The sequence below is a fragment of the Pseudophryne corroboree genome, unplaced genomic scaffold (assembly GCF_028390025.1).
Source record: "Pseudophryne corroboree isolate aPseCor3 unplaced genomic scaffold, aPseCor3.hap2 scaffold_832, whole genome shotgun sequence".
In the NCBI taxonomy this organism is placed as follows: domain Eukaryota; kingdom Metazoa; phylum Chordata; class Amphibia; order Anura; family Myobatrachidae; genus Pseudophryne; species Pseudophryne corroboree.
In genome coordinates, this window is record NW_026970411.1 from 32,474 (window position 1) to 104,562 (window position 72,089).

General features: G+C 48.3%; 1 protein-coding gene across 3 annotated transcripts; it reads left to right on the forward strand.

Annotated features, from left to right (window-relative positions):
• The first annotated feature begins 23,116 nt into the window (after positions 1-23,116).
• On the forward strand, positions 23,117-57,903 carry LOC135042659 (oocyte zinc finger protein XlCOF7.1-like). Of its 3 annotated transcripts, none has more exons than XM_063955037.1 (7): positions 23,117-23,288; positions 24,893-25,040; positions 25,811-26,002; positions 27,307-27,385; positions 27,505-27,602; positions 27,763-29,026; positions 56,507-57,903. In XM_063955037.1, exons 2-7 carry the CDS (start codon positions 24,963-24,965, stop codon positions 57,736-57,738), a joined length of 2,943 nt encoding a protein of 980 aa, XP_063811107.1. In that variant the 5' UTR covers positions 23,117-23,288; positions 24,893-24,962; the 3' UTR covers positions 57,739-57,903. The 3 variants fall into 3 exon arrangements, with proteins under 3 accessions (XP_063811107.1, XP_063811108.1, XP_063811109.1); XM_063955038.1 differs by having other exon boundaries at positions 56,510-57,903; XM_063955039.1 differs by lacking the exon at positions 25,811-26,002.
• Positions 57,904-72,089: the final 14,186 nt, after the last annotated feature.

Here is a 72,089-nt window from a genome sequence, read left to right on the forward strand (position 1 = left end):
GTCCCATTCCCAGCAGTCACCTCTCCAGTCATCACACAGACACATCCCCTGGTGTTACTGTATAATGTTCCATTCCCAGCAGTAACCTCTCCAGTCATCACCCAGACACATACCCCAGTGTCACTGTATAATGCCCCATTCCCAGCAGTCACCTCTCCAGTTATTACCCGGACACGTCCCATGGTGTTACTGTATAATGTCCCATTGCCGGCAGTCACCTCACCAGTCATCACCCAGACACGTCCCCTGGTGTTACTGTATAATGTCCCATTCCCAGCAGTCACCTCTCCAGTCATCACCCAGACATCCCCTGGTGTTACTGTGTAATGTCCCATTCCCGGCAGTCAACTGTCCAGTCATCACCCAGACACATCCCCTGGTGTTACTGTATAATGTTCCATTCACAGCAGTCACCTCTCCAGTCATCACCCAGACACATCCCCTGGTGTTACTGTATAATGAACCATTCCCAGCAGTCACCTCTCCAGTCATCACCCAGACACATACCCCAGTGTCCCTGTATAATGCCCCATTCCCAGCAGACACCTCTCCAGTCATTACCCGGACACGTCCCCTGGTGTTAATGTATAATGTCCCATTGCCGGCAGTCACCTCTCCAGACATCACCCAGACACGTCCCCTAGTGTTACTGTATAATGTCCCATTCCCAGCAGTCACCTCTCCAGTCATCACCCAGACACATCCCCTGGTGTTACTGTGTAATGTCCCATTCCCGGCAGTCAACTCTCCAGTCATCACCCAGACACGTCCCCTGGTGGTACTGTATAATGTCTCATTCCCAGCAGTCACCTCTCCAGTCATCACACAGACACATCCCCTGGTGTTACTGTATAATGCCCTATTCCTAGCAGTGACCTCTTCAATCATCACCCAGACACATACCCCAGTGTCACTGTATAATGTCCCATTCCCAGCAGTCACCTCTCCAGTTATTACCCGGACACGTCCCCTGGTGTTACTGTATAATGTCCCATTGCCGGCAGTCACCTCACCAGTCATCACCCAGACACGTCCCCTGGTGTTACTGTATAATGTCCCATTCCCAGCAGTTACCTTTAAAGCCATCACCCAGACACATCCGCTGGTGTTACTGTATTAATGCCCCATTCCAAGCAGCCACCTCTCCAGTCATCACCCAGACACATCCCCTGGTGTTACTGTATAATGTTCCATTCACAGCAGTCACCTCTCCAGTCCTCACCCAGACACATCCCCTGGTGTTACTGTATAATATCCCATTCCCTGCAGTCATCACCCAGACATGACCCCTGGTGTTACTGTATAATGTTCCATTCCCGGCAGTCAACTCTCCAGTCATCACCCAGACACGTCCCCTGGTGTTACTGTGTAATGTCTCATTCCCAGCAGTCACCTCTCCAGTCATCACCCAGACACGTCCCCTGGTGTTACTGTATAATGTCTCATTCCCAGCAGTCACCTCTCCAGTCATCACCCAGACACGTCCCCTGGTGTTACTGTATAATGTCTCATTCCCAGCAGTCACCTCTCCAGTCATCACACAGACACATCCCCTGGTGTTACTGTATAATGTCCCATTCCCAGCAATCACCTCTCCAGTCATCACCCAGACACGTCCCCTGGTGTTACTGTGTAATGTCCCATTCCCGGCAGTCAACTCTCCAGTCATCACCCAGACACATCCCCTGGTGTTACTGTATAATGTCTCATTCCCAGCAATCACCTCTCCAGTCATCACCCAGACACGTCCCCTGGTGTTACTGTATAATTTTACATTCCCAGCAGTCACCTCTCCAGTCATCACCCAGACATCCCCTGGTGTTACTGTGTAATGTCCCATTCCCGGCAGTCAACTCTCCAGTCATCACCCAGGCACGTCCACTGGTGTTACTGTATAATGTCTCATTACCAGCAGTCACCTCTTCAGTCATCACACAGATACATTCCCTGGTGTTACTGTATAATGCCCCATTCCCAGCAGTCACCTCCCCAGTCATCACCCAGACACATCCCCTGGTGTTACTGTATAATGTCCCATTCCCAGCAATCAACTCTCCAGTCATCGCCCAGACACATCCCCTGGTGTTACCGTATAATGTCCCATTCCCAGCAGTCACCTCTCCAGTCAGCAGATGAATAATCTTGTTGGTGAGTTCCTAGAACTTCTGGTCACTGTGTCTCTCATGTATCAGTGAGTGAGGTGGAGGCACCGTGATGGGGCTCTGAGACCTGCTCAGTCCTCCTGACACACGAGGATGGCTGCTGGGTGTCTCATGCTCACCAGATGTCTTCTTCACAACTCTGTGAAATGGGGAGACAGCAATATAACTGTAAATACGCCCAGATCCCCTCACCTCCACAGTCATGTACTTACCAGATAAATCCTTTTCTTTGAATCCACAGGGGGCACTTGAGTACTCTTGGGATATGGACGGTGCGATAGCAGGGATAGGCACATTTAAAAATTTGAATGTGTAACATTCCTTCCCCTTCCATACTCCCAAGATGCCTTAGTGTTTTTTTGCTGATCCAAATAGGAGTGAAAGAGAGGATGAACAATGGAGAATTACATATAACATAACGGACAACTAGAAAGTGGACACATAACATAACAGACAACTAGAAAGTTGACACGACAATAGATAACAATCACCTTAGCATTTGATCAAGTCGGTGAAAATGTGTTACCATAAGAACTATTGAACTTACCACCAGCCAGGAGAAACTGCTCTGGGTGGGTGTCCAGTGCCCCCTGTGGATGTAAAGAAAAGGATTTATCTGTTAAGTACCAAAATCTTATTTTTTTCATCCATTAGGGGTCACTGGAGTACTCTTGGGACGTACCAAAGTTTCCCCCTTGGGCGGGAGAGCTGTCTTTCACCTGTAACACTAGATGGTCAAAGCTAGAAGCTGATGCCGCAGAATTATCAAACTTGTAAAAGCGCACAAACGTCTGCACTGATGGCCATGTAACTGCACGGCAAGGTTGCGTCATAGAAGCTCCACAACCTGCTGCCCACGACGTTCCCACAGAACGCATGGAATGTGCTGAAACAGATGCAGTCGGTGTTAGACTAGCATGAAAGTACACCGGACGAATGGTCAGGTTAATCTATCTGGCCAAGGTCTGTTTGGAAGCTGGCCAACCTATCTTGACTGCATAATAGAGAACAAAAGTATCCGTTATACGTACTGTTGATGTTCGGGCTACATAAACGCGGAGTGTGCGTACCACGTCCAAAGTAGCCGGAGTACCTGAATCTTCTGAAAAACAGGAACTGTGATTGGTTGACTGATGTGAGAGAAGATACTACCTGTGGTAGAAAAGTGGGATTTGTCCAAAGTTCCGCTCTGTCAGTATGAAATACCAGATACGGTGGCTTGCATGACAAGGCACCTAATTGTGCAACATGCCTTGCCGAAGCTAAGGTTAGGAGAAACACATTTTTCCTAGTTATAAACTTAACATCCACGTGTTGCAAGGGTTCAAAACTTGACTGCAAAAACATGCAAAACTAGATTCAAGTCCCATGGAGCTGTAGGTGGAATGAATGGAGGTTGAACACCTTGCAGGAAATTATGAACTATTGGCAAAAGAGCCAAACTCCTTTGAAAGAAAACTGACAAGACAGAGACCTGCACCGTTAGTGTCGCTAAACGTAGTCCTCCATCTAACCCCGTCTGTAAAAAGAGCAAAAGACGGGATAACTTGAAAGAAGATGTCGGAAACATCCTAGCTTCACACCAACCTATATAAGCTTGCCAAATCCTGTGATAATGAGCTGCTGAAACTGGCTTCCTAGCACGTAACATGGTTGGTATAACCAACTGTGGAATGCCCTCTCATCTTGAAAGTAGTCTCAACAGCCACCCTGTAAAACGCAGCCACGCTAAATCGGAGTAAAGGAACGACCCCTGCTGTAGTAGGTCTGGACGTAGCGGAATCAGCCAGGGATCATCTGCAAGTAGACCATGGAGATCCGAGAACCACACTCTCCGTGGCCAATGAAATGCCACTAGTATGACGGTCGTGGACTCTCGTTTGATCCGCTTTAGCAACCGAGGAAGAAGCGGAAAATAAGATTTTACTTACCGGTAAATCTATTTCTCGTAGTCCGTAGTGGATACTGGGGACTCCGTAAGGACCATGGGGAATAGACGGGCTCTGCAGGAGACAGGGCACTTTAAGAAAGAATTAGGATACTGGTGTGCACTGGCTCCTCTCTCTATGTCCCTCCTCCAGACCTCAGTTAAGGAAACTGTGCCAGGAAGAGCTGACAGTACAAGGAAAGGATTTTGGAATCCAGGGTAAGACTCATACCAGCCACACCAATCACACCGTATAACTCGTGATAAACATACCCAGTTAACAGCATGAACAACAACAGAGCATCAGATAACCCTCATGCAACCATAACAAAACCCTTATTGAAGCAATAACTATATACAAGTATTGCATAAGAAGTTCGCACTTGGGACGGGCGCCCAGCATCCACTACAGACTACGAGAAATAGATTTACAGGTAAGTAAAATCTTATTTTCTCTAACGTTCTAGTGGATGCTGGGGACTCCGTAAGGACCATGGGGATTATACCAAAGCTCCCAAACGGACGGGAGAGTGCAGATGACTCTGCAGCACCGACTGAGCAAACACAAGGTCCTCCTCAGCCAGGGTATCAAACTTGTAGAACTTTGCAAAAGTGTTTGAACCCGACCAAGTAGCTGCTCGGCAAAGCTGTAATGCCGAGACCCCTCGGGCAGCCGCCCAAGAAGAGCCCACCTTCATTGTGGAATGGGCTTTCACTGATTTTGGTAGCGGCAATTCCGCCGCAGAATCGTGTTACAGATCCAGCGAGCAATAGTTTGCTTTGAAGCAGGAGCACCCAGCTTGTTGGATACATACAGGATAAACAGCGACTCAGTTTTCCTGACTCTAGCCGTTCTGGCTACATAAACCTTCAAAGCCCTGACTACATCCAGTAACTCGGAATCCTCCAAGTCACGAGTAGCCACCGGCACCACAATAGGTTGGTTCATATGGAAAGATGACACCACTTTTGGCAGAAATTGCGGACGAGTCCGCAATTCTGCCCTGTCCATATGGAAAACCAATTCTGACACACGCCTAGCTGACACACGCCTAGCTGAAGCCAAGGCTAACAGCATGACCACCTTCCACGTGAGATATTTTAACTCCACGGTTTTAAGTGGCTCAAACCAGTGTGATTTCAGGAAACTCAACACCACGTTGAGATCCCAAGGTGCCACTGGAGGCAGAAACGGGGGCTGAATATGCAGCACTCCCTTTACAAAAGTCTGAACTTCAGGAGAAGAATCCAGTTCTTTTTGAAATAAAATGGATAGGGCCGAAATCTGGACCTTAATGGACCCAAATTTTAGGCCCAAGGTCACTTCTGCCTGTAGGAAGTGAAGGAAACGGCCCAGTTGGAATTCCTCTGTAGGAGCATTCCTGGCCTCACACCAAGCAACATATTTCCGCCATATACGGTGTTAATGTTTAGCCGTCACGTCCTTCCTAGCTTTTATCAACATAGGGATAACCTTATCCGGGATCCCTTTTTCTGCTAGGATCCGGCGTTCAACCGCCATGCCGTCAAACGCAGCTGCGGTAAGTCTTGGAACAGACAGGGCCCCTGCTGCAACAGATCCTGCCCTAGAGGCAGAGGCCATGGGTCCTCTGTGAGCATTTCTTGCAGCTCTGGATACCAAGACCTTCTTGGCCAATCCGGAACGAGTATTGTTCTCACTCCTCTTTTTCTTATGATCCTCAGCACCTTGGGTATGAGAGGAAGAGGAGAAAACACATAACTGACTGGAACACCCACGGTGTCACCAGTGCGTCTACAGCTATCGCCTGAGGGTCTCTTGACCTGGCGCAATACCTCTGTAGCTTTTTGTTGAGGCGGGATGCCATCATGTCCACCTGTGGCAGTTCCCACCGACCTGCAATCTGCGCGAAGACTTCTTGATGAAGTCCCCAATCTCCCGGGTGGAGGTCGTGCCTGCTGAGGAAGTCTGCTTCCCAGTTGTCCACTCCCGGAATGAACACTGCTGACAGTGCTCGTACGTGATTCTCCGCCCATCGAAGAATTCTGGTGGCTTCCGCCATCGCCACCCTGCTCCTTGTGCCGCCTTGGCGGTTTACATGAGCCACTGCGGTGATGTTGTCTGATTGAATCAGCACCGACTTGTTGCAAAGCAGGACCTCTGCTTGTCTTAGGGCGTTGTATATGGCCCTTAGCTCCAGGATATTGATGTGAAGGCAAGTCTCCTGACTTGACCACAGCCCTTGGAAATTTCTTCCCTGAGTGACTGCCCCCCACCCTCGGAGGCTTGCATTCGTGGTCACCAGGACCCAGTCCTGAATGCCGAACCTGCGGCGCTCGAGAAGGTGAGCACTCTGCAGCCACCATAGAAGAGACACCCTGGCCCTGGGGAATAGGGTGCTCAGCCGATGCATCTGTAGATGCGATCCGGACCACTTGTCCAACAGATCCCATTGAAAGGTCCTCGCATGGAACCTGCCGAAGGGAATGGCCTCGTATGACGCCACCATCTTTCCCAGGACTCGAGTGCAGTGATGCACCGACACCTGTTTTGGCTTTAAGAGGTCTCTGACCAGTGTCATGAGTTCCTGAGCCTTCTCCGTCGGGAGAAAAACCTTCTTCTGGTCTGTGTCCAGAATCATGCCCAGGAAGGGCAGACGCATCGTAGGAATCAGCTGCGACTTTGGAATATTCAGAATCCAGCCGTGCTGTTGTAACACTTCCCGAGAGCGTGCCACACTGATCAGAAACTGCTCTCTGGACCTCGCCTTTATGAGGAGATCGTCCAAGTATGGGATAATTGTGACTCCCTGCTTTCGCAGGAGCACCGTCATCTCTGCCATCACCTTGGTAAATACTCTCGGTGCCGTGGACAGACCAAACGGCAACGTCTGGAATTGGTAATGACAATCCTGTACCACAAATCTGAGGTACTCCTGATGAGGTGGATACATGGGGACATGAAGGTAAGCATCCTTTATGTCCAGAGACACCATAAAACCCCCCTCCTCCAGGCTTGCGATGACCGCTGTGAGCGATTCCATCTTGAACTTGAACCTTTTCAGGTATATGTTCAGGGATTTTAAATTCAATATGGGTCTGACCGAACCGCCCGGTTTCGGTACCACAAACAATGTCGAATAGCAACCCTTTCCCTGTTGAAGGAGGGGAACCTTCACCACCACCTGCTGGAGATATAATTTGTGAATTGCTGCTAGCACTATTTCCCTCTCTATGGGGGAAGCCGGCAGGGACGATTTTAGGTAACGGTGAGGGGGCATCACTTCGAATTCCAGCTTGTATCCCTGAGACACAATCTCTATAGCCCAGGGATCCACCTGTGAGTGAACCCACTTGTGGCTGAAATTTCGAAGACGCCACCCCCCCCCCCCCTGGCATGGCCTGTGGAGCCCAGCATCATGCGGTGGATTTAGTGGAAGCCGGGGAGGACTTCTGTTCCTGGGAACTAGCTGTGTTGTGCAGCTTCTTTCCTCTACCCCTTCCTCTGGCAAGAAAGGACGCACCTCGGACTTTCTTGCCTCTTTGTGATCGAAAGGACTGCATTTGGTAATACGGTGCTGTCTTAGGTTGTGAGGGAATATATGGTAAAAAATTCGACTTTCCAGCCGTAGCTGTGGAGACCAGGTCTGAGAGACCGTCCCCAAACAATTCCTTACCCTTGTAAGGTAAAACCTCCATGTGCCTTTTTGAGTCGGTATCGCCTGTCCATTGCCGAGTCCACAGGACCCTTCTGGCAGAAATCGACATAGCATTTATTCTAGAGCCCAGAAGGCTAATGTCTCTTTGGGCATCTCTCATATATAGGACAGCGTCTTTTATATGCCCCAGGGTCATTAATATAGTATCCTTATCCAAGGTATCAAGTTCCTCAGATAAGGTATCCGTCCATGCTGCTACAGCACTACACACACAGGCCGACGCAATTGCCGGCCTTAGTAAGGTACCTGAATGTGTATAAATGGACTTCAGGGTACCCTCTTGTTTTCTATCTGCAGCATCTTTTAGGGTGGCCGTATCCTGTGACGGCAGGGCTACCCACTTGGATAAGCGTGTTAGAGCTTTGTCCACCCTAGGGGAGGATTCCCAGCGTAACCTGTCCGTTGGCGGGAAAGGATACGCCATAAGCATCCGTCTGGAAATCTGCAGTTTCCTATCTGGAGATTCCCAAGCCTTTTCACATAACTCATTTAGCTCATGTGAAGGGGGAAAGGTCACCACCTGCCTTTTTTCCCCATACATATGAACCCTCTTGTCAGGGACTGGGTTTTCCTCTGATATGTGCAATACATCCTTCATTGCTATAATCATATAACGGATGGCTTTAGCCATTTTAGGCTGCAACTTTGCATCATCGCCATCGACACTGGAGTCAGAATCCGTGTCGATATCTGTGTCAACAATTTGGGATAGCGGGCGCTTCTGAGACCCTGACGGCCTCTGCGACATAGGATCAGGCATGGGTTGAGACCCTGACTGTCCCAAGGCTTCAGCTTTATCCAACCTTTTATGCAAAGAATTAACATTATCATTTAAAACCTTCCACATATCCATCCAATCGGGTGTCGGCACCGTCGGCTGCGACCCCACATTCATTTGTACCCGCTCTGTTTCCACATTGCCTTCCTCATCAAACATACCGACACAAACGTACCGACACACCACACACACAGGGGATGCTCTTTTTGAAGACAGTTTCCCCATAAGGCCCTTTGGAGAGACAGAGAGAGAGTATGCCAGCTCACACCCCAGCGCTAAAATACCCAGGAGTCACACAGTAAATTGGTGTTAACCCAGTAGCTGCTGTATAATTGTTTTTGCGCCAAATTTATGTGCCCCCCCCCTCTCTTTTTACCCTCTTTCTACCGTGATTCTGCAGGGGAGAGCCTGGGGAGCGTCCTCTCAGCGGAGTTGTGGAGAGAAAATGGCGCTGATGAGTGCTGAGGAAGAAGCCCCGCCCCCCTCAGCGGCGGGATTCTGTCCCGCGTTCTGTGTAAAAATAATGGCGGGGGCTCATGCATATATACAGCAGTGATCGCGCTGAGACCAAAAAAAAGTGGGTCCCAGGGACCCCTCACTTTTAAAAATTGGGGTCCTACCTGTCCTTTTCTGGGTCCCATCGGAATGAAGGTTTTAATTAGTCTTATTAATGATTCAAATCTAAAAACACAAACTTGATTTGGATACTATAAAAGGGGTCCAAGGGGGAGGATGGGGTGACTATGCTGCTGGGCTGTGTAGCATACAGGACACCCCGCACTTTAGATGTAATTAGACATTTTGGTGACCTTGTGGCAGAAAGAGAATCGGTTCTCCTGCACCAATACTGAAAACTGCGGCAGTGCGCGGCGAAGGCGCGCTGGAATTTTTTAGGGGCGTAGCTTCGTGGGGAAGGGGCGTGGTCACATAATAGTACCAATTCACATTATTCCACACAGTATACACGTTATACACATTGCAGCAGGTAGAGCACGTTATACACATTGCAGCAGGTAGAGCACGTTATACACACTGCAGCAGGTAGAGCATGTTATACACATTGCACCAGGTAGAGCACGTTATACACATTGCAGCAGGTAGAGCACGTTATACACATTGCAGCAGGTAGAGCACGTTATACACATTGCAGCAGGTAGAGCACGTTATACACATTGCAGCAGGTAGAGCACGTTATACACATTGCAGCAGGTAGAGCACGTTACACACTTTGCTCCAGGTAGAGCACGTTATACACATTGCACCAGGTACAGCACGTTATACACATTGCAGCAGGTAGAGCACGTTATACACATTGCAGCAGGTAGAGCAGGTTATACACATTGCAGCAGGTAGAGCACGTTACACACATTGCACCAGGTAGAGCGCGTAATACACATTGCAGCAGGTAGAGCACGTTATACACATTGCACCAGGTAGAGCACGTTATACATATTGCAGCAGGCAGAGCGTGTTATACACATTGCAGCAGGTAGAGCACGTTACACACATTGCAGCAGGTAGAGCACGTTATACACATTGCAGCAGGTGGAGCACGTTATACACATTGCAGCAGGTAGAGCACGTTATACACATTGCAGCAGGTAGAGCGCGTTATACACATTGCAGCAGGTAGAGCACGTTATACACATTGCACCAGGTAGAGCACGTTATACATATTGCAGCAGGCAGAGCGTGTTATACACATTGCAGCAGGTAGAGCACGTTATACACATTGCAGCAGGTAGAGCACGTTATACACATTGCGCCAGGTAGAGCACGTTATACACATTGCAGCAGGTAGAGCACGTTCTACACATTGCAGCAGGTAGAACACGTTATACACATTGCAGCAGGTAGAGCGCGTTATACACATTGCAGCAGGTAGAGAACGTTATACACATTGCAGCAGGTAGAGCACGTTATACACATTCCAGCAGGTAGAGCACGTTATACACATTGCAGCAGGTAGAGCACGTTATACACATTGCAGCAGGTAGAGCACGTTATACACATTGCAGCAGGTAGAGCACGTTATACACATTGCAGCAGGTAGAGCACGTTATACACATTGCAGCAGGTAGAGCACGTTATACACATTGCAGCAGGTAGAGCACGTTATACACATTGCGCCAGGTAGAGCACGTTATACACATTGCGCCAGGTAGAGCACGTTATACACATTGCGCCAGGTAGAGCAGGTTATACACATTGCAGCAGGTAGTGCACGTTATACACATTGCAGCAGGTAGAGCACGTTATACACATTGCAGCAGGTAGAGCACGTTATACACATTGCAGCAGGTAGAGCACCTTATACACATTGCAGCAGGTAGAGCACGTTATACACATTGCAGCAGGTAGAGCACGTTATACACATTGCAGCAGGTAGAGCACGTTATACACATTGCAGCAGGTAGAGCACGTTATACACATTGCAGCAGGTAGAGCACGTTATACACATTGCAGCAGGTAGAGCACGTTATACACATTGCAGCAGGTAGAGCACGTTATACACATTGCAGCAGGTAGAGCACGTTATACACATTGCAGCAGGTAGAGCACGTTATACACATTGCACCAGGTACAGCACGTTACACACATTGCAGCAGGTAGAGCACGTTCTACACATTGCACCAGGTAGAGCACGTTATACACATTGCAGCAGGTAGAACAGGTTATACACATTGCAGCAGGTAGAGCACGTTATACACATTGCAGCAGGTAGAACACGTTATACACATTGCAGCAGGTAGAGCACGTTATACACATTGCAGCAGGTAGAGCACGTTATACACATTGCAGCAGGTAGAGCACGTTATACACATTGCAGCAGGTAGAGCACGTTATACACATTGCAGCAGGTAGAGCACGTTATACACATTGCAGCAGGTAGAGCACGTTACACACATTGCAGCAGGTAGAGCACATTATACACATTGCAGCAGGTAGAGCACGTTATACACATTGCAGCAGGTAGAGCACGTTATACACATTGCAGCAGGTAGAGCACGTTATACACATTGCACCAGGTAGAGCACGTTATACACATTGCAGCAGGTAGAGCACGTTATACACATTGCAGCAGGTAGAGCACGTTATACACATTGCAGCAGGCAGAGCACGTTATACACATTGCACCAGGTAGAGCACGTTATTCACATTGCGCCAGGCAGAGCACGTTATACACATTGCAGCAGGTAGAGCACGTTATACATATTGCGCCAGGCAGAGCACGTTATTCACATTGCGCCAGGCAGAGCACGTTATTCACATTGCAGAAGGCAGAGCACGTTATTCACATTGCGCCAGGCAGAGCACGTTATTCACATTGCGCCAGGCAGAGCACTTTATACACATTGCGCCAGGCAGAGCACGTTATTCACATTGCGCCAGGCAGAGCACGTTATTCACATTGCGCCAGGCAGAGCACTTTATACACATTGCGCCAGGCAGAGCACGTTATTCACATTGCGCCAGGCAGAGCACTTAATTATATGATTAAAAAACAGGACAACATTATTAAATAATACATTTTCTGTATGTAATGGCTTTATGGTGAATGGCTTTATGGTGCCGCTATAATAGGAGCCCCAGACTGGATTTAGACACTACAAAAGTGTTGTGGGGGAGGGAGGGTGGCAATGCTGCTGGGCTGTTATCATATCAAAAGTATGCATTCAGGATCCTGGCTGTTGGGATCCCAGCAGCCGGAATTCCGATGCCGGAATCCTGACAGCCACCACAATACCAACGCTGGCATCCCGAGGAGATCAGCATCCCGGCAACGATATCCTGACAGTCAGGATCCTGAAGGGAAGTATGCACTGCAGCCACTGGTTTAGCTTGCGGGTGGGGGGTTAGGATATGGTGTTGGTGAGGTTAGGGTTAGGCTGCAGAGAGGGGGTATAAGTGTTAGGCACTAAAGGTGGGTACACACTATTAGATATATCTGCAGATCAATTGATCTGCAGATATATCTATGTACGGATCGGGCAGTGTGCTGTGCATACACACTGCCCGATCCGTCGGGGGACTGACGTCATGAATTGGGCAGGCGGGCGCTTGCGCCCGCCCAGTTCACCTGTCAATCACCGCCGGCCGCCGCAGCATGTGTATGGGCGGTCGGACGACCGCCCCGTACACACACAGCGACGCGCCAATATATCGTTAGATATATTGGCTGTCGGCTGTGCTGCGGGGCCGATGCGATACGTCTGTGAGCGACGGAGTTCACAGACGTTTCGCCCGTACACACTGGCCGACGGTCCCGCGATGTTTCGGCCGTTCATGAGAACGGCCGATACATCGACCAGTGTGTACGGGCCTTAAGGGGGTGGGTTAGGTTTAGGCTGCGGGAAATGGAGGGTTAGGGGTGGGAGGTTAGGGTACCCTCTGCACTCGTCACTCTTGTCAGCTTTGCTGCGATCGGGATGCTGGTGTCGATATACTAAATGCCAACATCCTGACCTGATGACTTTGGACACTTGGTACAACCAATGGATTTGAGTCATGCTACCTGTAATTTATGTGCTGACTGATCAACTTCAGTGACACTAACTGTGCTGGCTGCCTGTACAGTAACCAGCGGCAACCAGCAGTAACCAACAGCAACCAACAAAGGCAGCAAAAACAGTGAGTGTCACTGAAGTTGATCAGTCAGCACATAAATTACAGGCAGCATGACTCAAATCCATTGGTTGTATCAAGGGTCCTGTATGCTGCAGAGACCAGCAGCACTGTCACCCTCTCGCCTCACCCCCACTCCATACCACAAAAATGTTGCGTTTAATACATGTTTGCCGGCGCCATGCAGCCCCCATCTCCGCCATCCCACCGATATGAGCAGCCCCCCAGCCGCCACCGTAAGTCCAGCTCACCCTTCCGCGGTCTCCGGCGTTCAATTTCCCCGCAGCACAGTGTGTAGCGCCGCAGAGCCGTCCTTGCTCTCTGTCCGGCTCCCGTGAAGCTGCAGCGGGTGATCGGCGGGGGGGCGCGTCCTCACTCTGTCCGGCTCCCGTGAAGCTGCACTGGGTGATCGGCAGGGGGGGGGGGGGGGCGCGGGCGCATCCTCACTCTGTTCGGCTCCCGTGAAACTGCACTGGGTGATCGGCGGTGGGGGGGGGGGGGGGGCGTCCTCACTGTCTGTCCGGCCCCCTTCAAGCTGCTGCAGCAGGTGATCGGGGGGAGTGTGGGAAGCCGTCCTCACACTCTGTCAGGGGGGAAGGGGGGGGGGCCGCGCTGCGCTGCCACAAGAGAACTTAAACAAGATGACCAGCTTCAGCGGAGCGCGTCCCAGGGGACTCACACAGTTTAGAAAAGTGAGTCCCCGGAGCACAGATCAGGGTAAAATACGCGCTATAGTGCGTATTTGCGAACACTGTACAGTGCCCAGTTGTATATATGCTGCTTTTGCCAAGAGGTACCTAATTGCTGCCCAGGTCCCTCCCCCCCCCCCCCTCCCCTGCGCCCTACAGTGACCGGAGTGTGTGGGTTTAGTATGGGAGCAATGGCGCTCATATGAAGACTGGAGTCTTCTGACGCCGATTTCAAAGTCTTCTTGCTTCTCACGCTGGCTTCTAGCTCTGCGAGGGGGATGGCGGCGCGGCTCCGGGATCGGACGACCAGGGGTGCGTTCCTGTGTATGATCTCTCTGGAGCTAATGGTGTCCAGTAGCCTAAGAAGCGCAACCTAGCCGCAGTTAGTAGGTTTGCTTCTCTCCCCCTCAGTCCCACGTAGCAGAGAGTCTGTTGCCAGCAGATCTCTCTGAAAATAAAAAATCCTAACAAAATACTTTCTTATTAGCAAGCTCAGGAGAGCTCACTAAGGTGCACCCAGCTCGTCCGGGCACAAATTCAAACTGAGATCTGGAGGAGGGACATAGAGGGAGGAGCCAGAGCACACCAGTATCCTAATTCTTTCTTAGAGTGGCTTGTCTCCTGCGGAGCCCGTCTATTCCCCATGGTCCTTACGGAGTCCCCAGCATCCACTAGGACGTTAGAGAAAAGGTGGAAATAGATACACGAGGCTGTACGGCCACGCTATGGTGAGAGCATCCACTGCCGCTGTCTTTGGATCTCTTGTTCTGGACACATAACTGTCTGATGATTATGGCGAGAAGCCATTAGATCCACCTTTGGGTAACTCTACCGCTGGACTAACATCTGGTACACTTCTGGATGTAAGGCCCATTCACACTTGATTTTTATTTTTAAGTTGACAATCCAAACGTACTGAACTGGTACACTGTACAATAGTAAGGCATGTTTAAGAAGTATTTGTTGAGACGAAGCCTTGATGAGAAGGTCATCTAAGTACGGAACGATTATCACTCCCAGGGATCTGAGATGAACTATCATCACAGACATCACCTTTGTGAATAACCGAGGCGCTTGTTGTGCTGCAAACTTAAGTACGCCTGATGCGGTGGCCAAATTGGAAAGCAAAATCATGAATTGCTGTGGTTCTAATCCTGCAATCACTGACCGTAGGGATTCCATCTTGAATGTGTAGTAAGTGATGTACTGATTGAACCCTTTTAGGTTCCATATCTGTGTGACCGAGACATCCGCTTTTGGTACTACAAAAAGATTGGAATAAAACCCTTGACCTAGTTGGTGTACTGGAACCAGAACCAAAACTCTGTACGAGAGACTGAATAGTGGTCTGCAGACCTGCTCACTTGTCTGCTGACACAGGCAGACGTCTTGAAAACCGCAGCGGTGGTAGACAATCAAACTCAATTTTGAAACCTTTGAAAACAAAATTGCGGATCCACCTGTCTGTGATATCTGAAGCTATGCAAAGTGAAACTTCTGAAGGCGTGCTCCCACAACTGAAGAGCCAAGATGGGCTGGAAGCCCGTCATGCCACTGGCTTGTCAGCGCCCTTTGTGTCCTGACGACGGTTAGTGGTTTGTTGAAAACCACGTCCCTCTGCATGGTTGCTCCTCTAGCCCAGCCTCGAAATGACCGAGGTCTAAAAGATTTGTACGCTGGTCCATCGTATTTCCTTTTAGGAACCGGTGCAGGCAATGGCAGGAAAACAGATCCCCCCCATCCCCCATTGACTGAGACTCTATTTGTTCAAATCAGGACCAAATGACATCAGTAGAAGGCAACGCCTCTATTCCTCGTTTTGACTCTGCCTCGGCCTGTCAAGAATGCAACCACAGCGGCTGTTGGGCCGCAAACCAAGAACAAACTTGTCCAACATCCAACGAGGCCATACCTAAATACTCAACCAATTCACAAATGGGATCGGTAAGAAATATAAGCTGGTCTGAGGGAAAACCCTGTTGTAGGCCTAACCTGAGTGCACCGCACTGTGTTATAGAGGAAATCTATGATGGTCACTGTGCCACCTACTAAACACCCCTGCCCCCTCCAGTGGCCGTGTGTTGTAGGACTGACATATTGCTGTAAGAGGAAGCAGGTGTGTAACCTTTGTGTGAAAATGGCGTCCCAGCATGTGCATGGCTATAACCTATGTACCCCCAAAAGCACTAATAACCTAGGCTTAATAGCCTGTTATGTCCCTTATAGCCCTGGCCACCATCCCTTATATTTAGTGGAACCGCTGAACTAGGGACTGCCATGACCTCCCCCAATGCTTAAAGCAGTGAGCCGCACCTAGCTTCTTCCACCCCCCCCCCCCCCGCATTGTATACCAAGCGCCGGCTCTGAGTGACGGTGCCCTGCAGCAGCAGCACATACCCACCGTGGTCTGTGCGCTTGTGGAAGCTGGAGAGCGGGTAGATGTGTGATGTGATGGGCGCCCAGCAACGGCAGTGTGATCTGTCCACTGCTGGGAGCCGCGAGGTGTAGCCTGACAGGTGCCCAGCGGCAGAATTATTTGACCTCTGCTGGAAGCCGCTTCCCAGTTGTCTAGAGGGGCAGATTATAGAGGTCAGTGGCAGTGCTGTTTGGAGCTGCGCTGCCAGGTGTTGGGGAGTGGGGAGGTGTGGAGCGACACAGAAGCCCAGTGGCAGTATGTGTCTGACCGCTGGTGGGAGCCGGGAAGAGGGGGAGTTTGATCCAGTAAAGCTATACCTTAGTAAGCAGCTCGTGCAAATCACGTTTCCCGCACATGGAGGGGCGGCAGCAGGAGCTAACTGCCCCACAATCACAGCGACAAACAGGTCCAACGGAGCGGCATAAGCTGACCGCCCGCTCCTTACCTCAGTGTAATGTGGAGGTTCTGACGGGGCTTCTCTCTAAGCTCCGTCCAGCTTTTGCAGCCATGGCTGAATCAGCTAATGCTGATGAAGGTCTATGGGGGGCTTCTCTGTCTAAGCACCAACAAGCCTTCGCTGCACAACAGCAGCACACACTCCCGAACCCACGCTTGTTAATAAGCTGGGAAGGGAGTGTGATTGACACAAGAAAAATTATTTAGAAACATTTAAAGTAAACCCTGGAATGACTCCAGGATGCGACCTTCACTGGTGAAGGCACAAAGAACACTGAGGCATCTTGGGAGTATGGAGGGGGAAGAGGGTTACACATTTAAATATTTAAATGTGCCTATACCTGCTATCGCACCGTTCATATCCCAAGAGTACTACAGTGCCCCCTTGAGGACAAAAAATAAATAAGTGATGTCACCGTGACACTCCCAGATCCCCTAACCTCCCCAGTCATGTCCCTGTATTATTACTATAGATATAAGTGATGTCACTGTGACGCTCCCAGATCCTCTCACCTCCCACTCACGCCCCTGTATTACTACTATAGATATAAGTGATGTTACTGTGATTCTCCCAGATCCCTCTCACCTCCCCAGTCATGTCCCTGTATTATTACTACAAATATAAGTGACATCACTGTGACACCCCCAGATCCCCCTCACCTCCCCATTCATGTTCCTGTATTATTACTATAGATATAAGTGATGTCACTGTGACGCTCCCAGATCATCTCACCGCCCACTCATGTCCCTGTATTATTACTATAGATATAAGTAATGTCCCTGTGACACCTCCAGATCCCCCTCACCTCCCCAGTCATGTCCCTGTATTATTACTACAGATATAAGTGATGTCACTGTGACACCTCCAGATCCCCCTCACCTCCCCAGTCATGTCCCTGTATTATTACTATAGATATAAGTGATGTCACTGTGACACTCCCAGATCACCTCACCTCCCCAGTCATGTCCCTGTATTATTACTATAGATATAAGTGATGTCACTGTGACACCCCCAGATCCCCCTCACCTCCCCAGTCATGTCCCTGTATTATTACTATAGATAATAAGAATTTACTTACCGATAATTCTATTTCTTGTAGTCCATAGTGGATGCTGGGACTCCGTCAGGACTATGGGGGATAGCGGCTCCGCAGGAGACTGGGCACAAAAGTTAAAGCTTTAGGACTACCCGGTGTGCACTGGCTCCTCCCCCTATGACCCTCCTCCAAGCCTCAGTTAAGATACTGTGCCCGGACGAGCGTACACAATAAGGAAGGATTTTTGAATCCCGGGTAAGACTCATACCAGCCACACCAATCACACTGAAAAACTTGTGATCAAAACCCAGTTAACAGTATGATAACATGAGGAGCCTCCAGAACAGATGGCTCACTACAACAAAACCCGAATTTTTGACAACAATAACTATGTACAAGTATTGCAGACAATTCGCACTTGGGATGGGCGCCCAGCATCCATTACGGACTACGAGAAATAGAATTATCGGTAAGTAAATTCTTATTTTCTCTGACGTCCTTGTGGATTCTGGGACTCCGTCAGGACCATGGGGATTATACCAAAGCTCCCAAACGGGCGGGAGAGTGCGGATGACTCTGCAGCACCGAATGAGAGAACTCCAGGTCCTCCTTAGCCAGGGTATCAAATTTGTAGAATTTTACAAACGTGTTCTCCCCTGACCAAGTAGCTGCTCGGCAAAGTTGTAAAGCCGAGACCCCTCGGGCAGCCGCCCAAGATGAGCCCACCTTCCTTGTGGAATGGGCATTGACAGATTTTGGCTGTGGCAGGCCTGCCACAGAATGTGCAAGCTGAATTGTACTACAAATCCAACGAGCAATAGTCTGCTTAGAAGCAGGAGCACCCAGCTTGTTGGGTGCATACAAGACAAACAGTGAGTCAGATTTCCTGACTCCAGCCGTCCTGGAAACATATATTTTCAGGGCCCTGACTACATCCAGCAACTTGGAGTCCTCCAAGTCCCTAGTAGCCGCAGGCACTACAATAGGTTGGTTTAGGTGAAACGCTGAAACCACCTTAGGAAGAAATTGAGGACGAGTCCTCAATTCCGCCCTATCCGAATGAAATATCAGGTAAGGGCTTTTATATGATAAAGCCGCCAACTCTGATACGCGCCTGGCTGAAGCCAGGGCCAACAACATTACCACTTTCCATGTTAGATATTTTAAATCCACTGTGGCCAGTGGTTCAAACCAATGTGATTTTAGGAATCCCAAAACCACATTGAGATCCCAGGGTGCCACTGGGGGCACAAAGAGAGGCTGTATATGCAGTACCCCCTTGACAAAAGTCTGGACTTCAGGAACTGAAGCCAATTCTTTCTGGAAGAAAATCGACAATGCCGAAATTTGCACCTTAATGGACCCTAATTTTAGTCCCATGGACAGTCCTGTTTGCAGGAAATGCAGGAAACAACCCAGTTGAAATTCCTCTGTCGGGGCCTTCCTGGCCTCGCACCACGCAACATATTTCCTCCAAATACGGTGATAATGTTGCACGGTTACATCCTTCCTGGCTTTGATCAGGGTAGGGATGACTTCATCAGGAATGCCTTTTTCCTTCCGGCAGAAATGGACAGCGCACTTACTCTTGATGCCAGAGTGCAAATATCCCTCTGTGCATCTCGCATATATAGAAATGCATCCTTTAAATGCTCTATAGTCAATAAAATACTGTCCCTGTCCAGGGTATCAATATTTTCAGTCAGGGAATCCGACCAAGCCACCCCAGCACTGCACATCCAGGCTGAGGCGATTGCTGGTCGCAGTATAACACCAGTATGTGTGTATATACTTTTTAGGATATTTTCCAGCTTCCTATCAGCTGGTTCCTTTAGGGCGGCCGTATCAGGAGACGGTAACGCCACCTGATTTGATAGGCGTGTGAGCGCTTTATCTACCCTAGGGGGTGTTTCCCAGCGCGCCCTAACCTCTGGCGGGAAAGGGTATAATGCCAATAATTTTTTAGAAATTATCAGTTTTTTATCGGGGGAAACCCACGCTTCATCACACACCTCATTTAATTCATCTGATTCAGGAAAAACTACGGGTAGTTTTTTCACACCCCACATAATACCCTTTTTGTGGTACTTGTAGTATCAGAAATGTTCAAAACCTCCTTCATTGCCGTGATCATGTAACGTGTGGCCCTACTGGAAATCACGTTTGTTTCCTCACCGTCGACACTGGAGTCAGTGTCCGTGTCGACTGACTGAGGTAATGGGCGCTTTAGAGCCCCTGACGGTGTTTGAGACGCCTGGACAGGCACTAATTGATTTGCCGGCTGTCTCATGTCGTCAACAGTCTTTTGCAAAGTGCTGACGCTATCACGTAATTCCTTAAATAAGACCATCCACTCAGGTGTCGACTCCCTAGGGGGTGACATCACTAATACAGGCAATTGCTCCGCCTCCACACCATTTTCCTCCTCATACATGTCGACACAAACGTACCGACACACAGCACACACACAGGGAATGCTCTGATAGAGGACAGGACCCCACGAGCCCTTTGGAGAGACAGAGGGAGAGTTTGCCAGCACACACCAGGGCGCTATATATATGTAGAGGGACAACCTTATATAAGTGTTTCTCCCTATATAGCTGCTTGTATAATTATTTTTGCCAAATGAGTGCCCCCCCTCTCTTTTTTACCCTGTTTCTGTAGTGCAGGACTGCAGGGGAGAGTCAGGGAGACGTCCTTCCAGCGGAGCTGTGAGGGAAAATGGCGCTTGTGTGCTGGGGAGATAGGCTCCGCCCCCTTCTCGGCGGCCTTTTCTCCCGCTTTTTTAAGGAAAACTGGCAGGGGTTAAATACATCCATATAGCCCAGGAGCTATATGTGATGTATTTTTTGCCATAAAAGGTGTTTATATTGCGTCTCAGGGCGCCCCCTCCCAGCGCCCTGCACCCTCAGTGACCGGAGTGTGAAGTGTGCTGAGAGCAATGGCGCACAGCTGCGGTGCTGTGCGCTACCTTTATTGAAGACAGGACTTCTTCTGCTGCCGATTTCTGGACCTCTTCTGTCTTCTGGCTCTGTAAGGGGGCCGGCGGCGCGGCTCCGGGACCCATCCATGGCTGGGCCTGTGATCGATCCCTCTGGAGCTAATGTCCAGTAGCCTAAGAAGCCCAATCCACTCTGCACGCAGGTGAGTTCGCTTCTTCTCCCCTTAGTCCCACGATGCAGTGAGCCTGTTGCCAGCAGGACTCATTGAAAATAATAAAACCTAACTTTAACTTATTTTCTAAGCAGCTCAGGAGAGCCACCTAGATTGCACCCTTCTTGTTCGGGCACAAAAATCTAACTGAGGCTTGGAGGAGGGTCATAGGGGGAGGAGCCAGTGCACACCGGGTAGTCCTAAAGCTTTAACTTTTGTGCCCAGTCTCCTGCGGAGCCGCTATCCCCCATGGTCCTGACGGAGTCCCAGCATCCACAAGGACGTCAGAGAAATAAGTGATGTCACTGTGACACCCCCAGATCCCCCTCACCTCCCCAGTCATGTCCCTGTATTATTAGTATAGATATAAGTGATGTCACTGTGACATCACCACCACTCCCAATGTATAATAATAATAAAAAATAATACCAGGACACCACAAGCTGCTCCCCCGTTATAATAATAACCATACATAAAAACCTGCTCCCCCTGTATTATACTAACAACAGGACACCATATTCTGCTCTCCCTGTATACTAATAATAAAATGACACCATAGGCTGCTCCCTCTGCAAAAAAATAATAATAATAATAGGACACAACAGGCTGTTCCCAATCTATAATAATAATAACAACAACAACAACAACAACAACAACAAGACACCACAGGCCGCTCCCTTTTGTATAATAATAATAATAACAACAACAACAGGACATCACAGGCTGCTCCCCCTGTATACTAACAATAACAGGACACCACAGCCTGCTTCCCCTGTATAATAATAATGACAGGACATTATTATTATTATTCTAATTATAATAATAAGTGGATACCACAGGCTTCTCCTCCTGTATAATAATAATAATAATAATAATAATAATAATGCTTCCCCTGTATAATAATAACAGGATACCACAGGCTGTTCCTACTGTACAATAATAATAACAGGACACCACAGGCTGCTCCCCCTGTATAATAATAATATTAATAATAATAATAATAATAACTGTACACCACAGGCTGCTCCTCCTGTATAATAATAATAATAACAAGACGCCACAGGCTGATCCTTCTGTATTATAATAATAATAATAATTACAACAACAACAGGACACCACAGGCTGCTCCCCCTGTAGAGTAGGATGCCACAGGCTGCTCCTCCTGTCTATTATGACAACACATGATGCTACCCCTGTATATTATTGCAACACAGACTGCTCTTCCTGTATACTATGACAACACAGGTTGCTCCTCCTGTATATTATGACAACACAGGCCACTCCCCCTGTATACTATTGACAGCACAGGATGGTACCCCTGTATATTATGACAACACAGGCTGCTCCTCCTGTATACTTTGACAACACAGGCCGCTCACCCTGTATACTTTGACAACACAGACCGCTCCTCGTGTACAGCACAATGCCACAGGACACAACACCTGCAATGTCCCGTGTATAAAATTACGGTAACGGCGGGGTCTGCGCCACATGTATTACGGTAATGGCGGCGTCTCCTCCACCAGTATTACGGTAACAGTGTGGTCTTGTGCCACATGTATTAAGGTAACGGCGGGGTCTGCGTCACTTGTATTACGGTAACGGTGGGGTCTGCGCCACCTGTGTTACGGTAACGGCGGGGTCTGCGCCACCTGTATTACGGTAACGGTGGGGTCTGCGCCACCTGTATTACGGTAACGGCGGGGTCTGCGTCACTTGTATTACGGTAACGGTGGGGTCTGCGCCACCTGTGTTACGGTAACGGCGGGGTCTGCGCCACCTGTATTACGGTAACGGTGGGGTCTGCGCCACCTGTATTACGGTAACGGCAGGATCTGCGCCACCTGTATTACGGTAACGGCGGGGTCTGCGCCACCTGCATTACAGTAATAGGACACTAGAGTGTCAGCCACCTGTACAGGGATAATGCAGCACCAGAGGCTGCTCCAGCTGCACTATAACAAGGCACCAGAGGTTGCTCCCCCTGTAGTACAGAACCTGACACCAGAGCTGCTCAGCCTATAGAATAATAATAATAATATCATTACCTGCTGCCAGACACAGCAATGGCTGCTCTCTGCTCCTGCTGCCTTGTGGGAATGATAGAAGGAAGGCGGAGCTCAGACCAGGGGAAAATGGCCGCCGCTCCTGACGTCACTACACGGCCAGGGAACCTATTGCTGCTGCAGCTGATGCCGGACTGGTCTACAAGAAAATGGCCGCCGGACTCCGGCACTGAGGACATATGTGGTAATATTCATATTATAGCTTTACAGAGGACGGGGCTGTGGCCTGTGACAATACTTCCGAACTTAGCGTTCCACATACAGTGTCCGTGGAGATCAGGTAATGGCGTCTTACTATACAGGAGGAGCAGCCTGTGGTGTCCTGATATTATTATTATTATTCAGGGGGAGCAGCCTGTGGTGTCCTGTTATTATTATTATACAGGAGGAGCAGCATGTGGTGTCCTGTTATTATTATAATACAGGAGGAGCAGCCTGTGGTGTGTTGTTATTATACAGGGGGAGCGGACTGTGGTGTCCTGTTATTATTATTGAGAGGGAGCAGCCTGTGTTGTTGTTGTTGTTATTATTATACAGGGGGAGCAGCCTTTGGTGTCCTGTTATTATTATAAAGGGGGAGTAGCCTGTGGTGTCCTGTTAATAAAGACATGTTATTATTTTTATACAGGGGTGCAGCCTTTCGTGTCTTTGTTATTATTATTATTATTTTTATTATATGTAATTGTGGGGATTGAAACTATTGCTCAAATTCTAGGCTATATTAAAGCAGAGACCATAATATCCCTGGCATGTGAAACAGATGATAATTGGAGCAGTATGAAGCAAATGTATATCACACACTTGGGTGCGTCACTGTGATGTCACTTATATCTATAGTAATACAGGGACATGACTGGGGAGGTGGGGGGACCTGGGAGTGTCACAGTGACAAGAGAAAGAACGTAGACTTCTTTGTGGGCGCACTCTTGTGAAGAAATAATGAGATATTCTCAAAGAATAAAACATAACTTTTATTACAAATTATTAACAATTTATTCAATCTCCTGAGAACAAATAATGTCTCTTGCCGCCTTTCCCCTGCCTGTCTCCTGCCACCTTTCCACTGCCTGTCTCCGTCCGCCTTTCCCCTGCCTGTCTCCTGCCACCTTTCCCCTGGCTGTCTCCTGCCGCCTTTCCCCTGCCTGTTTCCTGTCACCTTTCCCCTGCCTGTCTCCTACCACCCCCACCCTGCTGCCCACCTGCCTGTCTCCTGCCGCCTTTCCCCTGCCTGTCTCCTGCCACCTTTCCCCTGCCTGTCTTCTGCCACCTTTCCCTGCCTGTCTCCTGCCGCCTTTCCCCTGCCTGTCTCCTGCAACCTTTCCACTGCTTGTTTCCTGCCACCTTTCCCCTGCCTGTCTCCTGCCTATCTCCTGCCGCCTTTCCACTGCCTGTCTCCTGCTGCCTTTCCCTGCCTGTCTCCTGCCACCTTTCCCTTGCCTGACTCCTGCCGCCTTTGCTACACCATCGGCTGGATGTGTGAAACCTGAGGTCACGGAGACTGTACGCCGCAGCTCCATGAATAAGGCCATGAAATTTCCCTCAGGAGACCCTGTCCCTTCACAACCAATTCTCACCCTTACACCACTCAATGGCTGCAGCCATACTCGTCTGACAACTCAGGACACATAGAGCATATGCTCCGTACGGGTCCTGCACATGAGCGGTATACCGAACATCAGTTCATTGTGACTCCACCCACAATAGCGCTACAATCTAGATCAGGCCCACTATGCAGTACAGCCTTATGGGGCTGGGTCACAGGAACCTCGGAGACACTGACCAGGACTCTATGGCTGTGGGGAAATAGGAGACTTAATGGCCACTCTATTCCACATTTACTATGTTACATGTGCAATATGTTTTATGTATTATATTTATTCTAAGGAACTCCAGCTGTCGGGAACGGAGTTTTTACTACACATCACACGTTCTGTATTCTCTCTGATTCACAAGGATGGACAAGGACAGGAGTCACAGGACTGAGAGTATAATAAATATCACCCTGGAGATCATCTACCTGCTGACTGGGGAGGTGAGTGGATCTGGGAGCGTCACAGTGACCTTATATCTATAATAATACAGGGACATGACTGGGGAGGTGAGAGGATCTGAGAGCATCACTGTGACCTTATATCTATAGTAATAATACAGGGACATGACAGGGGAGGTGAGTGGTTCTGGGAGTGTCACAGTGACCTCACTAATATCTATAGTAATAATACAGGGACATGACTGGGGAGGTGAGTGAATCTGGGAGTGTCACAGTGACATCACTTATATCTATAGTAATAATACAGGGACATGACTGGGGAGGTGAGGAGATCTGGGAGCGTCACTGTGATGTCACTTATATCTATAGTAATAATACATGGACATGACTGGGGAGTTTGGGGGATCTGGGAGCATCACAGTAAAATCACTTATATCTATAGTAATAATACAGGGACATGACTGAGGAGGTAAGGGGATCTGGGAGTGACACAGTGATGTCACATATCTATATTAATAATACAGGGACCTGACTGGGGAGGTGAGAGGATCTGGGAATGTCACAGTGACATCACTTACATCTATAGTAATACTATAGGGACATGACTGGTGAGGTGAGGGGACCTGGGAGTGTCACAGTGACATCACATATCTATAGTAATAATAAAGGGACATAATTGTGGAGGTGAAGGAATCTGGGAGTGTCACAGTGACTTCACTTATTTCTATAGTAATAATACAGGGACATGACTGGGGAGGTGAGGGGATCTGGGAGTGTATATATCGATATTTGATGTCTCCACCATTACACAGGATTACACAATAGTGAAGAAGACATCCAATGAGTATGAGACACCCAGCAGCCATCTCCGTGTATCAGGAAGACTGAGTAGAACCCAGAGCCCCATCACGGTGCCTCCACCTCACTCACTGACACATGAGAGACACAATGATCAGAAGATCCTGGAACTCACCAACAAGATCATTCAGTTGCTGACTGGAGAGGTGACTGCTGGGAATGGGGCATTATACAGTAACCCCGGGGGACGTGTCTGGGTGATGACTGGAGAGGTGACTGCCGGGAATGGAGCATTATACAGTAACACCAGGGGACGTGACTGGGTGATGACTAGAGAGGTTACTGTCGGGAATGGTAGATTATACAGTAACACCATGGAATGTGTCTGGGTGATAACTGGAGAGGTGACTGCTGGGAATGGGACATAATACAGTTACAGCGGGGGACGTGTCTGGCTGAAGACTGGAGAGGTGACTGCTGGGAATGGTACATTATACAGTAATACCGAGGGACGTGTCTGCATGATAACTGGAGAGGTGACTGCTGGGAATGGGGCATTATACAGTAACACCAGGGGATGTGTCTGGGTGATGACTGGAGAGGTGACTGCTGGGAATGGGACATTATACAGTAACACCAGGGGATGTGTCTGGGTGATGACTGGAGAGGTGAGTACTGGGAATAGGACATTATACAGTAACACCGGGGAACTCGTCTGGGTGAAGACTGGAGAGGTGACTGCTGGGAATGGGATATTATACAGTAACACCAGTGGATGTGTCTGGGTGATCACTGGAGAGCTGACTGCTGGGAATGGGACATTATATAGTAACACCAGGGGATGTGTCTGGGTGATGACTGGAGACGTGACTGCTGGGAATGTGACATTATATATATAGTAACACCAGGGGACGTGTCTGGGTGGTGACTGCTGGGAATGGGACATTATACAGTAACACCAGGGGTTGTGTCTGGGTGATGACTGGAGAGGAGACTGCTGGGAATGGGGCATTATACAGTTACACCAGGGGATGTGTCTGGGTGATGACTGGAGAGGAGACTGCTGGGAATGGGGCATTATACAGTAACACCAGGGGACGTGTCTGGGTGATGACTGGAGAGGTGACTGCTGGGAATGGGACATTATACAGTAACACCAGGGGATGTGTCTGGGTGATGACTGGAGAGGAGACTGCTGGGAATGGGGCATTATACAGTAACACCAGGGGACGTGTCTGGGTGATGACTGGAGAGGTGACTGCTGGGAATGGGACATTATACAGTAACACCAGGGGATGTGTCTGGGTGATGACTGGAGAGGTGACTGCTGGGAATGGGACATTATACAGTAACACCAGGGGATGTGTCTGGGTGATGACTGGAGAGGAGACTGCTGGGAATGGGGCATTATACAGTAACACCAGGGGATGTGTCTGGGTGATGACTGTATCACTGTGTGTGTCATGTTCCTATAAGGTGTCAGGATGTCACTGTCTATGTCTCCATGCAGGAGGGGGAGTATATAGAGGAACACGGGGGTCTGTACGAGGACGTGATGATGGATAATCACCGGCCCCTCACATCACTTGGTAAGAGGAGACTGTCATGTATTGTACAGGGGAGAGCAGGTATGGGGGCCCCCTATATACACACATCACCTGATAATCACATATATACACTGTACTCAGTCACTGTGTGTCTCCTACAGATGGACCCAGTAACAGAGATACCCCAGAGAGATGTCCCCGTCCTCTGTATTCCCAGGACTGTACAGAGGAGAATCACAGGATCCCACAGGAGGATCAGGTAGGTGGGATTTTGGGTCTTACCAATATACCAAAGTGACTGTCACTATATGATCTGTAGAGAAGCTGTGTGTCTTATACACTGATATTATACTGTTTCACCTCAGTTTAATTAGACTGTATGCAAATGTCATTATAGTGTTTGTTTTTTTTCTTTTTAGGTAGAACGTCTGTCTAATACTAAAATACCAGATATAGAGGGAGAAGAAGAGACGTATGTGACTGATATAAAGGCAGAAGATATAGAGGGAGAAGAAGAGACGTATGTGACTGATATAAAGGCAGAAGATATAGAGGGAGAAGAAGAGACGTATGTGACTGATATAGAGGCAGAAGATATAGAGGGAGAAGAAGAGACGTATGTGACTGATATGAAGGCAGAAGATATAGAGGGAGAAGAAGAGACGTATGTGACTGATATAAAGGCAGAAGATATAGAGGGAGAAGAAGAGACGTATGTGACTGATATGAAGGCAGAAGATATACAGGGAGAAGAAGAGACGTATGTGACTGATATAAAGGCAGAGGATATAGAGGTAGAAGAAGAAAAGTATGTGACTGATATAAAGGTAGAAGATATAGAGGGAGAAGAAGAGACATATGTGACTGATATAAAGGCAGAAGATACAAAGGGAGAAGAAGAGACGTATGTGACTAATATAAAGGCAGAAGATATAGAGGGAGAAGAAGAGACGGATGTGAGAGATATGAAGGCAGAAGATATAGAGGGAGAAGAAGAGACGTATGTGACTGATATAAAGGCAGAAGATACAAAGGGAGAAGAAGAGACGTATGTGACTGATATAAAGGCAGAAGATATAGAGGGAGAAGAAGAGACGGATGTGAGAGATATGAAGGCAGAAGATATAGAGGGAGAAGAAGAGACGTATATGACTGATATAAAGGCAGAAGATATAGAGGGAGAAGAAGAGACGTATGTGACTGATATAAAGGCAGAAGATATAGAGGTAGAAGAAGAGACGGATGTGAGAGATATGAAGGCAGAAGATATAGAGGGAGAAGAAGAGACGTGTGTGACTGATATAAAGGCAGAAGATATAGAGGGAGAAGAAGAGACGTATGTGACTGATATAAAGGCAGAAGATACAAAGGGAGAAGAAGAGACGTATGTGACTGATATAAAGGCAGAAGATACAGAGGGAGAAGAAGAGACGTATGTGACTGATATAAAGGCAGAAGATATAGAGGGAGAAGAAGAGACGTATGTGACTGATATAAAGGCAGAAGATATAGAGGGAGAAGAAGAGACGTATGTGACTGATATAAAGGCAGAAGATATAGAGGAAGAAGAAGAGACGTATGTGACTGATATAAATGCAGAAGATATAGAGGGAGAAGAAGAGACGTATGTGAGGGGTGATCAGCAGTGTAAGGAGGAGGAGATCCCTACAGATATCAGCACAGGTGAGTAATAAACACTTATTACAGAAGTCACATATTCTCATTGTTCAGTCACTACAACAATCTCTTATCCTACACCCTCCTCTGTCAGTACAGACTAATGATGGAAATGTATCTGCCCAGTGGTGCAGTGGTGTAGTCTAGGACCATCAGCCCTGTTTTCAGTTGGGTGTTTATAAAACAACTCTTGTGGCTGGCCCCACCATTGGATACAATGGAGCGCCTATGCGCTACATTGTATCTTCAGTGCGCAGCCTGACTGACAGTTCAGGCGCGCACAGCCAATCAGGAGAGTGCCGTGACGTGGCGCTCCCTGATTGGCTGAAGGGACCTTCTGTGACAGGAGTCACGGGGGGTCCCGCTTGACGGGGAAAGGGGTCCCATGTGTAAACATGGGACCCCTTTCAGTGCGTGGTCCGGGTAATGCGTTTTACTATTTTGCCAAGTACGTGGATTACAAACAGAAGAGGACCGATCTACACAGGATTGTTGTGAGTATAATTTTATTTACAGGTACCACGTGGATTCTACGTGGAGAAGGGGACCGACTCTTTGTGTCAACATAGGTAAGTATGTGTGTATGTCGGTGTGCATGTATGTAATAGAGTTGTACTGTCACGGTGTGTGTGTCCTGTTTTTATTTGGGTATTTTTTTGTAGTAGAACTACAGGTACCAGCGGGCCCGTTTCCCCCCCGCATGCTGGTACTTGTGGTTCTCCAAGTACCAACTTGCGGGGGAGGCTTGCTTGGACTTATAGTTCTGCTACAAAAAACAATATTCTTTTTTTTAGACAAAAGGCTATCAGCCTCCCATCCGCCGCCCTTGGATGGGGGGGGACAGCCTCGGGCTTCACCCCTGGCCCTTGGGTGGCTGGAGGGCCGGGACCCCTTGATTTAAGGGGTCCCCACTCCTCCAGGGTACCCTGGCCAGGGGTGACTAGTTGGGGATTTAATGCCAGGGCCGCAGGGACCTATATAAAAGTGTCCCCCGGCTGTGGCATTATCTCTCTGACTAGTGGAGCCCGGTGCTGGTGTTAAAAATATGGGGGACCCCTATGCTTTTTGTCCCCCGTATTTTTGGCACCAGGACCAGGTGCAGAGCCCTGTGCTGGTTGTTAAAATAAGGGGGATCCCCTGACAATTTTTCCCCTGTATTTTTACAACCAGGACCGGCTCAAAGAGCCCGAGGCTGGTTGTGCTTAGGAGGGGGGACCCCACGCAATTTTTTTCTGAATTTTTACCACTTTAAAAACTGATTTAAGGTACACAATGAAGCCCTGCACGGATCTCACAGATCCTGCCGGGATTTCTTGTGTTTTGTCAGGCAGTGTTTTACTCATCACTCCCGTAAAACACTGCCTGACATTACGAATCACATCGACATCGGAAAAAACGAATGAGGAAAACTCGGTAGCTTAGTAAATGACCGTATCAGAATTCAAAATTTGCAGCAAAATGCACCCGATACCATTCGAGATCAAACACCCTTAAAAACGGCTAAAACACGAATATTAGTAAATAAGCCCCCTGGTGGCTACAGATGTCATACTTAGAGAAAGGACATCCTTTTTTGGATTCTGGATTGGGTGGTCCTCACATCTTCAAGGTCGGTGTACTCCAGACAAAAGTTGCTTGCCAATCAACGTCCTGGAACTTCGGGCACTCTACAGCGCTTTCTTTCAGGCTCAGGATCTCCTCCAAGGCAGGCCTGTTCAGATTCAGTTCGACATTGTCACTGCAGTTGTCTATCTAGACCACCAAGGGGGCACTCTCAGCCATCTGGCTATGGCAAAGGTGGAGCGCACGCTCCAGTGGCCTGAGACTCACCTTCCGGCCATCTCAGCTGTGTTTCTACCAGGAATCCTCAACTGGGGAGCAGACTTCCTCAGTCGGCAGAATGTCCACAGCAGCGAATGGGCTCTGCACCCTGAAGTGTTCCAGAACCTGGTAAACAGATGGGGTCTGCCGGATGTAGACCTCATGAACTTGCATCACAATCACAAGGTCCCAATCTATAGATCCAGGACCAAAGATCCGCAGGCAGCATTCGTGGACATTTTATCAGTACGGTGGACCTTCCTTCAGGGATACCTGTTTTCTCCAGTATCGCTGTTACCCAGATTTCATTGCAAGTTTAAACGTGAAGGAGGCCCCATTATACTGATTACTCCCATATGGCCTAGGCACCATTGGTCCGCTGATCTGCAAAATGTATCCATAGACATGCCATTCCTACTGCCACAGCGAGCAGACTTGTTGTCTCGGGGTCCCTGTCTGCATCGGAACCTGGCTCGACTGTCTTTGATGGCTTTGCTCATGAGTCATCAGTCTTCAGAGCTATGGGGTTCTCGGATGCAGTGATATAGACCATTTGCGTCTTCAACCCGCATCTATTACCTGATTTGACATGCTTATTTTCAGTGGTGTGCGCCTAGGCGCTATGACCCTCCTACCTTTTTAGGGTCTCCAAGGTACTGGCCTTTCTACAAGCAGGGTTAGACCTTGGTCTTTGCCTAGCATTCCTGAAAGTACAAGTTTCTGCACTATCAGTGTGGTTTCAATGACAGATTGCTCCACTACAAGATGGGCGTACCTTTTTTCAAGGAATACTCCATATCCAGCCTCCCTTTGTACATCCAGTGGCCCCTGGGATTTATCCCTTGTCTGGCAAGCTCTTAAGACTTCCCCATTTGAGCCTTCAGAGTCAGTGGACCTTAAGTGGCTGTCTGTAAAGGTGTTATATCTCCTGGCTATTGCCTCTATGAGAATGGTGTCTGATTTAGGAGTGCTTTCCTGTCCTTCGTTTCTGATCTTCCATCAAGATAGGGCAGTTCTCCAGACCAAGGTGAGGCACCTTCCTAAGTTGGTGTCCAAGTTTCATCTAAATACAGAGATAGTGGTTCCAGCCTTTTAGTCCTTGTTATGCACACCAGTGCCAGCAGGAATGTACTGATGTCTGAACGGAGAGGGATGCAAAACAAATGAACTCACAGACAGACTGGGGAATATGACATTACATACACAGAAGGTGATAGAGTAACAAAATAAACACAAAGTGAACATAGAAGCCCAAAGGCTAAGAAACTTGGTGTCTCCCTAGTATTAGGAATGCTCAGATGGAAAGAAGCGAGATGTTGTGATTTAATACGTAGAGAACCCGAAATGCTGTTGCTAAGGGTAACAGCAAAACCCTAAAGGGTTACCAACGGGTGTGGCAGTAAACTCCTTGGTCAGAGATGGAATAATAGACACAAGGAGAGTCTCCACAATCCTAGTCCTCACTTGCAGTGCACCGGTTCAGCTTACTGCCACTAAACTGACACCTGGACACCTTGCACAGTGAGAAACGATTTTGGCAGGCAAGTCTGAGAATACAGCCGCAAACTTGCTAGGTTCACAGAATAGCAAAAGAACCCCAGCAGGTTAAACGACTGACTCCAGTCTTACTGCTAGGTCTGGATTGGCAGAGTGTAGTACCAAATCCCAAGGCCTATTTGCAGTAAGCAACAAGCAAATACAAAGTTACACAGTACTAGCTAACTTTCAGGAACTGACTAACCAACAAAGATTCAGCTGTATCTGCCTAACCTGAGAAGAGGGTTTATATAGCAGGTGCTGTCCACGCCCCACTCAGACCTCACAGACTGTGAGCACAAAAACCAGCACCGGATCCCCTGCCGCGCAGAACCTGTAACCACTGCACAGCAAAAGACCCGAACCGGAGTATCAGCTGCGCTCAGGTTACTCCGCTAGCACTTGCCTCCCGGTTGCCATGACGACGTGGCAGCACAGGGCAGGAGACCCTAACAGTCCTATTGGCTGGTGAGGCCTTGGAGGTGGTTAATAAGGATTTATGTGGAAAGTACCAGAGTGATTAGGAAAACGGATTCTCTATTTGTCCTGTATGGATTCTATCAGCAAGGTTGGCCAGCTAGTAAACAAACGCTGTCCAGGTGGCTTTGCATGACTATTGCAGAGGCTTACATTCAAGCTGATCTTCCTGTTCCGGTCTCTGCTCATTCAATACGTTCAGCAGGTCCCTCATGGGTGGCTCGCTGAGGTGCTACTGCTGAACAACTCTGCACGACAGCTACGTTGTCTTCTATTAACACGTTCCTGAGGTTTTTATGCCTTTTGATACCTTTGCCTCTCAGGAAGCTTCCTTAGGGCGTCGGATTCTCCTGTCTACTCAGGAGCGTCCCCACTCTTAGGGGAAACTGCTTTAGGACATCCCCAATGTAAGGACTGTGGATCACTATGGATCCTGATGAAGAAAACAAGAGTTTTGTTAGACTTACCATGGTGAACTCTTTTTCTTCGAGGTCCATAGGATCCACAGTGCGCCCACCCTGACACACCTGTCTTGGGGAAATACTTTTCTCTTACGTCCTAGAGGATACTGTGTGTGTGTGTGTGTGTGTGTGTGTGTGTGTGTGTGTCCCTTTCACAATCATGTCCAGGGACTGTATCTCTTGTACAGCAGTATGTCTCTCATCCCCTGAGGACTCACTACCCTGCACCCAAGATAGTGCTCCCTCTCAAGCTAGTGGGGCTGAACCCCCGTGGTTGGCTTCTATTAAAAGGATGATTTCTAATATTTGCACTAAGCTATCTCATAGTGAAAGGGAGACACAATTCTTAAGGCAGTCTATGGATGACCTGATCAACAAAGATTCAGCTCCCATACCTGTGTCTCAATCCCTCGCCATTTGCCTACAAAAGTGTACTCTGGCCCAAGTCATGCAGGGTGACACTGATCCGGATCCGGATAATATGGATGCCAGTGGGGGGGGGTGCTGCCTGTCACAGGGTATCCAGGCCCTCATAGAGGCGGTTAGAACTGTCTTACATATTCCTGTCAGGGCAGAGGAAGTAATTGAGGAATATTACTTTAATACAAAAAAAGAAATCCTCAGCTACTTTTCCGGCTTCAAAGGCGTTAAATGTCCTCTTTGAAGAAGCTTGGGTGAACCCTGACCAAAAATGTCAGATCCCAAAAAGGTTAATTTCTTCCTTCCCCTTTACTTTGGAGGATAGAAAAAAAAGGAAAAACCCATCGATAGTGGACGCATCTGTGTCCAGGTTGTTGCGAAAGATAATCTTACCGGTTCCCGGGGCGGCGTCCTTAAAGGATGCGGCTGACCGTAAGGTTGAGACCACTCTCAAATCTATATACTCGTTGGCTGGGGTAGCCCAGAGACCCAATATTGCTTGTGCATGAATCACTACGGCAATTGCAAGATGGTCTGATAATCTAATTGAAGATTTAGATTCACTAACCAGGGATGACATTATTTTACTCCTACAGCACATCCAAGATGCTGCTAACTTCATGGTGGAGACCATAAAAGAAATTGGTTTACTCAACGCATGCACCACTGCCATGGCAGTGTCAGCACGCAGGGAATTGTGGCTTCGCTCTTGGACTGCGGGTGCAGATTCTAGAAAATGCGTGGAGAGCCTACCATTCACGGGTGAGGCTCTGTTTGGAGATGAACTAGATACTTGGATATCTAAGGCCACTGCGGGTAAGTCTACATACCTTCCTTCTGCAGCTCCCCAGCTAGGAAAACCTACTCTGCTCCGACTTTGCAGTCCTTTTGGACAGCTAAATTTAAAAACAAGTCCAAGGGTTCTTCTACAGCCTTCAGAGGCGGTAAAGGTAAACCCAGAATAGCCGTAGCTGCAGGTTCTCAGGAACAAACCTCTGGTACTGCTTCCTCAAAGCCTTCAGCATGACAGTGGACCACACTGCCTGGAAGACAGGCAGGTGGGAGCCCGGATACATTATTTCAGTCACATCTGGGCAACGTCATGCCTAGATCCCTAGGTGAATGATCTTATCGCACAGGGATACAGACTGGAATTTCAAGAACTACCACCTCCCAGATTCTTCAAATCCGGCTTACCAGCTTCTCCAGAAGCAAGTTTGACCTTACAGGCAGCAATTCAAAAACTGGTACAGACTCAGGTGATTGTTCCAGTTCCACCTCACCTAAAAACAAGGGTTATGATTCCAAACTGTTTGTGGTGCCGAAACTGAACGGTCCGGTATGACCCATTTTAAACCTCAAGTCTCTGAACCCATATTTAAAGGTGTTCAAATTCAAGATGGAGTCTCTGAGAGCGGTGATCTCAGGTCTAGAGGATGGGGAATTCCTGATGTCTCTGGACATCAAGGATGCGTACCTTCATGTCCCGATTTGGCCGCCTCATCAGGCTTATCTCAGGTTTGCGTTACAGGAATGCCACTACCAGTTCCAGGCACTGCCATTTGGACTCTCTATGGCGCCACAGGTGTTCACCAAGGTGATGGCAGAGTTGATGTTGCTCCTCCACTTGCGGGGAGTGAACATAATACCGTACCTTGATGACCTGCTAATCAAAGCACCGTCCAGGGAGAAGTTGTTACACAGCATTGCCCTCTCAACGACGTTACTCCAGGATCACGGGTGGATTCTGAACCTGCCAAAATCTCACCTGGAACCAACACGGAGGATTTAGTTCCTGGGAATGATACTGGATACAGAGGCGCGGAGGGTATTCCTCCCAATGGAAAAGGCATTGGTGATCCAGTCGATTGTACGGGACGTTCTAAGGCCGACCCGGATTTCGGTGCACCTGTGCATTCGCCTCTTGGGGAAGATGGTGGCCCCTTACTGATCTCTGCAATATGGAATGTTTCACGTAAGGCCCTTCCAGCTGGATCTGTTGGACAAATGGTCCGGATCGCATCTCCACATGCACCAGATGATACGTCTGTCGCCAAGAGCCAGGATTTCTCTTCTGTGGTGGCTTCAGACTTCTCACCTAGCCGAAGACCGAAGGTTCAGGATTCAAAATTGGATTCTGCTACCCACAGACGCAAGCCTCTGTTGTTGGGGAGCAGTCACCCAAGGGGAACAGTTCCAAGCAAAATGGTCAAGTCAAGAATCTATTCTTCCGGTGAACATTCTGGAACTTGGGGCCGTATACAACGCCCTTCTACAGGCATCCCATCTTCTTCAAGATCAGGCCATACAAGTTCAGTCGGACAATGTTACGGCAGTAGCATACATAAACCGACAAGGCGGAACGAAAAGCAGAACTGCAATGTTAAAGGTAAAAAGGATTCTCCTCTGGGCATGAAGACATGCGGTGGCGTTGTTGGCAATCTTCATTCCGGGAGTGGACAACTGGGAAGCGAACTCCCACGGCAGACATGACCTCCATCCAGGAGAGTGGGGCCTTCACCCGCAGGTGTTCGAGTCCCTGGCACTTCGGTGGGGAATTCCCCAAATCGACAAGAGGGCCTCTCATCTCAACAAGAAGCTTAAGCGATATTGTTCCAGGTTGAGAGACCCGCAAGCAGTGGCTAGCGGACTCTCTGGTGACTCAGTGGGTCTACCAGATGGTCTACTTGTTTCCACCACTTCCGTTAATCCCAAGGATTCTCAAAAGAATAAAAAGGGAAAAGGTTCAAGCAATTCTTATTGCTCTGGACTGGCCAAGAAGGGCCTGATACGCGGATCTACTGGAGTTGCTCCTGGAGGACCTGTGGCCTCTTCCTCTTCGAGAGGATCTTCTACATTCGTCTATCAAGACTTACCGCGGCTAAGTTTGACGGCATGGAGGTTGAGCGTCAAATTCTAGCCCAGAAAGGGATTCCGGATAAGGTTATTCCAACCTTGATCCAAGCCAGAAAGGGGGTAACGGCTAAACATTACCACCGTATTTGGAAGAAATAAGTCTCTTGGTGTGAGAACAGGAAAATTCCTGTGATGGAATTTAAGCTGGGACGATTTCTCCTTTTTCTGCAGGCAGGAGTGGATGTGGGCCTCCGTTTGGGCTCCTTGAAAGTCCAGATTTCGGCCTTGTCCATTTTCTTTCAGAAGAAATTGGCATCTCTTCCTGAGGTTTAGACTTTTTTGAAGGGTGTTCTGCACATCCAACCACCCTTTGTGCCTCCTATGGCACCTTTGGATCTCAACGTGGTGTTGCAGTTCCTCCAATCGGATTGGTTTGAGCCTTTACAGGCAGCGGACGTTAAGTTTCTTACGTGGCAGACAGTTACACTGTTGGCCCTGGCTTCGGCCAGGCGCGTGTCGGAACTGGCGACATTGTCTCACAAGAGCCCCTACTTGATTTTTCATGAGGATCGCGCTGAGCTCAGAACTCGTTAGCAGTTCCTTCCTAAGGTGGTGTCTGCATTTCACATCAACCAGCCTGTTGTGGTTACGGTGATTACCAACACCTCTGATTCTTCAAAGTCCTTAGATGTTGTGAGGGCTTTGAAAGTTTATGTGAAGCGGACGGCTTGTCACAGAAAATCTGACTTGCTGTTTGTTTTCCATGATCCCAATAAAATTGGGTGCCCTGCTTCAAAGCAGTCTATTGATCGCAGGATCAGGCTTACTATCCAGCATGCTTATTCTACGGCAGGCTTGCCGGTGCCGAAATCGGTTCAGGCCCACTCTACTTGGTTGGTGGTTTCTTCCTAGGCAGCTGCCACGGGTGTCTCTGCTTTACAGCTTTGATGAGCGGCTACTTGGTCAGGGTCGAACACGTTTGCTAAGTTCTACAAGTGCGATGCTTTGGCCGCTGATGACCTTCAGTTTGATCAATCAGTTCTGCAGGAACCTCCGCACTCTCCCACCCGTTTTGGGAGCTTTGGTGCATCCCCATGGTACTAAATGGACCCCAGTATCCTCTAGGATGTAAGAGAAAATAGGATTGTAATTACCTACCGGTAAATCCTTTTCTCGTAGTGCGTAGAGGATGCTGGGCACCCGCCCGGTGCTTCGTTTTTCTGCACTGTTACTTGGTAAAGTATTATTGTTGGTTCAGCCAGTGCTGTTCCTTTTCAAGTTTGGTTAGCATGGCTTTCCTCTTGGTTGTGTGTGCTGGTTTGAATCTCACTACTGGAATATACAAAAAGAAGAAGCAGGAACTAGCGCTGCATAGTACACATAAATCTGAAGGTGATCCTTTGTAGTTTCTGTGGGATCCACTACTTTATCTCTCTGTGGAATTACACTTACAGCTAATTTCTATCACGCGTGTCCATAAAGGTATCTTTATATCTGAAACAATGTGCTGTCCCCACACAAATAAAAACGGTACACACTTACAGGATATTTCTGTCTTGCGTGTCCATAAAGGTATCTTTTACTGCATGAAGATATTCAGTAGCGGAAAGGCCCCCAAAAGACTTCACATGATATATAGGTATGCAGGACAACTTACATTAGCTTCCTTTCCCGTGTGCCCATAAAGATATCTTTTATCTGGTACGTCGTCCCAAAGAAGGATTCAGCAAGATGATTTCCACAAGAGAAAGTTGTGGAAATCATCTTGCTAAATTAAAGTGTTAAAAATCTCAAAAAAAATTTGCGTGGAGTCCCCCCTCCTAAGCATAACCAGCCTCGTGCTCTTTGAGCTGGTCCTGGTTGTAAAAATACGGGGGGGAAATTGACAGGGGTTTCCCCCCATATTTTAACAACCAGCACAGGGCTCTGCGCCTGGTCCTGGTGCAAAAAATACCGGGGACAAAAAGCGTAGGGGTCCCCTGTATTTTTAACACGAGCACCGGGCTCCACTAGTCAGAGAGATAATGCCACAGCCGGGGGACACTTTTATATTGGTCCCTGCGGTCCTGGCATTAAATCCCCAACTAGTCACCCCTGGCCGGGGTACCTTGGAGGAGTGGGGGCCCCTTAAATCAAGGGGACCCCCCCTCCAGCCACCCAAGGGCCAGGGGTGAAGCCTGAGGCCCCCCCCCCATCCAAGGGCGGCGGATGGGAGGCTGATAGCCTTTTGTCTAAAAAAAAGAATATTGTTTTTTGTAGCAGAACTATAAGTCCCAGCAAGCCTCCACCGCAAGCTGGTATTTGGAGAACCACAAGTACCAGCATGCGGGGGGGGGGGCACACTGGTACCTGTAGTTCTACTACAAAAAAATACCCAAATAAAAAAAAACCCACACACACCTTGATAGTAAAATTTGATTAAACATACATTACACATTACATTCATACATACTTACCTATGTTGACATGAAGCAGTCGGTCCTCATCTCCAGTAGAATCCCGGGGTACCTGTAAATAAAATTATACTCACAAAAAATCCTGTGTAGATCGGTCCTCTTTAAGTTTGTAATCCAGGGACTTGGCAAAATAAAAAAAACGGATTACCGAACCACGCACTGGCGGGACCCCCGTGACTGCTGTCAAAGAGGGTCCCTTCAGCCAATCAGGGAGCGCCACGTCATGGCACTCTCCTGAGCTGTCAGTCAGGCTGCGCACTGTAGATACAATGTAGCGCATAGGCGCTCCGTTGTATCCAATGGTGGGAACTTTGCGGTCTGCGGTAGACCGCGAGGTTAAGTGGGGTCACTCTTGTGGTTGGCCCCACTTAAGCTTGCGGTTCCTGTAAATTCTTGGGCTGTCTTGCATGAACTGCACGTTTGAGATCTCCCCAGAGTGGCTCAATGATATTGAGGTCAGGAGACTGAGATGGCCACTCCAGAAGCTTAACTTTATTCTGCTGTAGCCAATGACAGGTCGACTTGGCCTTGTGTTTTGGATCATTGTCATGTTGGAACGTTCAAGTATGTCCCATGCGCAGCTTCCGGGCTGATGAGTGCAAAATGTTACTCCAGTATTTTCTGATAACATGCTGCATTCATCTTGCCATCAATTTTGACCAAGTTTCCAGTGCCTTTGTAGCTCACACATCCCCAAAATATCAGCGATCCACCTCCGTGTTTCACAGTAGGAATGGTGTACCTTTCATCATAGGTCTTGTGGACTCCTCTCCAAACGTAACGTTTATGGTTGTGGCCAAAAAGTTCAATTTCTCCTTCGTCCTAGAGGATGCTGGGGACTCCAAAAGGACCATGGGGTATAGACGGATCCGCAGGAGACATGGGCACACTATAAGACCTTGAATGGGTGTGAACTGGCTCCTCCCTCTATGCCCCTCCCCCAGACCCCAGTTAGATTCTGTGCCCAGAGGAGACTGGTCACACTATAGGGGAGCTCTCCTGGGTTTCTCTAAAAGACTTTGGTTAGATTTATTTTTTTCAGGGAGCACTGCTGGCTGCATCGTGGGACTGAGGGGAGAGAAGCAGACCTACCTCTGTGAGACTGATAGGCTCTGCTTCTTAGGCTACTGGACACCATTAGCTCCAGAGGGTCCGATCACTTGGGTCGCCTAGCTGCTCGTTCCCGGAGCCGCGCTGCCGTCCCCCTCACAGAGCCAGAAGATCGAAGACAGGTGAGTAACCAAAGCAAAGAAGACATCTGAAGGCGACAAAGACTTCAGTCTTCCTGAGGTACCGCGCAGCGGTCACGCTGCACGCCATTGCTCCCGCACACACAGGCACTGCATGGGTGCAGGGCGCAGGGGGTCGCCCTGGGCTGCAATATAAACCTCTTTTGGGCAATATCTGGCTAAAATAAAGTGCATAGGCACTGTTTTGAGACCCCCGCCAGTATTATTATAGCGGGACCGAAGCGCGCCTTGTAGGGGGCAGGGCTTCCTCCTCAGCTCTGACCAGCGCCATCTTCTCTCTACAGCTTGCTGCAGAGACGCTGCTCCTGGCCCTTCACTGCTGTCACAAGTAACAGGGTGCTAAAAATGAAGGGGGGGGGGCACATAATTTGGTGATTGGTTGTATTATATTACAAGCGCTTATAGGTCTGGGGCATTGTGCTTTTCAGACAGGTGTGGCGCTGGGCGTGAGCTGGCAAACTCCTTCTCTGTCTCTCTGAAAGGCCTTATTGTGGGTGTGTCCCCTTTAGCCCAGTGTGTGTGGGGGTGTCGGTACGTGTGTCGACATGGCAGAAACTGAATGCTCTTCCCAGGAGGAGGTTAGTGTGAGAGCTGAACAAAATGAAGGAGCGACTCTGTCGGCACCGCCGACTGCTGATTGGGTTGATATGTGGAATGTGTTGAATACCAGTCTGGCTTTGTTGCATAAGAGGTTGGACAAATCTGAGTCTCAGAACCAAGCATGGAGGCAATCCATGGGAGACGTGGTACCACACTCTCAGGCCCCCTCGGGGTGCCAAAAACGTTCATTTACCCAGATAGCAGACACTGATACCGACACGGATTCTGATTCCAGTGTCGAATATAATGATGTGAAGTAACATCCTAAGGTGGCTAAGAGTATTCAGTACATGATTGTGGCTATAAAAGACGTGTTACATATTACGGAAGATCCCGCTGTCCCTGAGACAAGGGTCTGTGTGTATAAGGGGAAGAAACAGGAGGTTACGTTCCCTCCCTCTCATGAACTGAATGCCCCTTTTGAAAAAGCCTGGGAAACGCTAGACAAGAGGTGGCACATTCCCAGGGGAATTGCTATGGGATACCCGTTTCCTTCTCAGGATAGGGTTGAGTGGGAGGCCACACCCACGGTAAACAAAGCTCTAGCGCGCTTATCCAAGAAAGTGGCGCTACCATCTCCTGAAATGGCGACCCTTAAAGATCCTGCTGATCGGAGGCAGGAAGCTACCTTGAAATCTATTTATGTCACGACAGGTACACTCCTCAGACCGGCTGTCGCTTCGGCGTGGGTGAGTAATGCGATTGAAAAGTGGGCGGATAACTTGTCATCGGACATAGACACCCTGGATCGAGATAGCGTGCTGTTGACTCTGGGTCACATCAGGGATGCTGCAGTCTATTTAAAAGAGACGGCGAGAGATATTGGCCTCTTGGGATCAAGGGCCAATGCCATGGCAGTCTCGGCTACAAGGGCGTTGTGGACTCATCAATGGAATGGTGATGCTGATTCTAAGAAGGCTATGGAGGCTCTGCCCTATAAGGGTGGGGTTTTGTTTGGTGAAGGCCTTGCGGACCTGGTTTCTACAACTACCGCGGGTAAGTCCTCTTTTCTGCCTTTTGTTCCTCCACAGCAAAAGAAAACGCCTGCATATCAATTGCAGTCCTTTCGGTCGCAGAAATTCCGGAAAGGACGTGGGTCATCCTTCCTTGCGGAAAGAGATAAGAGGAAAAATATCGCCGGCTGTGGCAAGCTCCCAGGAGCAGAAGTCCTCCCCGGCTTCTGCCAAATCCACCGCATGACGCTGGGGCTCCCCTGCGGGAGTCCGCATCGGTGGGAGCGCGTCTTCAACTCTTCAGTCAGGTCTTGCTTCTCTCGGGCCTGGATTCTTGGGTACTGGAAATTGTGACCCAAGGTTACAAGCTGGAGTTTCAATTCGTTCCCCCATGCTAATTTTTCAAATCGGCCTTGCCAGCTTCTTTTCCGGAAAGAGAGGTAGTGTGTGCGGCAATACAAAAGCTGTGTCAGCAGCGGATCATTGTTGAGGTTCCCCCGTCACAGCGAGGAGAAGGGTTTTATTCAAGCCTGTTTGTGGTCCCGAAGCCGGACGGCTCGGTCAGACCAATTCTGAATTTAAAATCCCTCAATGTGTATTTGAAAAGTTTCAAATTCAAGATGGAGTCTCTCCGAGCGGTGATCTCTAGTCTGAAGGGGGGGGGGGATTTTATGGTGTCAGTCGACATAATGGATGCTTATGTGCATGTCCCCATTTATCCTCCTCATCAGGCGTACCTGAGGTTCACTGTTCAGGATTGTCACGACCAATTTCAGACGTTGCCGTTTGGTCTTTCCATGGCCCCGAGGATTTTCACCAAGGTAATGGTGGAAATGATGGTACTCCTGCGCAAGCAAGGGGTCACAATTATCCCGTACTTGGACGATCTCCTGATAAAGGTGAGATCACAGGAGCAGTTGCTAAAAAGCCTTGCGCTCTCCCTGCAGGTGCTGCAACAGCATGGCTGGCTCCTAAATTTGCCAAAGTCACAGTTTATTCCGACAGCTCAGCTGTCGTTTTTGGGCATGATCCTGGACACGGAACGGCAGAGGATTTTCTCCCGTTAGAAAAAGCTCAGGAAATCCAGAACATGGTCAAGGAACTTCTGAAACCGCCAAGAGTGTTGATTCATCAATGCACTCGAGTGCTGGGGAAAATGGTGGCGGCCTACGAGGCCATTCTGTTTGGCAGGTTCCATGCAAGAACGTTTCAGTGGGACCTACTGGACAAGTGGTCAGGGTCCCATCTACAGATGCACCGGAAAATAACTCTGTCGCCCAGGACCAGGGTTTCTTTCCTGTGGTGGCTCCAAAGTTCTCACCTTCTAGAAGGTCGCAGGTTCGGCATCCAAGATTGGATTCTGGTGACCACGGACGCGAGTCTCCGAGGTTGGGGAGCAGTCACACAGGGAAAAAATTTCCAGGGAAAATGGTCAAGCCAGGAGGCTTGTCTGCACATAAACATTCTGGAATTAAGGGCAATTTACAACAGCCTGCTACAAGCGGAACATCTTCTTCGCGACCTGCACGTCCTGATTCAGTCGGACAACATAACAGCCGTGGCGCACATAAAACGCCAGGGTGGGATGAAGAGCAGAGCGGCGATGACGGAGGCCACCAGGATCCTTCGCTGGGCGGAAAAGCATGCAAGCGCTCTGTCAGCGGTCTTCATTCCAGGCGTGGACAGCTGGGAAGCAGACTTCCTCAGCAGACACGATCTCCATCCAGGAGAGTGTGGTCTTCATCAAGAGGTCTTTGCAGAAGTGACAAGTTGTTGGGGACTTCCTCAAATAGACATGATGGCGTCGCGCCTCATCAAGAAGCTGCCGACATATTGTTCCAGTTCGAGGGACCCTCAAGCAGTAGCGGTAGACGCTCTGGTGACACCGTGGGTGTTTCAGTCAGTCTTTGTGTTCCCTCCACTTCCACTCATCCCAAAGGTGATAAGGATCATAAGAAGTACAAGGGTCCAGGCAATACTCGTTGTTCCAGATTGCCCACGGAGGGCCTGGTATCCGGATCTTCAGGAATTACTCACAGGAGATCCCTGGCCTCTTCCTCTAAGACAGGATCTGTTACAGCAGGGACCATGCATGTTCCAGGACTTACCGCGGTTGCATTTGACGGCATGGCAGTTGAACGCCAAATCCTAGCCAGAAAGGGTATTCCCGGGGAAGTCATCCCCACTCTACTTAAGGCTAGAAAGAAGGTAACGGCGAAGCATTATCACCTTATTTGGAGAAAATATGTGTCTTGGTGTGAATCCAAGAAGGCTCCTACGGAAGAATTTCAGCTGGGTCGGTTCCTCCATTTATTGCAAGCGGGTGTGGATACGGGCCTGAAGTTAGGCTCCATTAAAGTGCAGGTTTCAGGATTATCAATTTTCTTTCAAAGGGAATTGGCTTTGCTTCCAGAAGTACAGACCTTTGTGAAAGGCGTGCTGCACATCCAACCTCCATTTGTGCCCCCAGTGGCACCGTGGGACCTTAACGTGGTGTTACAGTTCCTTACGTCACATTGGTTTGAACCTTTACAAAGGGTTGAGTTGAAATTTCTCACTTGGAAAGTGGTCATGCTATTGGCCTTGGCATCCGCAAGGCGGGTGTCCGAATTGGCGGTTTTGTCTCACAAAAGCCCCTATCTGATTTTTCATGAGGATAGAGTGGAGTTGAGTACTCGTTAACAATTTCTAGCAAAGGTGGTTTCTTCATTTCACATGAACCAACCTATTGTGGTGCCTGTGGCTACTGAAGCGTTGGCTAATTCAAAGTCCCTTGATGTGGTCAGAGCTTTGAAAATTTATGTAGCCAGAACGGCTCGGGTGAGGAAAACAGAGGCTCTGTTTGTCCTGTATGTGGCCAGGAGCTACTCAGAAACTGCTAAGAAATTTCTATTCGCAATTATGCTAATCTTTCATTCGCTATTCTGCTAAGCTAAGATACCCTCCCAGTGGGAGGCGGCCTAGCGTGTGCAATGCTGCAAAAAGCAGTTAGCGAGCGAACAACTCGGAATCACCCCCATAGTTATTGTTTAAGTTACACAAAGGTTGTGTTTGGTAAAAGTCAGTGTTAGGATCTCCTGCTCTGTGCTGCCACGTCACCATGGCAACCGGGAGGCAAGTGTTAGTGAAGTAACCTGAGCGCAGCTGATACTCCGGTCCGAGTTTTTACTGTGCAGTGGTTACAGGCTCTGTGCACGGCAGGGAATCCGGCGCTGGTTTTGTGCTCACAGTCTGTGAGGTCTGAGTGGGGCGTGGACAGCACCTGCTATATAAACCATCCTCTCAGGCTAGGCAAATGCTTCTGAATCTTTGTTTGTTAGTCAGTTCCAGAGAATTAGCTAGTACTGTGTGACTTTGTATTTACTTGTTGCTTACTGCATATAGGCCTTGGGATTTGGTACTTCATTCTGCCAATCCGGACCTAGCAGTAAGACTGGAGTCAGTTGTTTAACCTGCTGGGGTTCTTTTGCTATTCTGTGAACCCTGCAGGTTTGCGGCTGTACTCTCAGACCTGCCTGCTTAATCCTCTCTCACTGTGCAGGGCGTCCAGGTGTCAGTTTAGTGGCAGTAAGCTGAACCTGTGCCCTGGAAGTTGTAGTTAGGATTGTGGATACTCTCCTTGTGTCTATATTTCTATCTCTGACCAAGGAGTTTATTCCCACACCCGTTGGTAACCCTTTGGGGTTTTTTCTGTTGCTCTTAGCAACATCATTTCGGGTGCTCCACATGTTAAATCACTACATCTCGCTTCATTGTCCGCTCTATTCCATCTGAGCATTCCTGACACTAGGGAGACACCCAGTTCCTGAGCCTTAGGCTTCTCCGTTCACTTTGTGTTTATTAGTTGTTCCATCACCTCCTGTGTATGTTATGTTATACTGTCTGTGAGTTCGTTTGCTCCGCATCCCTCTCTGTTCATACACCGGTATACTCCTGTTAGCACTGGTGTGCGTAACAGTCAGGCTATTGCTGATCTGTTTTGGTTCACACTGTTAACTGGGTTTAGTTGAATGCCATGTTGTACGGTGTGGTGTGATGTGAGCTGGTATGTATCTCACCCTTAGTTTAACAAAATTCTTTTCCTCGAAATGTCCGTCTCCTCTGGGCACAGTTCCTATAACTGAGGTCTGGAGGAGGGGCATAGAGGGAGGAGCCAGTTCACACCCATTCAAAGTCTTATAGTGTGCCCATGTCTCCTGCAGATCCCGTCTATACCCCATGGTCCTTTTGGAGTCCCCAGCATTCTCTACGGACTAAGAGAAAAGGATGTAACGGTAGGTATTAAAATCCTATGTTTGGTCTCATCACTCCAAATGACTTTGTTCCAGAAGTTTTGAGGCTTGTCTCTGTGCTGTTTGGAGTATTGTAAGCGGGATGCTTTGTGGCATTTGCGTAGTAATGGCTTTCTTCTGGCGACTCGACCATGCAGCCCATTTTTCTTCAAATGCCTCCTTGTGCATCTTGAAACAACCACACCACTTTTTTCAGAGAGTCCTGTATTTCAGCTTAAGTTATTTGTGGATTTATCTTTGCATCCCGAACAATTTTCCGAGCAGTTGTGGCTGAAATATTTGTTGGTCTACCTGACCGTGATTTGGTTTCCACAGAATCCATCATTTTCCGCTTCTTAATTACAGTTTGAACACTGCTGATTGGCATTCTCAATTGCTTGGATATCTGTGACAGGACGGTACCGTACGGAAGCACTTGCCGCTTGCCGCATCCCGTCGACTGCGCACAGAATGGAAGGTCAAGCCACACGAGGCCTGACCACATAGGGGATTCCGGCTTACCGTCAGTAACCGCCTGCTACTGACTCCACCCACTGCGCTGTGGGCGGGTTCTCGCTGCCACCACCAAACTCCTAACCTGCCGTGGCGTTTGGAACCACGGTTCTGCTCTGTATGTGCCGACGCACTGCCTTAACACACCTGTGTGGTGTTGACGAATCCCCACTAGCCACTTGCTAGGTCTCTACCGGTAGCTGGCGGAAGGCGGGGCTTGGAGACGTCAGGTGCTTCCATGGACAGCCGGAGAACGGGGCTAGGTTTGGCCTAACCCTGTAGGTCACAAGATGAAGCAGTCTTCTTGAGGCAAAGATGTTTATTGCTCAAATAACCTTTAAAAAGGCTCCTCCCTATTGCTAGGGGCAACAGCATACAATCAGATGTTTTCAGCAGAAGAAGATGTTACAATACACTCCTATGGGCCAACTGCCCTTCTTTTATCCCTCTCCAAGACCCCTTACCACAGGGGGTAAGCCCGCCCTGTGGTGCACAACCAATCAATGTTTACCCATGAGCTGTGCATGCTTTGGTCTCATGCACAGCTTTACATTGTTCCCTATGGACAGTGGGGAGTGGTCGGTCTCCTTTGACTCTCCCACCTTGGAGAATCAGGATACTCCCCGGTGCCGTCCAGTCTGGCTGGGGGGAAGTTTTCCCTCCTAAATCTGACTTCCGGAAACCTGCCCGGGACCCCTCTCACTGCCTGCAGCCTGGATTTGGGCTCCAGAGCTGGGCAGCCTGGCTCCCCGGTCCAGGTTTCTTGGCACTACGGGTGATCTCCATGGAGCTCCAAGAAACCACTCAGCCTGTTTCCTAGCTGAGCTGCTTCTCTTTCTCCCTGTGCCCCTTGGAAATGTGAGGCTGGATGGGAAAGCATTCCGTTTTTGGGGAAAAGGTCTGGGAGAATCCATCAGCCTGCACAGCTATGGATTCCCCCCTCCTGGGACACACAACCAAGTAAGTGCAATTTACCTTTAAATACATCACATTTAAATCACCCTGTACATGTTATACATTTAAATACACTCTGAGCCTGCACAGGCTCCACGTACCTAGGCACTGCAGTGCCTTACAACACACTGTACTTTCTACATTTAAATAGACACTGTCTGGTTTGTGGAATACTGTGTACTAGCCCTGCAGCCTGGCTGCTAGGGCTCTCTGCGTGCTGGAGGTATGGGGCTGGCTTCCCCCACCCTCCAGCCTGGCTGCCTGCCACTGGGGTCCAGGGAGCTGGCTCTCCCTGTCCCCCCAGTGTGGCACTACTTTTGTGGCCCCGCCGCACGCAGCGGCGCACCCCCCTGTACTGAAGCCCGGCGGCCCGGGACACTTGTCCCGGCCGCCGTGACTAAGGCTCTGTTTGAGCGCTGAGGCACCGGGAGCGTAGCTCCCGGACCCCAGCGCTCATCAGCCTGCTCAGCAGCCTAATTGCACCCCCGCCGCTAGGGAGCCGGCTAGCCCGGTCCCCCATGAGCGGCGCCTGTCTGGTAGCCTCGCTGCGCAGGAGGCCGGCTAGCCCGGTCCCCTGTATGCGGCGCTGGATCCATGGTGCCTCGCCGCAGTGTCCGGCGGGGAGCCGGGCTGCGGCACACCCCCTCGCCGCCCAGCAGCCCGGGACGTCCGTCCCGGCGGCTGCGGCTGGCCACCCGTGCTGGGCTGAGGCGCCGGGAGCAGAGCTCCTGACCCCCAGCGGCGGCTCTCACAGAGAGCACTGCAGCGGGAGCCGAGCTCCCAGCCGCAGCGCTCACCCTTCTCCCCGGCGCGCACACCCCGGTACGCCCGGGGCTTCACCGACCGCTGCCGGGAGCGGAGCTCCCGGACTCCGGCGGTCAGCGGCTGCCTTCTCTCCCCCGGCGCGCACACACTGCTGAGCGCGCAGGGGGGCTGTCCTCCCTGCCGTGGTCTCCGGAGAGGTCCGGGACCACGGCACATCTTAAAATACAATTTAAACATTTAATACAACACGGCGCCTAGCGCCCCATACATTTTCAAATCTGGCGCCAAGCGCCCATTGTCTGTAAAAGTGGCGCCGGGCACTAGGGGTTAACCCCTTCAGTGCTGCAGGCGGCCATTTCCCTCGTGGCTGGGGTCCCTCTGGCCACACTCCCCCCCCCCCATTCAAGCGGGTCAACCAGGGACCCATGTCCTAACGATTTGGGTCCTGGTCCCGCAGTCCGTTGGGGTGAAGGGGACGCTACCTGGGGGGTGTAGGCTCTGGCCTAGACAGTTCATCCATAGTGTAGTGGGCCTCTCTTCGTGGGTGCACAATGTTCAAATAGTCCACCTGAAGTCCAAGTTCAAGGCTCCACCACAAAAGTCTGTCAAATTTCCCCAAGGTAGGTTGCAGCCATCTAACAGGTAGGTGGTAAGTCACCACGGTGGGGGGCCGGTTACAAACAAGTGCCACCCAAGGTGTCCCAATTGTGGCATACCCCACCTCCCACCATAGCAGTTTTCTGCGCAAACAGGCCACAGGGTGCTCCTGACCATATGGCTCTTTCTGGCTCGGTACTGCTCCCAGTCCGTGCAGTGGTGCAATAGTTCGTAACACACAGTCCTGGTCAAGAATGTGCGCCGTCAGCACTGGAGCGGGTACCCGAGCCTCCTTCAATGACTGGAATGCCAACTCGCAAGCAGGTGCAAAGTCCACTGACTTGGAAATGCCCTTCCTAGCCATCTCTGTCAAGGGGTTCACTACAGGACTAAAGTCAATGACAACATGTCCGTAGGGCCTTACAGGTTCTAAGGTCAGTACCGGTCTGGGTGATGTGGGTCGGGGACAGCCTCTGGTTGCCTCCACCCCCTCTGGGTTGGGCCTACCCCTGTCTCCTTCCACATGGTGCCCCAGGCACTGCACCTTCGTCATACCTATCTAGCAACTGTCTGCCCTAACTGTCAGACCTGCCCTCCAATCCTCTTCTGTCGACCTATGACTCGGGAAATCTACCCTGTCACCTAGGCCTACTCTTCCCTCCTCATCCGCTACCTGTGCCACAGTGATGGCGGCCAGACCACCAGCCTCTGGATCCTGTGTGGCATCCAATACAGGGAGGCTGCGTGTCTTCCCCGATCTACTGTGCACAGGCAGGGGTCCTACTATGTCCACAGCAACTTGCTGCAAGGGTTCTCCTATGGGCAGAGGCCCAGAGACAACACAACCGCTGGAGTGCCCCGGCTGCCAACGCATGGCACCAGCCTTACAGTTGGTCTGGGCGTCATCCGACATTCCAGACCAGGGTAAGCTCTGTGTCTGGCACTTCAGGGTACGGTCTGTCTCCGGGTTACTGTCCAAAGGGGTTTCACTGGCAACCGACACCGGTTGCGCAGGAAAGTTCCCTGAGGGGACCAGTTGGACACATTCCCTATCTGGTCTATCCCCTCCCACTTTCCGGGCTACCCTGTACCTTAACCCTTGCCGCCAGGTCAACCTCCCCGCCCCAACCCTGTCAAGGCCGCTGCCAGAGTGGCGCCTCATGCCTTTCGGGGATGGGTCAGAGAGTTGAGCCTCCCTAAACTCCTGCCTGTGGCCCTCAATCTCTCCTAAATTGGGACACTCTACAGGGGGATCTAGGTGGGGACTACTAGGGTCAGTCTGGTAGGGGTCAGTCATGGAAAAGTCAGTGTGGTTTCTCATACTCACCGCCGGAGTTGGCAAACCATTTGGGTCAGGAGCATCATTGGGCACCCCCACAGGATCAAACGAGCTGGAACCGACATCCTCTGCGTTGCTAGGGGACGTGGGCATACCAGAGGCAAAAGGCATGCGGGGTCGATGTGCTGATCTAGCCGCTGTAATCTTTTCCTCTGGGCTGGTTGATGCTGTGGTTGGCTGTGCTGGCAGTTGTCTAGCAGCTGTAGTATTTTCCTCTGGGCTGGGCTGTGCTGGAGTAGCTGATGTCAACGGTGGGTTTGGAACTTGACTCCGGGGAATGGCACCAACAAACGTAGTGACGATCCCACCACCCAGATCATTTCCTAGGACCACATCAGTTGGGAGACCATCCATGACGGCAACTTCTCGCAACTCTGGTCCAGCTCCCCAGTCCAGGTAGACTCTTGCCATGGGAACCGCTTTTTCTGTTCCTTCTGCCAGGGTGACCGTGGCAGTGCGACCCTGCAATACTGCAGCAGGATCTATAAGGTGGGGGCTCACCACAGTTATTGAGGCCTTCTCCCTGCATGGGTCCAACGTGGACTGGCTGCAGGTGCCTCCACATTTGTGTAGGGGCTGTTTGGCCATGCAGGTGACTCTCTCCGCAGAGTGCACCTGTCTCTCGCCACACTCCATCGGACTGACTGGATGGGGAACAGTCTCTGTATGCCCATCTCCTCTCGACAAACAAGCGATCCGGGCTCCAGCACTCGGATTTGGGGCACGAGTCTGGGGTGCTTGGGATGCAGGACAGTTCATCCTCAGATGTCCGATTTTCCCACAGCCGTAGCACTTCTTCTCCAGTCGTGGCACCGATGATCTCTGATCAGTTGCAGGGACGCTGCGGTGCGGTTGCTGGCTAAGAGCACCCGGGTTGGAAGATGCTTGTCTTTGGGGGTGATGAGCTGAAGAGGGGGGTCCCCTTGGTAGTACAGTCTGTTGGAGCTGGCTGCTGGCGGGGCGCTTCTGCCCCCGTGGCCGAATTGCCACATACTTGTCTGCTAACTGGGCAGCCATCTTTAAGCTGGGTGGCTCCCGATCTAGCACCCACTCCTTCACTTCTTGGGCGCACCTGCGGTAGAACTGCTCCCTGCAGATCAGGTCGATCAGTGCGTCCCATGTAGTGGCTTCCGAATCCTTCACCCACTTCACCACGTACTGCCGCAGCTGGGTGGCGAAATGCTCATGGGTGCTGCTAGGATTCTTGGGCAAGTCTCTGAACTTCTTCCTGTAAGACTCTGGAGTGATGAAGAATCGCTGGAGGAGGGCCTTCGCGACTTCGTCGTAGTTCCCACAGTCCTCCGTCGCCACTCCTCGATAGGCCTCCAAGGCCTCTCCATGCAGAGTGGGCACAAGGTGTCTCACCCAATCCGACTTGGGTAGATCGTGTAGTTTGCAAGTCCTTTCAAAAACTTGTAAATGTCCATCAATGTCCCCATCACTGTCTGCAAACTTGGCAAACTGAACTCGTCCTGAACTGTGCACAACAGCTGACAACGGATCCCGGGGTACCACGGCCTGTGGTGCCCGCTCATCACGCCACATCTGGATGATGATCAAGCGCTCTTGCTCCGTTGCCCTTTCCCCCAATTCCGCTAGCCGATCTGCTAGGGTATCCGGGCCGCCCCCCTTGGGACGTTGGGATCCTGGCCCTGCTAGGGATTGCTGGGAAACATTGCTGCTGTGAGAGAGGGCGGGGCTTGTGGTTCTCACCGGTTCTGTACGAAGGTCCACTGGTGGGCCGTCCTCTGCGATGCTGATGCCGTCAGTGCTTTCCACCTCCGCCCGATGAAACTCCTCCCAGCTCCTGAGCGCCGCCTGCATGACGCTCCTGGACGCGTTGGAAGGGATATCCACACCCTTCCCCTGGCATACGATCTCCAGATCCTCCTTGGACATTCCGCTGAATTCCGCCATCTTGTGCGTTCTCCTGCGCTGCAGTTACTCCTCTCCTGAGTAACTCGGCTTCTCCAATCGGGTGATGAAAAGCCGCCTGGGATTATCCCACCACTATGCCACCAATTTATGTGACAGGACGGTACCGTACGGAAGCACTCGCCGCTTGCCGCGTCCCGTCGACTGCGCACAGAATGGAAGGTCAAGCCGCACGAGGCCTGACCATATAGGGGATTCCGCTTACCGTCAGTAACCGCCTGCTACTGACTCCACCCACTGCGCTGTGGGTGGGTTCTCGCTGCCACCACCAAACTCCTAAACTGCCGTGGCGTTTGGAACCACGGTTCTGCTCTGTATGTGCCGACGCACTGCCTTACCACACCTGTGTGGTGTTGACGAATCCCCACTAGCCACTTGCTAGGCCTCTACCGGTAGCTGGCGGAAGGCGGAGCTTGGAGACGTCAGGTGCTTCCCTGGACAGCCAGAGAACGGGGCTAGGTTTGGCCTAACCCTGTAGGTCACAAGATGAAGCAGTCTTCTTGAGGCAAAGATGTTTATTGCTCAAATAACCTTTAAAAAGGCTCCTCCCTATTGCTAGGGGCAACAGCATACAATCAGATGTTTTCAGCAGAAGAAGATGTTACAATACACTCCTATGGGCCAACTGCCCTTCTTTTATCCCTCTCCAAGACCCCTTACCACAGGGGGTAAGCCCGCCCTGTGGTGCACAACCAATCAATGTTTACCCATGAGCTGTGCATGCTTTGGTCTCATGCACAGCTTTACATTGTTCCCTATGGACAGTGGGGAATGGTCGGTCTCCTTTGACTCTCCCACCTTGGAGAATCAGGATACTCCCCGGTGCCGTCCAGTCTGGCTGGGGGGAAGTTTTCCCTCCTAAATCTGACTTCCGGAAACCTGCCCGGGACCCCTCTCACTGCCTGCAGCCTGGATTTGGGCTCCAGAGCTGGGCAGCCTGGCTCCCCGATCCAGGTTTCTTGGCACTACGGGTGATCTCCATGGAGCTCCAAGAAACCACTCAGCCTGTTTCCTAGCTGAGCTGCTTCTCTTTCTCCCTGTGCCCCTTGGAAATGTGAGGCTGGATGGGAAAGCATTCTGTTTTTGGGGAAAAGGTCTGGGAGAATCCATCAGCCTGCACAGCTATGGATTCCCCCCTCCTGGGACACACAACCAAGTAAGTGCAATTTACCTTTAAATACATCACATTTAAATCACCCTGTACATGTTATACATTTAAATACACTCTGAGCCTGCACAGGCTCCACGTACCTAGGCACTGCTGTGCCTTACAACACACTGTCTGGTTTGTGGAATACTGTGTACTAGCCCTGCAGCCTGGCTGCTAGGGCTCTCTGCGTGCTGGAGGTATGGGGCTGGCTTCCCCCACCCTCCAGCCTGTCTGCCTGCCACTGGGGTCCAGGGAGCTGGCTCTCCCTGTCCCCCCAGTGTGGCACTACTTTTGTGGCCCCGTCGCACGCAGCGGCGCACCCCCCTGTACTGAAGCCCGGCGGCCCGGGACACTTGTCCCGGCCGCCGTGACTCTGGCTCTGTTGTAGCGCTGAGGCGCCGGGAGCGTAGCTCCCGGACCCCAGCGCTCATCAGCCTGCTCAGCAGCCTAATTGCACCCACGCCGCTAGGGAGCCGGCTAGCCCGGTCCCCCATGAGCGGCGCCTGTCTGGTAGCCTCGCTGCGCAGGGAGCCGGCTAGCCCGGTCCCCTGTATGCGGCGCTGGATCCATGGTGCCTCGCCGCAGTGTCCGGCGGGGAGGCGGGCTGTGGCACACCCCCCTCGCCGCCCAGCAGCCCGGGACGTCCGTCCCGGCGGCTGCGGCTGGCCACCCGTGCTGGGCTGAGGCGCCGGGAGCAGAGCTCCCGGCCCCCAGCGGCGGCTCTCACAGAGAGCACTGAAGCGGGAGCCGAGCTCCCAGCCGCAGCGCTCACCCTTCTCCCCGGCGCGCACACCCCAGTGCGCCCAGGGCTTCACCGACCGCTGCCGGGAGCGGAGCTCCCGGACTCCGACGGTCAGCGGCTGCCTTCTCTCCCCCGGCGCGCACACACTGCTGAGCGCGCAGGGGGGCTGTCCTCCCTGCCGTGGTCTCCGGAGAGGTCTGGGACCACGGCACATCTTAAAATACAATTTAAACATTTAATACAACACGGCGCCTAGCGCCCCATACATTTTCAAATCTGGCGCCAAGCGCCCATTGTCTGTAAAAATGGCGCCGGGCACTAGGGGTTAACCCCTTCAGTGCTGCAGGTGGCCATTTCCCTCGTGGCTGGGGTCCCTCCGGCCACAATATCTTTTTATATCTCTTTCCTGTTTTATACAGTTCAAATACCTTTTTACTGCATATCCTTTGACAATTCTTTTGCTTTCCCCATGACTCAGAATCCAGACACGTCAGTGCAGCACTGGATGAAAGATGCAAGGGTTTTTCAGGAGTCCAGAAGCACACTGACCTTTTATATGAACACACTGATAACAAGCAAACAGATCACAGGTGAGGATGGTTACCTTTAGTAGCCATTCAAACCCGTTTGTGTCAACTTGGTTGCATGTTATCAGGCCAAAATTTTTTGTAAACTTTTGATCAGGGTCATTTGGGTAGTTTCTGTTGTCATTACGATTTAAAAAGAGTAAACACAGTTGTTTGACAATAAATGGCTTCACCCAACCACTAACCATGGGTGAAAGAAAAGTTTGTGAGTTATCATTCATATTCTCTGACAAATGGCCAGAAAATCACTAATTCTGCTAGGGTATGTAAACTTATGAGCACAACTGTATATAAGCTAAATTGCTGTGAGCTTTAGACCAGGTAGCAGCATACCTAAAGTGCAACACTAATGTGATAGCTGTTTTTATGGTAATTATTTTGAGCAGTAGAGTAGGACTTGCAGTATAGTGGGGTCTCTTGTTGGGGGCTGCAGGCTTAAATGCATTGGTCAATACGTGAACTAAATCTCCACTGTTTATTATTGTTAGTGGTTATAGTGAGTGCAGAGGCCCAGTGACATAGATATAATATACTAATCCACAGCACTCACCGTTCCTAGATTTGGGGTGCAACACAGTATGTGACCACATTGTTTAAATAAAATCACAGGGGCTCTGCACTCACTATATTAACTAACAATAATAAACAGTGGAGATTTAGTTCACGTATTGACCAATGCATTTAAACCTGCAGCCCCCCCCCCCCCCAGATTACCTGCATTGTATCTATTAACACCCAATTAAAATCCAATGGTTTTTTATTACTTTATTCAGCTCTCTATACACTTAACTTTGTGTTTAATATTTCAACAATTTAGTTTACATACTTTACTGTACTTAATAAAGGTTATATATTATTTATTAGTGCGCCGAACAGGACAGCACTTTCTCTTCTTTGGTGTTTTAATGATTCATTATTGCAAAGCCCATGTCACCTCTAGTAATTCCACATGAGCGTCCATGTCACCTCTAGTAATCCCACATGAGCGTCCATGTCACCTCTAGTAATCCCACATGAGCGTCCATGTCACCTCTAGTAATCCCCCATGAGCATCCGTGTCACCTCTAGTAATCCCACATGAGCGTCCATGTCACCTCTAGTAATCCCACATGAGCGCCCACGTCACCTCTAGTCATCCCACATGATTGTCCGTGTCACCTCTAGTAATCCCACATGAGTGTCTGATGTCACCTCTAGTAATCTCACATGAGCGTCCACGTCACCTCTAGTAATCCCACATGAGCGTCCATGTCACCTCTAGTAATCCCACATGAGCGTCCATGTCACCTCTAGTAATCCCACATGAACGTCCCTGTCACCTCTAGTAATCCCACATGAGCGTCCATGTAACCTCTAGTAATCCCACGTGAGCGTCCGTGTCACTTCTAGTAATTCCACATGAGCGTCCGTGTCACCTCTCGTAATCCCACATGAGCATCAGTGTCACCTCTAGTAATCCCACATGAGCGTCCATGTCACCTCTAATAATCCCACATGAGCGCCAATGTCACCTCTAGTAATCCCATATGAGCACCCTTGTCACCTCTAGTAATTCCACATGAGCGCCCATGTCACCTCTAGTAATCCCACATGAATGTCCGTGTTACCTCTAGTTATCCCACATGAGCGTTCAGTGTTGATCAAGCTCCAGTCTAAACATCCTAGCTTTTTTGTTTTTTTAATAAACATAAAAGCAATGATTACAGGTAAAAAAAAAATGTCAGTTATAGAATTATATATTGTATCCTGTAACACCCTGTGTCTTGTCTGCTCATTTTATATATTAATGTATTTTATTTCCAGCAGATGGACACACAAGCAGGAATATCTCAGAAGGACATCTATTGTTATCCCCGGATTGTGACATAAAAGATGACAGTAGACAGGATTCTCCAGCATTTAACCCCATTACCCCAATTATATATCCAGCTCTATCAACTGATCCCCCTGATCCTGGGAAATGTTCTCCTGATCACTCTGATATTGGTGCATCTGTTACAGCTTTGAGAGTAGATACAGTGTTTCCCTGGTCTATAGATACCAAATGTTTTACACAGAACACAAACCTTATTACTCATCAGCCAGCTAAGGCAGGTGAGAGGCCATTTCCATGTTCTGAGTGTGAGAAATGTTTTACATATAAATCAGATCTTGTTACACATCAGAGAAGTCACACAGGTGAGAGGCCATTTCCATGTTCTGAGTGTGGGAAATGTTTTACATATAAATCAAATCTTGTTACACATAAGAGAAGTCACACAGGTGAGAAGCCGTATTCCTGCTCTGAGTGTGGGAAATGTTTTGCATCGAAATCAAATCTTATTAAACATCAGAAAAGTCACACAGGTGAGAAGCCGTATTCCTGTTCTGAGTGTGGAAAATGTTTTGCATCGAAATCATATCTTGTTACACATCAGAGTAGTCACACAGATGAGAAGCCATATTCCTGTTCTGAGTGTGGGAAATGTTTCACACAGAAATCAGCCCTTGTTACACATCAGAGAAGTCACACAGGTGAGAGGCCATATTCCTGTTCTGAGTGTGGGAAATGTTTTACACAGAAATCAGATCTTGTTACACATAAGAGAAGTCACACAGGTGAGAAGCCGTATTCCTGCTCTGAGTGTGGGAAATGTTTTGCATCGAAATCAAATCTTATTAAACATCAGAGAAGTCACACAGGTGAGAAACCGTATTCCTGTTCTGAGTGTAGGAAATGTTTTGCACGGAAATCAGGTCTTGTTACACATCAGAGAAGTCACACAGGTGAGAAGCCGTATTCCTGTTCTGAGTGTGGGAAATGTTTTTTATCTAAATCAAATCTTGTTAAACATCAGAGAAGTCACACAGGTGAGAGGCCGTATTCCTGTTCTGAGTGTGGGAAATGTTTCACACAGAAATCACATCTTGTTACACATCAGAGGAGTCACACAGATGAGAAGCCATTTTCATGCTGTGAGAGAAATAAATCCGCTCTTGTTGAACATATTAGACATTACCCAAGTACGGAACCATTTAAATCTTCTGGAGTATAATTATCACTGCCATGCAATGTTCCTCAAGGGTCAATCCTATCTCCTATGCTTTATGCAATATACAGTCTGGTCCATATATATTGGGACATCGACACAATTCTCATATTTTGGGCTCTATACACCACCACAATGGATTTGAAATGAAACAAACAAGATGTGCTTTAAATGCAGACTTTCTGCTTTAATTTGAGAGTATTTACATCTAAATCAAGTGAACGGTGTAGGAATTAAAAACGGTTTTTATATGTGCCTCCCACTTTTTAAGGGACCAAAAGTAATGGTACAGACTAAACAATCCTAAATCAAACTTTTACTTTTTAATACTTTGTTGCAAATCCTTTTGTCAGTTACAGCCTGAAGTCTGGAACGCATAGACATCACCAGATGCTGGGTTTCATCCCTGGTGATGCTCTGCCAGGCCTCTACTGCAAATGTCTTCAGTTCCTACTTGTTCTTGGGGCATTTTCCCTTCAGTTTTGTCTTCATCAAGTGAAATGCATGCTCAATCGGATTCAGGTCAGGTGATTGAATTGGCCATTGCATAACATTCCACTTATTTGCCTTAAAAAATACTTTGGTTGCTTTTGCAGTATGCTTCGGGTCATTGTCCATCTGCACTGTGAAGCGCCTTCCAATGAGTTCTGAAGCATTTGACTGACTATGAGCAGATAATATTGCCCGAAACACTTCAGAATTCATCCTGCTGCTTTTGTCAGCAGTCACATTATCAATAAATACAAGGGAACCAGTTCCATTGGCATCCATACATGCCCACGCAATGACACTACCGCCACCATGCTTCACTGATGAGGTGGTATGTTTTGGATCATGAGCAGTTCCTTTCCTTCTCCAAACTCTTCTCTTCCCATCACTCTGGTACAAGTTGATCTTTGTCTCATCTGTCCATAGGATGTTGTTCCAGAACTGTAAAGGCTTTTTTAGATGTTGTTTGCAAACTCTAATCTGGTCTTCCTGTTTTTGTGGCTCACCAATGGTTTACATCTTGTGGTGAACCTTCTATATTCACTCTTGTGAAGTCTTCTCTTGATTGTTGACTTTGACACATATAGACCTATCTTCTGGAGAGTGCTCTTGATCTGGGCAACTGTTGTGATGGGGTTTTTCTTCACCAGGGAAATAATTCTTCTGTCATCCACCACAGTTGTTTTCCGTGGTCTTCCGGATCCCTTTGGTGTTGCTGAGCTCTCCGGTGTGTTCTTTCTTAAAAATGTTCCAAACAGTTAATTTGGCCACACCTAATGTTTTTGCTATCTCTAAAATGGGTTTGTTTTGATTGTTTAGCCTAATGATGGCTTGCTTCACTGATAGTGGCAGCTCTTTGGATTAGATTAGAAATGCAAATGTCACAGCTGGAATCTACTCCTGACCTTTTACCTGCTTAATTGATGATGAAATAATGAGGGAATAGCCCACTCCTGTCCTTGAAATAGCTTTTGAGTCGATTGTCCCATTACTTTTGGTCCCTTAAAAAGTGGGAGGCACATATAGAAACCGTTGTAATTCCTACACCGTTCACCTGATTTGGATGTAAATACCCTCAAATTAAAGCGGAAAGTCTGCAGTTAAAGCACATCTTGTTTGTTTCATTTCAAATCCATTGTGGTGGTGTATAGAGCCCAAAATATGAGCATTGTGTTAATGTCCCAATATTTATGGACCTGACTGTACATGCTACCACTGGGTGATATAATCAGACCTCATGGCCTGGTCTACCACTGCTATGCAGATGACCTGCTTTTTGCTCCATGTACTGAGAACCTAATACCAATCCTAAATGGTTGTCTAGCTGAGCTCCAGGGGTGGATGATGCCAGTTGGCTGTGATTCAGTCTTTGTGAAACATAATAGAAGCTCACCAGCAAAGGACAAGACTACAGCTTTACCAACCATCTGGATTTATGCTTTGGTGTTTGGTTTGAACATGTGCTGAATCTTTGTGTTGTCCTGGTATGTGGCTGACACAGACATCAGGTATCTGCCACATACAAATACTCATTCTTCCATCTGTGGACCATAGCCAGAATCAAGCACTTGATTCCCTCAGATGTTCGTAGACTACTGCAATGCCATCTACCTGGGTCACCCAGCAAAAGAATTACAGAGCTTGCAGCTAGTACAGAATGCAGCAGCCAAGCTGTTACCTAACCAGCCCGTTCCTGCCACATAACACCCATTCTCTACTCCCTTCACTGGCTGCCTGTAAGATGACAAATCTATTTTATAATTGGCTAACTGACCTTCCCAGCCCACATTACATGGTCCAAGGTACTAGAAGCAGCTTCTGCCTCCTTACTGCCCTGCTTGCTTGCTTCTACAGATGAAGGACTGTTACCAGCAGTACCAATAATCTCCTGTAATTTATTTAAGGGTCAAACTTTTAGTTTTGCAGCCCTGACCATGGAACTCACTGCCTTGCATAGTCCAAGAGGCCTCCACACTAGAGACCTTCACAAGCAGACTGATGACTGTTACGTTTTTCATTAATGTATTTACAGATGGGTCCTCCGTTATCTTGACTGTTTCTGCACCTAGACGGAGGTTTAGTCACACCTAGGCAATAGCTTAGGTTCCTGAGTTTAATCATGGACAGGCGCGATGAGGCATGACTGGATACTCAGCATGCAATACACATCTCCACCACTGGGTGGCTAATGCTTCACTAATCCAGTACTTTAGTTTGAATAGCAGCAGATTGATCTTCTGTACAAGCTCTGGCAAATGGTCAGTGACAACTGTAATGTTAATATACAGTCCTGTACTGCATAGTGTACACACAGATGGTGACCAATGGTCAGACGGACAAAGTAAAAAAGAAAAAATAGTTTATTCAGATGCAAACTAACATGTTAAAACACTTGTGTAAGCAGACGCAACTAATGTGTGAACACTTGTGTATGCAGACGCACCTAATGTGTGAAAGGAATAATGTAGCAAATTGACTTTACAGTATGTAAAGTGCACAAAATGAGCATCCGAGTCCCCTAATGGCATAAACAAACACCAATGGGAAGGAATCGCTCTTTGCAGTACTTTTACACATGAACTTGAGAATCTTCCATGCAGTGTTGTGGGCTAGCGATGAAGGCTCCCATCTGCCACGCTGAGAGTCCCGGGTTCGATTCCCAAAATGTCAGGTTATTTTTGTGTTCCCGTGACATCAACTTTATTATTATTTTTTTTCTGTGTAATCCATTGTAAAACATTCAAAGGAAGGGTGCACACAGGTTTCACACAAATCGGGGTAAATCTGCAGGAGTGACTCATTCGCTATCTAACATACACAGCGGTAATGAGCACCTATAGACATACCAGTAAATATAAATTAGTGTATTCTGATGCAACTAACTGTTCGAGCAACAGTACTGTAGATCGTCGGCGTTAGAGAATCTGTGTTGTACATTATAAGCTGTTCGTTCTAATTAGTACTCTAATAGAAAAAACTGTACAGAGATACTAAGGACAGTGATTTGGCATCCAGGAACTTAGGGATGAGCTTTTATTTCTCTCCATTATACTTAATACTACGGGATTTGGACGCTCACATATCCCTAACATCAATAGACCATACTGTACCTGTAACACGTTCGTTTGCATCTGTATATGCTGTACTATTTGCACCTGTACTGTATATACTGTTATAGACTGTATGACATACTGTAGCGTAATGAGACGCACCAGTAAAGTAGTTCTTACGCTGTAGTTCAGTATTGTATGTTAATGGAGACCACACGCTTGCGCATTGGTGATTTAAAAAAGCGACATCTGGTGGATGATCTTAGGTATTACACTCAAAGGTAACGCCAAACGCTCTGTGTGCCTTCCTACGACTAGGCGCGCCTCCTTGCGCCCAGGTACGCTGCGTATGCCTGATCGCGACTAACGCCTCAGCCAGCCAAGATAACGGAGGACCCGTCTGTATATTTAGTTCCTAAATAATACATCCCAAATGCTTAGGTCTTTTTTCTGCTGTTTATTTTGTATCTTGTGCTTTGTGTAAATGTGAATGTCTAATACCAGTTTCCACAATCTGTATTGCTGCACGACAATATGGCGGCCATTGGAACGTGTTTTCACTTCTAGTTTGCCTAACTTGTTGCAGACACTCATCTTGATCAGGAGTGTCGAGTGTTTTCTGATACAAGATCCTGTCCATATATACCCTGTACATTATCATGTGCATTAGAGTCACCCAGGTTCCATCTGCGGTGGTTTGTTGTATGTTACATCTATATGGTGCGGATACTCCCCTGTATGATTTCATAATAAAAGCTTTTGTCTGCATCTAATTATTGCATTAAAGCTTTTATTTTTTATTCTGTTTTATATTCCCGTCTGAGTAATTACGCCATAATGTCTAATCTCGGAGTGGACCCCAGAAGATGTAAAGAAACCGTGTAAGTTTACCATCATTCTGTTTCATGTAAGCATACAGGTTAGTGATGGCACGGTGGTCACTGACCGTCACATTCAGGTGGTATAATGGAAGTGGGAATGTCTGGGCTTATTCTAGTCTACTGCAGAAATAAAAAACTCAGCCTTTATCCTGCTTAAAAAAATTACAAAGCACATAAATCAAGCTTGGTAGGACAAGACAGTGTCCACATTAATGGTGGCACATCATATGGGCCCTCATTCCGAGTTGTTCGCTCGTAATTTTTTTTTTGCAACGGAGCGATTAGTCGCTAATGCGCATGCGCAATGTTCGCAGTGCATCTGCGCCAAGTAAATTTGCTAATAAGTTTGGTATTTTACTCACGGCTTTATGAAGAAATTTCTTCGTTCTGGTGATCGGAGTGTGATTGACAGGAAGTGGGTGTTTCTGGGCGGAAACTGGACGTTTTACGGGTGTGTGCGAAAAAGCGCTTGCTTTTCTGGGAAAAACGCGGGAGTGTCTGAAGAAACGGGGGAGTGTCTGGGTGAACGCTGGGTGTGTTTGTGATGTCAAACCAGGAACGAAACTGACTGAACTGATCGCAGTGTAGGAGTAAGTCTCGAGCTACTCAGAAACTGCAAAGAAATTTCTATACGCAAATCTGCTAATCTTGCGTTCGCAATTCTGCTAAGCTAAAATACACTCCCAGAGGGTGGCGGCTTAGCGTGTGCAAAGCTGCTAAAAGCAGCTAGCGAGCGAACAACTCGGAATGAGGGCCATAGGCTGAAGACCCATGCTTCTGGTATATATGGTATAACTCACTCTTTGCCCACAAAAACCTTCCTTTCACCATTCACAATGTCCACCATTGCCCCTTAAGAAGGGACACAACTTTCCTTTGCTTGTTCCACCTCCTCCTCTACAGAGCCCAGGACCACCTTCATGTTTGTCAAGGGGCGCTTGGACCCCGAAACGTCGGATCACTTGTGTGTGAAATACACTTGAATCTCAAACAGACTTGGAGTGCCGCCTGCTTTGTTGTTTACTATATATATATATATATATATATATATATATATATATCTTTAGGATTGTTGAAGTATCTTCAATTTGTGATTTTGCTAAAATATGATAAAACCACAGGATATCTGCTTTTGGGAACTAATGTTTATTGGAATTTTGTGTGCTAAATCATATACACCCAGAATTGGGGATTAATCCCTGTTAGACAATTATATATAATCTGTGTGTTTCTCATTGCACTGAATTTTATGCATTATTGGGGATCAATCCCTGTTATATTATCATACTCAGCTATTGTACTTACATCACTGCCTGATTTCTTTTGCTCTCATTAGTATAACAATCAGCACAAATGTTGCTTAATGCTCTGTTCTTGTACCAACAATAATTCAGACATTTATGATATGCTCAAAATAATGTGTATGAGTATCCGCACACTGGAATTGACTGCACAGATTGGAGATTTAGCCACCTACGGTCAAACCGCACTGAGTATGCCCAATCTCGTCTGATCTTGGTAGCCATACACTGCAGGGCCTGGTCAGTACCCGGTTGCGAGACCACCAGGGAATACTAGGTACCGTAGGTATTTTATTCTCCAGTCATTTGTGTCCTTCCGATTTTCTGTGCAGATCCAGGTATTTAATTTCTACTTTCCTTTTCAATTGTGCTAGTCTGACAGGCTACAGCTGAACCCAATGGAGTTACCCTATTCCCAATTAAAAAAATTATCAATTAAGGAAATCTCTAGACCACTAAGGGAATAAAGATAAATTCGCTCATCTAAATCCTATCGCTCGAAATTGTAGCAATTATGCTTTGAAAAATTATTCATCTATATTTGCCTTCTCCCTCTCTTTTTAAGTATATCTCATAAAAGTTAAGTATTCATTTTCTCATATTTCATCATCTTATTAATTAATTTTTTCATAAGTGTGCCCTGGAAAAGATATATAGCTGCCTTTGTCTTTTTTCTCTTATAAAAGACCACACCCCTTGTTATAGGATACTAGACATCGCCTTCCAACCTTTATCTGACCCTTCCTATCATGCAACGGCGAATCCCTTAGTCCTGGAACTGTTTAAACTATTGATACTCGCTGATGTGGTGCAAGGGAGTTATATCTAAAATGTACACTATTTGGGTTAAATATGTAATGTTCTAATAAACCTCTACGCGCTCACAAACTCCGTCGTAAATACCCATATCACGCGCATGATCGCAGGAGCGATCCTACGCAAATTGCGGATATGTGCACGCACGGCGGATTGAGTGCACGCGCAGCAGGCATGTGCATGGGGTTAGTACAGGGCATATGCATTACAATATTTTTCGACTTTTACATTTGTTAATACCAGGTATAAGATTGCATTGTACCTGGTGGGTTCCTCAATTAGTTGAACTAAGTAGTTATCATTAAGTGTGTTTAAGAACCTATTACCCCTAGCAGTATCACATGAATCGTTTTTCCAGTTTTTCTCTGGATATTTAAAATCTCCCATCACTACCATGTCTCCTACTCCTGCTGCTCTTTCAATTTGCTTCAGTAACAATTCCTCGTTAGATACATTAATACCAGGCGGCCTGTAGCATACCCCTAATACTACCTTTTTTATTCCCTTTTAGCCACATGCAATTTCTACCCCATAGCATCTCGACCGTATCTAGTCTCCTCCTGCAAATCCTCCCATATATCAGTTTTTAAAAATGGTTTTACGTAAAGGCACACCCCTCCACCCTTAAGTTGCCTTAAGTTTCTTGCCTAATTCCCTATAGTCTTTTTTTAAGGACATCCCACCTTCTGCTGACTTTGTCATTGGTGCCAACATGCACCAAGACCACCGGGTCTTTCCCAGCCCCTCCCAACAATCTATCTACCCGGTCCGCGATGTGCCGCACTAGAGCACCCGGGAGACAACAGACTGTACGGCGATCATGGTCCGGGTAGCAGATTGCTCTATCTGCCTTCCTGATGATAGAGTCCCCCTACCACCACCATCTGACTAGGTACCTCACTATCTTTTGTCCCAACTGTGCCAGAGGGGCTGCTCCTCTGGATGCTAGAGGGAGCAGTCCCCTCCTCCACCATCATTTCCTCAGTATCATCCTCCGAATCTTCGTCCTGCCGTGCAAATTTATTCGGTTTGATAGTCCGAAGATGTCGAGGTCAACAAGTATCCAGCCAAGAGTCATTACCTTCACTATCTTTATGCACTACTTTCTCCGACTGATCCTCTCTGGTGAATACTGAGGAAAAAAATTGTTCAGTATTTCCGCTTTTATTTTATCATTGTTTATTAAAGCTCCCAATTCATCTTTTAATGGGCCTACGTTCTCCTTCTTTAACCTTTTACTGTTTATGTATTTATAAAACTTTTTAGGATTGCTATTACTCTCTCTAGCGATTTGCTTTTTGTTTACAATTTTTGCTGCGATTATTACTTTTTTGCATTTTTTATTGCATTCCTTGTAATGCTGGAATGACTCCTCCCCTCCATTAGATTTAAATGTTTTGAAAGCACGCTTCTTTTTAGCCATTGCTTCTTTGACCTCCTTATTAAGCCACATTGGTTTGTTTTTAGTACTCCTGCATTTACTGCTCATGGGAATGAATTTGTGAATATGAGCATGGGAATGAATTTGTGAATATTTCTATCAAGCAACCCTTTTAAAGCATCCCACATTACTGTTGTGTCTTTACCATGAAACAAAACTTCCCAATCAATCTCGTTTAGTGCCTGTCTCAGCATATTGAAATTAGCTTTTCTAAGGTTAAATGTTTTAGTTGTTCCCTTATAGCTGTTTCTTGATACTGATGTCGAATGTGATCATATAGTGGTCACTGTTTCCCAAAGTCTCCCCAACTTTAGTGTTTTATATAATGTCCACATTATTGGTAATAACTAGGTCCAGAATAGTTTTACCTCTAACCATGTAAAAACATCGATGTATATTTTATTTCTAAAATAATTAAGATCTGGTGTGGTCACAACACCCTCAACTGCATACCAATTATAATTTAATAATTCTCATTCGTAAAATTAAGTGTGCTGATTAGAATAATGTCCAGACCGGCAATATATTATGCCACAGATTCAGTCCGTAATAGGATCCTTTATATTAATTTACACCCAATGATAGAAGGACACCGGTGTTTTCATCCAGAAACTGTGCACCACAAATAAGTACAGTCACAGGTACCTTTGCTCACTCTGTCCCTTGTGCTTGTAATACGGGACCTGTTTGCAAGTTTGAGGAGCTTTAAGTGTGACCCGAGCGTCCCCGGAATTACACGGTGTAATGGACAACTGTTACCTGTGCGTTGTAGCGGTGTGGTGCATATGTGAAACAGCTTCTGTGTCCGTGCAGCAGGGTGAAGAAAGGTTTCCGTACGGGCAGCCCGACAGTTCTCACGAGGGGGCTAATACTGTTGCTCAACCCACTTCAGCAGTCAGCCGCCTCGCTACCCCGGCTTCCAAAGATCACTGTTCTCTCCGACACTGTGTGAATATAATTTCCACGATTTGCTCGTAGCAGGTGCCAAGTGCTCTGGAGATGCCGGGGGACGGTCTGGACAATTCAGCAGTCAGCAGTCACTTAAACAAGGAGTCCTAGACGCGTTTCGTAACATCCAGTTACTTCTTCCATAGGCGGTACCGCACCGGTGTCCTTCTATCATTGGGTGTAAATTAATATAAAGGATCCTATTACGGACTGAATCTGTGGCATAATATATTGCCGGTCTGGACATTATTCTAATCAGCACACTTAATTTTACGAATGAGAATTATTAAATTATAATTGGTATGCAGTTGAGGGTGTTGTGACCACACCAGATCTTAATTATTTTAGAAATAAAATATACATCGATGTTTTTACATGGTTATATGTTTAAATAAATATTTACAATTAAGAATGGTGTGGAACAATTAATTGGTTCTATAGCGCGACCTCTTTTCCATTTAAATCATAATTGCTTTATTGAAGCCATTAGAGACAGGCTTCTGGGGTCTGACGAAATAGAACCATTTTTCTTATGATCACAAGGTGGCAGAATTTTATACAACATTTATCATTTATATCGCTTGCGCCATCAGGTATAATCTTTTCTAGTTTTACCTCTAGTTGGGTCCTCGACTAATTGAGTCAAGTATAGATCCTTTAATGTATTTAAGAACCTGCTGCTCCTAGTTTTTACACAAGAATCGTTACTCCAATTTATATCAGGATAGTTAAAATCCCCTAACACTAGGATGTCCCCCATTCCCGCAGCTTTTTCAGTTTGATGTAAGAGTTGTTCCTCGTCATGTACACTAATATCTGGTTACTTGTAGCACGTGCCAATGACTAGTTTCTTTACCTCTGTGCCCCCACTTGTGATCTCACCCCATAGCGACTCCACGTTATCTCCAGCCTCCCCGAAAATACCCTCTATTAAGTTTGGTTTTAGAGATGGTTTAGGAAAGAGACATACCCCTCCTCCCCTTTTGGTAGCCCTGTCCCTCCTGAAAAGAGAATATCCCTCCAAATTCGCAACCCAGTCGTGAGAGTCGTCCCACCATGTTTCCGTAATACCTATAATATCATACTGAGACTTTGATACAAGCCATTCCAATTCCCCCATTTTACCCGATAGGCTTCTTGCATTCACAAGCATACATCTTAGCTTAGCCTCTCCATTACCCGTGTTTTAGTGGTATCTTATCTATATTTACAAGAGCCTTTCTAGACTTACCTTTACTGACTGTTATTCTACTCCCTCCCTTTCCACCCCATCATGCTTAATACAGCCTTCCTCACTACTATCTCTATCTGACCTATTAAGACTTTCTAACCCCCCCCCCTGATGTTAGTATCCTCCCTTATGCTATGCACATTACATTCTATATACCGTATTGCTGAGCCATATACGTCATTAGGTGATAAATTGGGAATATCTTGGGCAATACCTGTGTCAGTATTTCTGGTGTCAATACCCATGCAAATACCCTTGCCATCTGACCTTATGCTCCCTACTTCTCCACCCCCAAATTGTTCACTACCCCCATCCTTACTGCTCTCCCTAATTAACCCGCAGCTTCTAGCTAAACCCTCCCCCCAGGCTCTTAGTTTAAAAGCTCCTCCAACCTTCTAACCATCCTGCCCCCCAGCACTGCAGCCTCCTCCTCATTCAGTTGCAATCAATTGCGACAAAGATGGCGCCTGACTGAGAAGTCCGCCCAGTATTCCAGGAACACAAACCTTCCTACATCAGTCTCTAAGCCACACATTTACCTCCCTAATCTCCCTCTGCCTCCCTGGGCTAGCGCATGTCACTGTTAATATTTCAGATAATATTACCCTAGATGTCCTTGCCTTAAGTTTTTTGCCTAAGTCCCTATAGTCTTTCTTAAGGACATCCCACCTACCACTAACTTTGTCATTGGTGCCAACATGCACCAAAACCGCTGGGTCTTTACCAGCCCCTCCCAACAATCTATCTACCCTGTCCGCGATGTGCCATACCGAGCACCCGGAAGACAACAGACTGTATGGAGATCACGGTCCCGGTAGCAGATTGCCCTGTCTTCCTGATAATAGAATCCCCTACCACCACAATCTGACTAGGTACCTCATTATCTTTTTTCCCATCTGCACTGGAGGGACCGCTCCTCTGGATGCTAGAGGGAACTGTCTCCTCTGGTTCTGTCATTTCCTCACTGCCATCCTCAGAATCTTTGTCCAATTGGGCAAATTTATTGGGGTTTGGTAGATCGGAGATATCATGTCTTCCCCTCCCCCTTTTTTCCTTCTAACTGTGACCCAGCTGTCTTCCTGATCTTCCTCATCTACCAGTGATCCCCCTGCAACTGTTAGGCGCCGGGGTCCGCTTGTCCGCGCGGCCCGGCGCCTAGCAACTAGGGAAGCCGTGCGTGTTCAGCCGCCGGCTCCCTAGCAACGCTAGACGCCGGGCGCGCTGAGCCGCACGGACCCTAGCAACGGGGACGCCACTGGCGGACCGCGTTCCCCGTTGCTGGGCTTAATGAACAAGCACATACATCTGTCCTCCGGCCGTGCAGCAAGGCAGCTGCACGGCATTTATTCCAATCAGGCTCTAAGCAGCTGATTGGAGGACTCCCTGTTAAGTACCTTCCCAGGGCTTCTCACAGACGCCGGTAACAGCTTCCTGCATACTGCTTTGGTTTGCTGAGAGTCTGTTTCCAGTCCTGCTGTATCCGGTCATTCCTGTCCTCAAAAGTCCTGTATTCGGGAGTTGTCATCTCATCCCAGGAAGTCGTTTTGTTCCCTGGAGTCCTGACTGATCACCGTTTAACATCGAGTGGTGTTTCGTGAGTTGCGGCTCTGCTGTGTGTTGCGGCTCAGCCGCTTTATCTTTATATCTTCTGTTGTTGGAGCATTTGCGGAGGGTTCCGCTTCCACAAGTCCTCTCTTGAACTCGGCGGTGCCGGGTAGGAAAGTGGACAAGTGGATATTTTGGTTGTCCTTTTCTCTGGCGGTTTTTCCGCACATATTCTAGTTTTGAGTTAGCTTGTAGCCCCTGGCCTGGTTGTTTAGTCAGAGGGCCCCTTGTTATCACCCTGTCTCGGATTTCCCTTTGTCTCTCACTAAGACTGGGGGGCATCGGAGTTGGGCAGACATAATCCGCCCTTCAAACGCGGCTGCCATGGGTTTAAGCAACCATAGTCTCGCAGGGGATTTCTGACAGCACGGGCGAGACAACGGAGTTAGGGCGCCAGGGGCTATTTTCCATTCCCGCTCCCTTTCCCAGCATCTCGTTCCAGTGCTCCGGTCCTCGCAATAAGATCTCCTCAGACCAGAGTGCTGGAATCATAACATTATTACCGGCCATACCAAAAAATTAAAATTAAACAGGGCTTTAATTTTTTGCCTCTCATTCAGTTTTTGTTAAAAATTTTTGGCCTCATGAATCCGACAGGTGTAGGGCCAAATCCTGGCCAGTTCTTAGTCAATCAGATTCAAGAACTTACTCAGATGGTTCAGGATCTTTCGCTTCGGGTGAGGTCGCAGGAAGATCTTTTGCGAGCCTTCCTAAAGGTAGTCCCTGAACCAAAGATGCATTTGCCTGACCGTTTTTCTGGCGATAGAAAATGATTTTTTAATTTTAAGGAATCCTGTAAACTTTATTTCTGTTTAAGACCCACTTCCTCAGGTACTTAATCTCAGCGGGTTGGGATTATTATTTCTTTACTCCAGGGGGATCCTCAGACCTGGGCATTCGGTTTAAGGGCAGAGGATCCTGCATTGTTGTCAGTAGACGCTTTTTTTTAAGTTTCTAGGGCTTTTGTATGATGACCCGGATAGAGAGGCGTCTGCTGAAAGTCAGTTGCGCGCTCTCAAACAGGGTAGAAATCCTGCAGAGGTTTATTGTACTGAGTTTCGCCGTTGGTCGAACGACTGTGGCTGGAATGACCCAGCCCTACGCAGTCAGTTTCGCCTTGGCTTATCAGAGTCTATAAAAGACAGTCTCCTCCAGTACCCCGCTCCTGAGACTCTCGATAAACTCATGGAGCTTTCTATTAAGATTGATCGTCGTCTCAGAGAGCGGAGGGCTGAAAGAGGAACACCTGTAAGGTCAAGTCCGTGTGTTTATTCCATTCCAGAAGACGTAGAGGAGCCCATGCAGATGGGTCTCTCCCGGCTGTCTTTAGAGGAAAGAGCCAGAAGGCAAAATTCCGGTCTTTGTTTGTACTGTGGTGGTAAGGGACATTTTGCTCGTAACTGTCCGAACAAGTCGGGAAACGCTTTGACCAGGTGAATTGTGAGGGGGTTCACCTAGGTCTGCAGCTTATCTCCTCGAATAACTCTTTTAGTCCCAGTTAAAGTTTCCTTTGGCAGCCCAAGTTCTTTGGTGTCGGCTTTTGTCGACAGTGGAGCTGCAGGAAACTTTATGGATTTAACTTGGGCTAAGGCCTTAGGCATTCCTCAGTTACCATTGGGTAGGTGTGTCACCATGCATGGCTTAGATGGGAGTCCGCTTTCCAATGGGGTTATTTCTCACCGTACACCTCCCGTGCTACTTACAGTAGGAGCTTTACATTCCGAAAAAATTGAGTTCTATCTTACACATTGCCCAGCAGTTCCAGTTGTTCTGGGTCACCCTTGGCTGGCCTTTCATAATCCCACCATTGATTGGCGGTCCGGGGAGATTTCACAATGGGGTACTTTTTGTGCTAAGGAATGTATTTAGTTTCCAGTCAGAGTAGCAGCTATCATTCCAGAACTCATTCCTGTGGAATACCAGGAGTTTGCCGATGTTTTCTCCATAGGTAATGCGGACATTCTGCCTCCCCATCGGCCTTATGATTGTGCTATTGAGCTAATTCCTGGTGCCGCATTGCCAAAGGGAAGATTATATGCATTGTCCGGGCCAGAAACTTTGGCTATGAATGACTATATTCAGGAGAGCTTACAGAAAGGTTTTATTAGACCATCAAAATCCCCTTTAAGTGCTGTTTTTTTCTTTGTGGGGAAGAAGGATGGCTCGCTTAGACCATGCATTGATCTTAGAGCCCTGAATAAGATCTCAGTCAAAAACACCTATCCTTTGCCGTTGATTTTTGTACTATTTGATCAGTTACGTTCTGCTGTGATTTTTTCTAAAATTGACCTGAGAGGAGCTTACAACCTCATCCGAATTAAATCTGGAGATGAGTGGAAGGCGGCTTTCAGTACTCAGTCAGGTCACTACGAATACCTGGTGATGCGGTTCGGCCTGTCTAATGCTCCAGCAGTTTTTTAAGACCTCATAAATGATGTGCTCCGTGACTTCCTAGGGAAATTCGTGGTCGTTTATTTAGACAACATCTTGATTTTTTCTGAATTGATGGAACAACATATCACCCAGGTGCGTCTGGTTCTTCAAAAGTTACGTGAGAATCATTTATATGCCAAGCTGGAGAAGTGTGAATTTCAC

What these genes read in the sequence shown, in the direction of transcription:
- LOC135042659 (XM_063955037.1), top strand. Translation starts at nt 24,963, where the DNA reads ATGGACAAGGACAGGAGTCACAGGACTGAGAGTATAATAAATATCACC. An exon ending in TTCAGTTGCTGACTGGAGAG is followed by an intron (nt 26,003 to 27,306) that starts GTGACTGCTGGG and finishes GTCTCCATGCAG; the next exon opens with GAGGGGGAGTATATAGAGGA. An exon ending in CCGGCCCCTCACATCACTTG is followed by an intron (nt 27,386 to 27,504) that starts GTAAGAGGAGAC and finishes TGTCTCCTACAG; the next exon opens with ATGGACCCAGTAACAGAGAT.